This window comes from Mercurialis annua, linkage group LG4, assembly GCF_937616625.2.
Source record: "Mercurialis annua linkage group LG4, ddMerAnnu1.2, whole genome shotgun sequence".
Taxonomy (NCBI): domain Eukaryota; kingdom Viridiplantae; phylum Streptophyta; class Magnoliopsida; order Malpighiales; family Euphorbiaceae; genus Mercurialis; species Mercurialis annua.
In genome coordinates, this window is record NC_065573.1 from 5,210,952 (window position 1) to 5,283,040 (window position 72,089).

The 72,089-nt window shown below is 39.1% G+C and overlaps 1 non-coding gene and 3 pseudogenes across 1 annotated transcript; 2 read left to right on the forward strand and 2 right to left on the reverse strand.

Annotated features, from left to right (window-relative positions):
* Nucleotides 1-4,390: 4,390 nt before the first annotated feature.
* LOC126678237 (ethylene-responsive transcription factor CRF2-like) lies at nucleotides 4,391-6,199 on the reverse strand (annotated as a pseudogene).
* Nucleotides 6,200-16,846: 10,647 nt separating this feature from the next.
* LOC126678238 (LRR receptor-like serine/threonine-protein kinase GHR1) lies at nucleotides 16,847-19,866 on the forward strand (annotated as a pseudogene).
* Nucleotides 19,867-29,546: 9,680 nt separating this feature from the next.
* On the reverse strand, nucleotides 29,547-30,502 carry LOC126679309 (ethylene-responsive transcription factor CRF2-like; annotated as a pseudogene).
* A 4,716-nt stretch (nucleotides 30,503-35,218) lies between these two features.
* Nucleotides 35,219-35,375, forward strand: LOC126679616 (5.8S ribosomal RNA). Its single transcript, XR_007640907.1, has one exon. It is a non-coding gene; the product is annotated as a 5.8S ribosomal RNA (ribosomal RNA).
* The last annotated feature ends 36,714 nt before the right edge of the window (nucleotides 35,376-72,089 follow it).

The window sequence follows — 72,089 nt, forward strand, 5'->3', positions numbered from 1 at the left end:
AGCCGCGGTTTCGCCGTTCAGGGTCCGCTTCGAGTGATTTTTGCGTCAATCTCTTCGGAATCGGAAGCTCTATCAATCCTAAGATTTATTTCAAGGTAAAACTTTAAGAATCAATGCTGAAATTGAATTATATTAGCTGTTCATATTTAATCAGTGCTGAAATTGGATTATATTGGCTGTTCATATTTAATCAGTGCCAAAGCTATGCGAACGCACATCCAAAGCTACGCGAATGCACAGCTGGCTCGAAGGGCTAAACGGGCATTTTTGCCTCATTCGACCCAAACTTCCGACATTTATGAAGGTTAGACCCTAAAGATGAATCCCGGACCCCGAGAGACATAAAATTGAAATTAAGCTCGACGTTTTAAGTGTTTAGCAATAATGGAACACGTTAAGAGAGATATATGATTCTTGAATACGAGAAGCGGTATTCGTTAAGTTATTTATACGAATAAAAGTTACTGAATACATGAATAATATTAAGAATGAAACCGAAACCTAGAATTTAATAGTAGGGGTAATGTCATAAAAATTCACGATATGCACTTTAAATTTTCTCATTTTCATGCACAAACTACCACTTTTTCTCAAATTCATGCACGGTGCTGAGGTGTCACGACTCCATTGGTGTAATTCGCTGAGGTGGAGGTCATTTTACACCAATGAATGAGTGTCACCTCAGCACCGTGTATGAATTTGGGAAAAAGTGGTAGTACGTGTATGAAAATGAGAAAATTTAAACTTCGTGATTAAAATGAGAAAACGTGTAAAGTTCGTGATTTTTTTTGACATTAACCCTTAATAGTATTACACATATAAAACACGAAATTCACGGCTAACTATTAAAAGTCAATTAATATGTATCAGACGTGTCAGCAAGCGGTGAGGCCAGTAGACGTAGGCTAGTGCGAGCATATCATCTTATCGACCACGTCATAGATTGGATAACGGTCACTGTGAGTTGTAGTTTACTTTCGTGTATTATATAAAGAAGTTATTTGATATTATATCATATATATATGTTATGTAAACGCATCGCATTATATATATGATTTGTCGATATGTATATGGTTTGATTAAATTTTATATGAGAAACTAGTGTGCGATCCGAAGAAACTAGCTACCTATTGGGTGCCAATTCGCTGTGTGATCACCAGTAACTGAGTCAGTTTAGTATGTTTAGACTAGTATGATGATATGAAAAGTGCATACGAATATGAATTCGAATACGAATATGAAAGTTGGATATGAGAATAGTCGGTACGAGGTTGAACTCGGTTGAATTATCTCGGGATCCGTACCTAGTGGATTGAACTTGGTCGAATTATCTCGGGACCCACAACTTGAGATTAAGAGGTTGGCATCGGTTGAACTCGGTGGAACTATCCCGGGACCGGGCCAAAGGTCGAATGATCAATTTAAATTCCGATATACGATAAGTAGGCTGTATTGAGTTTCAGGCGTTTAGTTTAAAACGGATCAAATGCTTGATTATATGTATTTTCATATTAATGCTTTATTTGACATGCGATGTTATTTTATAATACCGTTAGTAAATTGCAAACTCACTCAGCATAGTCTGACCCGTTGTGTTTAAAATTTTGAGGTACTTAGTACCAAGACCTAGCTAGAGTCCACTTTTTGAAGCCCTTTAAAAGTAGCAGGTTCCTTAAAATAATTTTATTTACTAAAGAGGATTCGGCTAAAAGTTAATTCCATTCAGATTTCAAATATGGGGGCAGTTTATTAAGAAAAAATTATGTTGTTCTATATTTCAAGGCATCGTAGCTAAATTAAAGTCAAGGGAGGTTTATTTGACGTCATCTAAGAAGCTTTCAATGCATCCTAACCGAATTCAAATAAAATTACATTAGCAAAATTTCAGAGTGACAAATCCTTTCGCATTAGATAAATTCTTCCTCTTATACCTGACATGAATATGAAAAGCCAGGGACAATATCTTAGATCAATAAGAGTCATGATAAGATTTTAGAGATGCTCGATTAAGGGAGGCCAATTAAAAAGAAAAAACAGAAAAAAAAAAGAAAAAAAAAAGAGAAAAGAGAGAAAAGAGAAAAAAAGAAAAGAGAAAAGAAAAGAAAAATTGAAATAAGGTCATGAAAGAGCTACTCCTATTACAAGAATTATGAACACTATGACTCAATAATGTGTATATGGTAAAAAAGTATATTTGAAGAATCTCTGATCCTAGCTGATATAGACATAATGGTTGGCAATTAAGTCAAGACAAATGAATTCCAAAGATATTATGTTTAAGAGTGGATCTATATGTTTATCAAATGATACTTTTCTTCATTCGTTTTTTATATTTGTGAAACCTTGCATGCTTCTAATACAAACTAAGCATCGCAAACTATGTGGACTTTTATCCTGTCTCACAGGTACGTAGGCAATTGAGAACAAAATTCTCAGGTTCAAGTCCAACTACAAAAATAACACCATTTCCAGCCACGAAAAATCATTTCAACCACCAAAAGATAGCTCAAGCTGTCCATACAAATAACTTGTTACGTTTATCCATTTAAAATCTCTCTATACGACTACATAAGCCATTTTTTTGTCAAGCTCACATCTTTATCCAAAGAAATCATCCATGATAAACCACTAGTCAAATCTTTTTTTATTGCAATTTGATTATTAATGGAAAACGATTTAAATGAACACTGAAATGAAATACAACCATCAATTGTAAGCATGAGAGGTCAAATAATGATGCATAACATGAGAGGTAGCAGATGCAAAAACAAAAACAAAGTTGAAAAACAAAAGTAAAAAGCTTGCCGAGTTGAAAATCCGCAAAGGACGGTTCGGGCAAAAATTAGAAGTTTTAAAAAAGAGCTCGTCTAATTGAAAACCCGCAAAGGGCGTCTCAGGCAAAAATTAGAGCAAAGCTCACTGAGTTGAAAATATGTAAAAGGCAACTCAAATTAGAGCACAATAAAAGAGAGTTCGTCGAGTTGAAAACCCGTAAAGGACGGCTCAAGCAACACTTACAGCAAATCTCGCTGAGTTGAAAACCTATATAGGCCGCTCAAGCAACAATCAGAGCATACTAATAAAACGTTCGCTCACATGAAAATTACTGCTATTAGTTTCATGGCTTAAACATGTTATCCTCTTCTTGAAACACAATACATAGGGGAATTTTAATAAATTTTGGAATCTTCTGAAACTTTTCCATACTATTGGGGCAACATATCTCCATCATATAGAGGCATCCTTCTATGGCTGAAAATCATATCAAATTATCATGGACACCTTATTACACCATGAAAAGGGGGCAAAAACAAAGTTTCCTGGATTGCACCAGGATACTGACAATTCATCTTATGCTGAAATGTTGTTGAAATAAATTTTTTTAAACAAGGCCTATTCTCACGAGCATAAGATAAGAATTTCTCCATAACACCTTTTTTTCATACACATTCTATACTCAAAGAACTGATAGTATGAAAACCTTTTTACATAATTTTTTTGCCAAACAAATTGTTGCTGCAATCACTTTTACCCTGAACTTATCAAATTTTGTATAAAAACCTCTCTCCCCACTCTCACCCAAGAGAGTGAGATACACTCTCCGGTATTGATAGTGGTTTTTCTCCCAAGGTGGTTTTTAATGGAAAAAGGGTTAAAATTGCCCTTTTTTAAATTTTGCAAAATTAATCCATAATAATTGAATTTTTTTTATTTTTTTAGACTTTACATATTAAATCTATATTAACTAAAAATATAAAGAACCTTTTTGTACTTTTTGCAAAAAAAATTCAATATTTTTAATCTGATGAGCAGCTGTCGAAATTCTTCACCGGCAGATCTTCATCGTCGTCTCGAATCCAAATCTGGGTTCGTCTCTCAAAGCAGACAAATCAGTGGCTGGTGTTTTGGGCGATTATTGATGGGTTTTGGCGAGAGTTGGTGGAGGAAGAGGGACAGTGGTGGTGGTCGTGTAAAAAAAAACCCGATGAAAATTTAGATTAAATATTTAGTTAAATTATATTAATTATTAGAGTTAACAAAATTAAATTACAGTTAATTATTTAAAATTTAAAATCTCACTTTCCAATTAAGGTGCCACGTAAGCATAGAGGTGTTTTTGAACCAATTTAGCCAAGTTTAGAATAATAGTGATCCGGTTTTTCTAATTTGGACATTTTTAATTCTTTATGCCAAGTTGAAGGGGTAAAGTGATCATTTGTTCTTTTTTAATTATAATTAATTACTCAAAATGCCCATTTCCATACAATCACAAAACAAACAAATAAAAAGTGAATCTAAAATACATCTGATATATTTCATTTTTAGATAAAAAACTTTACCGGCTTAAGACTAAATTGTTGGTCATGTAGAAACTAGTACTAATATATTCTTAAATTAAATCTCCGATATTTTGAAAATGGTCATCGTTGTAATTCCAAGCAGAGAAACCGAAATTGAAATCAACACTAGAATCAAGAAACATATCGCCAATACCATCTTTTAGAAAATTGTCTGGTTTAAAGCTTGTTTTCTCAAAAAAATCACTCATAGAACTCTGAAAGTCAAAAACATTATTAGGAAATATTGAAGAATATTCCAGAAACTCCGAAAAATTTTCCGACACACTCGACTGTTCTTTGACTTCACGGCTTTTATTTATTTCTTTACCGGAAATGGCTGCACTTTGTGATTCAACCTCTTTGCTGGATGACGTTGTCGGAAAACAGAGAACGGACACTGTAGACATAACATTTTGAGACTGATAGCCGGATTTAGTGGCTTTTGAATATTTTGGCTTGAGGAGTGAAGAAGTTTGTGAGCGCGTCAGCTCCATGAAATTGAATAGCCGCGTTGTCATAAATCATAGCAGCTTCCTCAGCAGTATTGTAAGTACCTAACCATAATCGTACACGTCTCAAAGGGTCTCTGATCTCCGCCGCCCGTTTTCCCCAAGGCATTTGTCTGACACCTCTAAACGATTTACCTACTATAGTACTGTTCTTTTTCAGCGGGATAACACTCGCCAGAAATGATCTCCCTGCAACACTTTTTCTCCGTCCATTCTTTTGTGACACCCTGTAATTGCTTTTCAAAACTCCGTCGTTTCGAGTAGAGCACGAAGACGAGGGTTCTATGATAATTTTGTTTACAAATTTTTTGACTCTCCGTCGCGACTGAAAGATTTCATTATCTGATTTTTCGTCGTTAGAGGAGTCGGTAGCATATGTGTCTGTAACTGATATTTGAACAAATCTTGGTGATCTCGTATCTAATAATGGCGTGATGAGCTTGTTTTGATTTTTGTGCTCGCTAAACTTGATTCGAGTCCTTTTCTTCAGGGGGTTTCTAGTTTTCTGGTTTGTTTAAGTTTGACACTAAAAGTGAAAGAAGAGCAGTGAAATACAGAACCCAAAAGATTCTGACCGGCATAAGGGAGAATAAATAAAGATTAAAAAGGCAAAGAGACGAGACATACAAGGCAGGGATATAAAGAAAGATAGAACGTTAAAGAGAAGATTGAAATGGAGTAGATTTTGAACACTTCTCTTCTTGATTTATGAAAGAACGAGAAATTTTAAGGAAAGCGTAACATGTCTTGAAAAGGTGATCAAACCAGCGAGAGAGTGATAAATGGTTAATGCTATATATAAAATATTTTCTGATAAAAAAATATTGAATATTGAATTATTTAGTTAATGGTGCAATGTTTAATCTTGTCAAAACGTCAAATCTTGAGGCATGTCCTTTCTGTTTTGTCTGCTGCCATACTTCTTCTTAGCACCTCCCCCCTCTCTTGCACTAGGGTCTTCACCAGTTTTTCTGCCCGTTTTCACTATTTAAAACCCCCACGGTCTATCATGTTTTTTCTTATTTGTAAAAATATAAACAAGTCCTTCAGCTTTAAAAAAAATTAAATTATTTAAAAAGAAAATTGATTCATAGTTGGGCACCGTAATTCAGCTTCCGGTTTATCGCGCATCGCCAGTTTTGCTTACCAAAAATTACCCACTTGGAGCTCTCGATTCCGTAGCGCGGCTCAACAAAGCAGCCACACCCTACCTATGGACTCTTTAGGGGGGGTGCATCATGCCTCACCTCCCAGCACCAACTGCCGAAGTCTTTTGGAGCGCACCTTTTGGTACCCCAAAAGAAAAAAAACTTGACCACGGTTCCCCGCTTGAAAATTTGCTCCTCCCATTTTTGAGTTGGCATTGGCTTGACCCGAGTTGTCTCTCCATGCAAAGTTCAGATGATTCCTCCACCCCAGATTATAGGTGTTGGAATAGGGGTCGTTGTCTTGCCTTTGTCAACTAACATAGTTGACTTGCTCATTTGAGTTTTGATGTAGAACGGACAATCCATTCCCGAATGATCATGCCCATCACAAGTCTCACAACCCATTTGATCTACCGCGAGTTGAGCGTTCCTTTGACTTGCTTATTGTTTTACATCTCAACTTGTGCTAGAAGTGCCGCGTTTTTGGCTTTCATCGCTTCGAACTCTTGGTTTGATCGAGGGTCATTACACCCTTTTGAGGTGGTTGCCTCAACCGCTCGGTTGCCAAGAACAACTATTCATAGCAAGCTCTTCTAGCAAATAATTGGCCTCATCATAAGTTTTCTTCATAAGTGACTCTCCCGATGCCGCATCAATAGTTGCCCGTGTACGCTCATTGTTACCGTTGTAGAAGATAAAGATGAGATGTTCTCTACCTAGATGATGATGCAGACAATTTCTCTGAAGCTCTTTGAAGTGTTCCCAAGCTTGATATAGAGATTCTCCATGTAGTTGTAGAAAATCTATAATGGTCATCCTCGTCGTTTTGCCCATATAGAAGTATTTATTTAGAAAAGCTTGTCCCAATTGTTTCCACGTTGTGATTGAGGTGCTTGGAAGTGATTGAATCCAACTCCTTGCCTTATCCCTCAAAGAGAAAGGGAAAAGACGAAGCTTGATTTGATCCTTCGTCACATTATGGATTTTGAATGTGTTGCAAACCTCCGTAAACTATGAGAGATGAGCGTTTGGATCCTCGCTATCCAACCCATAAAATTGGCAACGACTCTCGAGTAATTGAATCGTTCCCGGTTTGATTTCAAAGTTGTTAGCAAGGATCGGAGGTGCGAAACATTCGTAGTTGGTGTTGTCCATGTTGGGTAAGAAGAATTCTCCCAAGGTACGTCTTTGTGGATGAGCGACGACCCTTTCGTTTGGCCTATTTAGAGCTAGATCGTCACATGGTGCCGGAGGATTAACCCCATCAAGGTTCAAAGGTGGGTTACGTTCTTCCTCAATTTTTTGGATTTCCGAGCTGTTTTTCAGATACTTCTTTTGAAGGAAGTTAGGTTTAACTGAAACGGTTCTAGCAGTTGTTTGGCTCGTCGCATATTAGGCATACAATAAGCAAAACCCCTGCGTAAACTAAAAACAAGAAAACCAAACGTAAAATCCAATACAATAAATTCACAAAGTAATAAAAATAACTGAAAATAAAATTAACTCAATTAAAAAAAAGATACTATGAATTAATTTAATCGCAATTGTTCCCCGGCAACGGCGCCAAAAAACTTGTTGGCAAATAATCGCAAGTATACGATATTGCGCAAGTAATATAATCTTGGAAGACCAAGTATCGATCCCACAGAAGCAATGGACTAAATAACTAATTTAAAGTATTCTTTAATTGGCTAGCCAGAAAAATCAATGGAGTTTTGTAAATTAATTAAACACTAAAGTAAACCAACTCAAATAATTAGACTAATATAAACTGAAAATAAATAAGTAGATTAAGGTTTAAACAATAATGATAAAGTTCTCAATGATTGATAATTCCAAATAAACTAGTGAAATAATGGATTAAGACTTATTAGTGATTTTATCGTAAATCGAGCTATTCTAATGCACCGAATACCGCCCTCTCAAGCTTCAAATATCCGAATAAAATCACAACCTAATTAACTAATAAATTATTAACTTGCTCTCACAATATTAGAACTGAATTAAATAATCAAATTGTAATTATGAAGCAAACTCTATTACTACCTAAATTCCAACCCTCTCTCACGGTGTATTCCTCTAAGTTCTTAATTACCTATGTCTATTTAATTAACAATCTCTAAATTATTTAATTAAACACAAAATCATGAAGTAAGTGATCAATTCAATTCAAGCATTAGTTTTAGTAATTAAAACACGATTTACTCACTTAAGAAATCTTAATTCAATTCGGAACTAATCTAAGTGTTCATATCAATCCCCGAACAAAGGATTTAGTTGCTCATGCTTAAGCTGAAATTAAAAAAGGAAGATGATGAAGAATTGAACATAATTAAAACAATAAATACCGGAGTTGTCAATTTCAGAAGAATCGTCTTGATTAAACTTGAAATATTCACAATCGTTCTTCGCAGAAACTAATTATAAACTACATATAAACTGCTGGACAAAGATGCTAAAAAGCTATTTAATCGATGAAGTAAAAATAAACTAAATTATTAATGTCTTAATCTAGGCTATTATAAGGACTTTATATAGTGGAGGAAGCTCTGGAGTCTTCTAAGTCTTATTATAAGTCAAATTTGTAATAAGAGTTTCGGTTGGAGTCGGAGTAGGATATTAAATCCAAATAAAAAACTGATAAGGATTTTTAACTCACGGTCTCTTTCGAGACAACCATGGCCAAAATTGCCTTGTTTCGTTCGAACCAAGGAGTCTCGTTCGAATCATTACTTTCCGAGAGAAAATCTCGTTTCTTCAAGCCTTATCTCGGTCGAACCCTTGCAAATCCTACATTGGTCTCATTCGAGACACACCTGTCTCGTTCGAGACCTAGGCTATTTTTCTCTTGGAATTCGATTTCTTCGTCTGCAAGCTAACGCTTTAACTTCAACACGTAATCCTTAGTCGATATTGCTCCAAATATCCAATAAATTGAGTTTAAATGGTCAAGAGCCTAAGAATATTTTTGTCCGAAGAATAAAAGTTAAAAAGCACGTTTTTTATAGAAGCAACAGTTAAAACACACGATTTACAGTTTCTTAAAGCTGGAGCAGAACGTGTGCAGTTGAAAGAAGCGACAATTTTCACAAATGACAAAGGCTATAAATAAGAGAAGAGCATCAAGTTTGCAACCCCGATCAAATTCCACAAAAAACCAGCCCAAATGCAAAAAACACCAAATCTCAGCAATTCAATTTTCTTCAATCAGTAAAGAATTTTACGATTGAACTTCTATATTTTTTACTCAAACACCTGTACTTTTGTTTTATTCTATTAGTAAACATATTGACAATTGAATTTCTTTGTTTTAGCATTACTTGATTGGAGTACTTGTAATAAGGTTAACCAAGCCTCAATCGCTTGTTTTAAGAAATTAAGTTCACAATTGGAATCCGCTTCTTGGCACGCCCGCATTTTTGCACACACTTGTTGTTACGGTTATTTTCATAAACGCAAAACGCCAGTAACAATTTTTTGCACGCCCAATAGAACACAAAGAGTTATGGCTAGAACTCGAAGTGAGAAAGGAAAAGACGTTATTGTATCCCATGATGCAGTGGATGATCCTACCTTTCTAAATATAGGACATGGAGACTATGTGGCTCACATGGTCAGAAGCATTGAAATAGAAAAATTGCCTCTAGGAGAGGCGAGTGAAGATGTGCCTCCTGGCTTTGGAGAGCAACAAACACCAACTCGGCGAAATTCTGAGCCGAGATTGACCATGAAGCAACAGTTCGAGATGGAACGCTATTTGGAAGAATTGATAGTTGCTGTCAAATTATAATCTCATGGTGGTGATGTACCAGAGGCTGTTAACACGGCCAAACAAAATCCTAACGGACTCGGGGGGCAGTCATTTGGAGGAATCCAGGAGATTGGGAGCACTAGTCATGTGCCAATCTTAAACCCACCCTTTGAAGAGAGGTATGTACCTCCTCACAAAGGAGATGAACCAGTTCATTTTAATTCATTTAAAACTAATAATCGAACTGGCCGGAATTCTAGGCCGTTTAATGCAAGTGCCGTTCATCCTTACATGGATGATCCAGAGGTTAATCAAAATTATGTCAACCTCTGCGCATTGGGGGCAACTATTTTCCCCAGGGGAGGAACCAACCTCTGCCACTCCAACCTCTAGCACGACCACTTGACATGGAGGCCGTGACAGAAGCTGTTCATCCTTACATGGATGATCCAGAGGTTAATCAAAATTATGTCCAACCTCTGGGCACAGGGGTCAATTATTTTCCCCAAGGGAGGAACCAACCTCTGCCACTCCAACCTCTAGCACGGCCACTTGACATGGAGGCTGTGAGAGGAGTCGTTCATCCTTCCATGGACGATCCAGAGGTTAGTAAAAATTATGTCCGACATTTGGGCACAGGGGGTAACTATTTTCCCCAGGGGAGGAAGCAACCTCTGCCACTCCAACCTCTAGCACGACCACTTGACATGGAGGCTGTGAGAGGAGTCGTTCATCCTTCCATGGAGGATCAAGAGGTTAATGAAAATTATGATCAACCTCTAGGCTTAGGAGGCAATTATTTTCCCCAGGGGAGGAATCCACCTCTGCCACTCCAACCTCAGAGGAGGCCACTCGACGTGGAGGCTATAAGAGAAGCCATCCATGAGCTATATGGTCCAGGTCCGAGACAAATTGATCGACCACGATTTCACAAACCGTATCCAGATCTTATTGACAAGGGATCCACAGTGAATATTAAACCATTTATCACTGCCTCTAACATGGTGGAAGTTTTTTACTATGATTATTATGTTGGCCCCATTCACTTGACTGGAAAAGAATAAAAAGGGCCAACCAAAGGAAAATAAACCTCTAGAGATTCATCAAGATGTTAAAAAGAAAGCAGAGAAAATATTGGAATTAACGGCTATTGTTCCATACAATAAGCCGTGCTCCTCCATTACTATTGAAAAAATTCATAGTTAAGCTCACCTCTGGTTAGTTTATAGTAGTTGCATCTGCAATTTTGATGGAACGTATGCAGCATAATATGGAGGAGAGCAATTCAGCAGAGGTTCTTGATTCCGAAGTAACATTTCAAGAAGATTAGCTAGTATGGAAATTGATCTTACCCTATGGTACGAATGACAGAGAATATGGGAAATTGTCTGGGAAGGACCATTCTTGGTCCACAAGGTGATGAAGGGGAACGCATACAGGCTATCAAGTCTAGAGGGTGAACCTCATAAAAAATTCATCAATGGAAAATACTTGAAGAAGTACAATCCTACCATATATGAGAAATACAATTTGGAAATGACTTAATGGCTTTTAGCCATACATGTACTGCAGATTATGCAAGTGTGTTTTAAAAATGTCAGTACATGAGTTGTAACATGATGGCTTCAGCCAAGTGTATTATTAAAGTCTTAGGAGTTTGGCTGTTTTGGCTAAATCAGTACTTTTTTTTATTAAATTTCCATTTTGACACAAGTTGTAATGTGATGGATTTTAGCCATTTTTAATATTTAAAGTTCTAAAAGTTTGGCTATCTTAGCTAAACTGGCCTCTAACAATTCTTCTAGAAATAAGAATCTATGACTAGTTGACTCTAGGAAGTTAATTTCAGAAGTCGATTCTAGAAGTTGATTCCAGAAGTTTGATTTCAGAGGTTGACTCCAAAGGTTGACTCCAGAGGTTGACTCTTGAGGTTAATTTCAGTAGTTGACTCAAGAGGTTGACTCCAGAGGTTAATTTTAGTTTGCATGAAAAATAGTCTAGCCACTTGGAAATGAAAATAAAATGTTTGGAAAATGGTCACCTACTGGAAAGGACCATTCAAGACACCTCAAATGGACTCTGTTAAAACGCATCTATCAGGAACTATTTATAGAAGCCTATATGGGAGAGGGGAAGGGATAAGTGATAGCCAATGAATGGTTGACCTTTAAAAACTTTAGTTCATATTTTCCGCTATCCTACTGTGAATTCCCTATTGAAAGTAGTCCATAGGTTCTCTATTTTTCTTAGACTTCTGAACTATTGTTTTGCTACCTAATCTAAAAATTCAAAAGAAAATTCAACAACAAAAACGGCCACATAAATACAAAGGCATGACTGTAAGTGACACATGTGTATTGTTCGTGAAACAAGCCCTGGTATTGACATCACATCACTACACAAGTATATGGCAAAAGCCATTTTCATACCAGGAACATAAACACATAGTGAATGCAATGCATGGCTGTACCTGCACGTGAATCTTGGTGTGGAACACAAAAAAAAATGGCGGGAAAGCCATCTTCACACCAAGACATTTAAAATTGAAGTTCAAAAAGTACCTGTATGGTGTCCTTGTAATGCAATGCGTGTACAAGTGGATATGTGAAAGTGTATGTGTCACAACAAGCAAATAATGGCCAAAAGGCCGTGTGAGAAAACATGTCCTGATATATAAAGAAAAGCCAAAGGCAATCCCTAAGGTTTACAAAAAATAAAAATAAAAAATAAAAATCTTTGACCCACGTTCTTATCAAGAGTTAGAAAGGCCATTAGACAGTGATTAATGGCCAGAAGCTAACTCCAGAGATTTGGCCAGAAGCGAACTCCAGAGGTTTGGCCAGAGGTTGACTCTAGAGGTTTGGCCAGAGGTCGACTCTAAAGGTTTGGCCAACTCTAAAAGTTTGGCCAAAGGTTGAATCTAAAGGTTTGGTCAGAGGTTGATTTCAGAGGTGGGCCAAAATGTCCAGAAACATATTAATGAAAGTAAAATTAAAAAAAAAAAGAGAAAAAGAACTTACCTGCTGCTAGAGTACGCCGTCCGATCTGCTGGTCGTAAGACTACTACTGCCGGTCGGACTCCTGGCGGCTGTTGAGCTGGTGCCGGCTGGCGTTGGGAAGAGCAGTTGCAGAGCTGCTAGAACCAGGTGGAGAGAAGCTTCCGGAAGAAGGGAACTGCTGTGAATTGCCGGCTGCGGGAAGAGTTGCTGCCAGAGCAAAGTTTGCATCTGCTGCTGTTGGGGGAAAGCGTCTTGACGACGGCAGTGAGCTGCTCACCATTGCCGCCAAAGACAATTGCTACCAAAGGGAAACGGCGGACGGCGATGGTGCGCTACGGCTGGAGGGCGAGGAACGGTCAACTACTGGACCTGACTGGGCGAGTTGGAGACGACGGCTGGAGCAGCTGGGTCGTTGGTCGCTGGATCTTTCGCCGTGGGCTGCTAGGCACCGGTGATGGAGAGGTGGCCGGTCCTTCATCCTTTTCTTCAATTAATTCTTTACCAATTGATAATGAAGGAAGAGGTGGATTTATTTTAATTTTTGGAATATTAGGGTTTTGTGCCATGGTTTTTGGGGAAGAAGATGAATTTGATTTTTTTTGATTTTCTAAAACCCTTTCACCTTTTGGACTTTTATCTATTTTTGAAAATTTTGAAACCATGATTTCTAAACGATTTTCACACCTCTAAAATAAAATCTTAGGCCTAACCATGGTGAAAGCTAAAAAATTTAATTTTGACTAAAAGAATACATATAAATGGCTTTATTCCTAAAAAGCCAATTATATAGGGGCATTGTTTGCACTAAAATTAAAAATATGGCTAAAAGGCCATAAAACCCATATTCCTTTTCAAAAGATAGAAAAAGTTAATGGAAAATATTGGCCTGAGGTTGGAAGTTTAATTTCAAAGGTTGATTCCAGAAGTTGATTCCAGAGGTTGAATCTAGTTGACTCCAGAAGTTAATTTTCAAAAGTTGATTTCAGATGTTGACTTTTTTTGACTCTAGAAGTTTAATTTCAGAGGTTGATTCTAGAAGTTAATTTCCAGAAGTTAATTCCAGAGGTTGATTCCATTTGACTCCAGAAGTTTAATTTCAGAGGTTGACTGTAGAAGTTAATTTCCAGAGGTTAACTCCTCTTAATTTCTAGAAGTTGACTACAGAAGTTGATTTCAGAGGTTGACTCCTAATTCTCAGAAGCTTCAGAAGGCCCAAGTCCGTTGTTAGAAGATTAAGCCCATATTTATGATGGCCATTAAATCGAGTTTAAATAGCCAAGAGCCTAAGGATATTTTGTTTGAAGAATAATAGTTAAAAAGTACGTTATTTTGAGAAGCAACAGTTAAGAGACACGATTTACAATTTCTTAAAGGTGGAGAAGCGGCAGTTTTCACAAATGACAAAGGCTATAAATAAGAGAAGAGCATCAAGTTTGCAACCACCGATCAAATTCCACAAAAAACCAGCCCAAAGGCAAAAAATACCAAATCTCAGCAATACAATTTTCTTCAATCAGTAAAGAACTTTACGATTGAACTTCTGCATTTTTTACTCAAACACCTGTAGTTTCGTTTTATTAAATTAGTAAACATATTTACAGTTAAATTTCTTTGTTTTAGCATTACTTGATTGGAGTATTTGTAATAAGGTTAACCAAGCCCCAATCGCTTGTTTTGGGAAGTTAAGTTCACAATTGGAATCCGCTTCCTGGCATGCCCGCAATTTTGCACACACTTGTTGTTACAGTTATTTTCACAAATGCAAAACGCCAGTAACAGTATGTATGCAATTTTTAGCTCTGACTGCTCTCTGGTTTATTGTAGTACTGCATGGACAATCTGGGCCGTAAGTTGTAGCAGGCGGAGTTGGCTCCTACTGATAATGGAGCTGATATTCCCTTTGGATTTCCTAGCGGTAGCTAATGTGACTTCCGTGTGAGAGGTCGTGGAATTGGAGCCCGTGGCGGTTGTGGAGACCCTGCTTCTTCTTCTAACGGTGTACATGCCGGGCGCGACGACGATGCCGATGATAAGTTCTCCGAAAGCAATGATGGAGATTTTGAGACCCTGGTGTAGGACTGGGATTCTGACGAGTATGATTCTGTCCCTTGTAGCGACTTTTTGTATGTAAGTACATTGTTTCCTACGCGCGGATACTTTGCTTGCCAAATTGCATCGTTGCTTCGTGTTCAGGACATCTTTTTAAGTTTTTGGTGTCCAAAAAGTGATATGATTTTTCGTCTTCTTCTAGAATCAACCCGTCCTTTACTGTTGGGTTTAGGATCCCGTATTCCCGTGACGATTAAATTGCGGGAAGTCTCGGTCCTGAGATGTTGCCATAATCGGGGGCCTGTAGATCCGTGACGATTGAATTGTAGGACTTAGTCCCGAGATGTTGCCATAATCGGGAGCTCGTAGTCCCTTGACGATTGAATTATAAGAAGCCTTAATCCTGAGATGTTGCCATAATCGGCAGCACGTAGTCCCTGAGTATTTGAACAGTGGGGACCCGTAGTCCCGTGATGTTTGGATGGTGAGAAACCGTAGTCCAATATTGTTTGATTGAGGAAATCTTATGCCCTTACTATTGCCTTGCTGGTGGGAAGCTGTAGTCCTGTGATCCTTTGGTTTGTGGAAAGCTGCAGTCTCGGGATCCTCTGGTTTGTGGGAAGTCGTAGTCCTTGAGTTCTTGAATTGTGGGAATCTGTTGTCCCCGAGTACTTGAATAATGAGAATCTATAGTCCCGTGATTTTTAACTAATGGGAAGCTTGTGATGTTACTGCAATTGGGAGCTCATAGTCCTGTAAGTGTTGAATCGTGGGACGCCTTAGTCTTATGATCCATTGGGTCTAAAATTATTTTCGGCCTTGGACTAAAAATAATTTCGCCCCACCTGAATCGAATTTGAGGCTCCGCCTAAATCTATAAGTTCAGCAAACATTTTCATGTTTTAAAGCCAATGAAAAAGCTAAATTTAGGGTATCAAAAAAAGAAGAAGCTAAATTTAGTGATAACTTATTGGTCAAGCTCAGGCCTAAGTGAATGCAACTGGAAAGGTTGTTCGACTGTGTTAACATTGATTTCTTTTGTCATTTTGTCTAATGGAGCATGCGCCTGTTTGTACTTTCACATGTCTCACAATAACTTGTCTAGTCTTCCCATCCACTTTACTCGTCTCTGACATAAAAAGAAAATTTTGAAATATTAATTTTATACTATTATCATTAATATATATACATATATAAATATACAAAGGATCAATTCACCCCCTCAATTTATCATGAATAATTAAATTGATCCAAGGTCATGAAACTGGACGGAATAGCTAATTTAACATAATTAACCCTAATTAACTTTATACATCAAATATTGCTTTGTCCTGCATATTAGATACAGCCTGTAATATTTTATATCCCAAATTTTGAATTTGCAACTTTGGTTACCATAAACAGAATTTTATACATGTATGCTTTGTATTAATTTAAAATTTTGGTTAACGGACTTGGTTGGGACAGCAAAATACCAAACCTACAACCATGCACACACTAAAATAGGAGGTTTGGTTTTTGTTAATTAGCGATGGTTTGATAATTTTCTTTTTAAAGTATATTTGATAAATTATTTGACGTCCATAACAAAGTGAAGGAAGCGAAGCAAATCCAGAATCTCTCTTTTTAGCGGGTAAATCACTAATTTTTCTACACGTTTACCCAGCAAAAAGTAAATCACATTGGCCGCTATCTTTCTTTTTTACTTTTTGACACAAAAAGTTAAAACCCATTACTTTAAGATCTTGGTGATGGAATGATTGTGTTTTTTTCTCTTGACTTCCATGGGGGAGCAGTTTGTTGTGCTGTTCCATTTTATAGCTATTTAATGACTTGGCTCATTTTTCGTGCTTGAAACAAGTTCCTCTTTTCAAGCTGCATCTTTCTCAAGTTTCGAAGCTGAATCAATCGGTCTCTTATAGAATCTGTAATTTCCGCAAATCTAGTTCAAGTATCAGGTAGCCTTTTCTGCGTCCCATTCTGTTCAATGGTAGTAGATATCATATTGCTGATTACATAGTTGAAAGGTTTATTTTTCTATATGGTCACAATGAAGCTTTTTAGGGTTTTAGTGTTATACTTGTTCTTATTTTCCGCTATGGGCCAACTCCCTTCACCAGACATTTTAGCATTTCTTGAATTTGAGAAGGGTATCAAGCATGACCCTACGGGTTATGTCCTTCAATCTTGGAATGAGGAGTCCATTGATTTTGATGGCTGTCCGTTTTCTTGGAATGGTATTGTCTGTAACGGTGGAAATGTTGCTACAGTTGTTATGATAACTTGGGTCTTTCGGAAGATGCTGATCTGAGTATCTTTGCAAACCTTACACAGTTTGTCAAGCTGTCCATGGAAAATAACTTTTTGACATGCAAGCTTCCGGACAAACCTTACACAGTTTGTCAAGCTAGTCCTGAGAAGTTGCTGCTGGGTATTTCTGAAAGCATTAAGCACTTGAATCTCAGCCACAACCAGCTCACTAGATCATTGGTGGCGGATGTGCGCTTATTTGCAAGCTTGAAGATTTTGGATTTGAGCTACAATCAGCTTTCCGGGGACTTGCCTGGATTTTATTTTGCTTATCAACTTCAAGTCCTGAGGCTCCGCAATAACTTGTTTTCAGGGTCTGTTCCTAATGATTTATTGAAAGGAGATTCATCACTTTTAACTGAATTGGATTTGAGTGCCAAGAATCTCTCAGGTATCTCTTTAATTTCTCTTTAGCTTCTTGCTAAATGCTTACTTGCATTTCAATGTCCTTCTGCTCTGATTCTCTCCTTTTTGGCAGTTTGCTTTGTCCCTGAAACTCCAATTTCCATCTTGCAGGACCAATAAGTATGATATTGTCAACAACATTACGCGTCCTTGATCTCTCATCCAATGGGCTTACTGGCGAACTTCCTTTAGTGACAGGAAACTGTGCTGTGCTTGATTGATCAAACAACCAATTTGAAGGAAATCTAACCAAGATAATCAAGTGGGGGAATATTGAGTACCTAGATCTTAGCCAGAATCGTTTGACGGGTGCATTTCCTGAAGTGTTCCCGCAATTTTTGCGCTTAAATTATCTCAACCTCTCCCATAATTCTTTTACTAGTTCTCTTCCAAAAGCTGTCGCTCAATATCCAAAGCTTCAAGTCCTAGATCTCAGTTCCAACCAGTTGGATGGACCTCTTTTGTCTAATTTCCTCACCTTGTCAACTTTACAAGAACTTCACCTTGAAAATAATTTACTCAATGGTGCTATTGAACTCTCTCCTTCTAATGGTGATTCCAATCTTCAACTTATTGATCTTTCTATAACACATTTGATGGGTATTTTCCTGATCGGTTTGGTCCATTAGCTAGACTTCAAGTGCTCATTCTTGCAGGAAATAATTTATCTGGCTCTTTGCCATCTTCCAAGGTAGGCATGACTTCGTTAAGCTCCTTAATTTTGTCCCAAAACCATTTCTCAGGTCCCGTACCAAACAATTTGACTAATAGCCTTTCAGGCTTTAATGTGTCATTCAATAATCTTAGAGGGATTGTCCCGGAAAACCTTAGGAGATTCCCTCGCTCTTCTTCTATCCTGGAAATGCAAGATTATGTCTTCCAAACGGTCCTTCTGGGTCGAGCAATTCACCAGGTGAAAGTTCTTGCAGGAAACCAATCAATACTATTATCAAAATGGTGATAATAGTCTCATGTGTTATTGCAGCTATCCTTCTTATCATGCTTGCTATCTCTGTACTCTACTTCCCTGTATCAAGGAGATCTCGGCCAAAGACCATTAATTGTAAAGCCATCCACATGCACTATGCAACCAACCCTTATGGTATAAGTGGAACAGGCAGTGGAAGTGCCTTTGTTCTCGATGAAAAAATGGCCGCTGTAACTGGCTTTTCACCATCAAAACAGAGTCACATGTCCTGCTCCCCAGAATCTGGGGAACTGTTCACTGCTGATACGATTGCAAGACTGGACGTAAGGTCACCACATAGATTGGCCGGTGAGCTTTATTTTCTTGATGATACAATCACTATGACACAGGATGAGCTCTCAACGGCACCGTCGGAAGCCTTGGGGAGGAGCAGTCATGGGACGTCATAAAGGGCCTTACTGGACAATGGAATGTTCTTAACCGTGAAGTGGCTGAGAGAAGGGAGAGCAAAACAAAAGAAAGAGTTGGCTAAGGAGGCTAAAAGGTTTGCAAATATCAGACATCCAAATGTCGTCAGTTTGCGAGGATACTACTAGGGACCCATACAGCACGAGAAACTCATCTTGTCTGATTACATCTCACCAGGAAGTCTTGCAAGCTATCTTTATGGTAAAATCCTGATTTCATATGCATTTCACGGAGTTGCATTTGTGAAACATAATGTGTACTAATCATATTCATTTCTTGATATGAATTGCACCCTCGAAACATGAGTATTAAATGGATTTGTTTTCATTGTTTGATTAACATTTCATTCCTGATGAAATGAATCAAAATTTTCAGATCGACCAGGAAGGAAAGGTCCTCCATTAACCTGGGCATAGAGAATAAAAGTAATTGTTGATGTTGCACGTGGACTGAACTATCTCCATTTTGATCACGCTGTTCCACATGGGAACCTTAAAGCAACTAATATATTGCTTAATGGGGGTGATCTCATTGCACGCGTTACTGATTACTGCCTCCATCAATTAATGACTCAACCAGGAACCATTGAACAAATACTGGATGCTGGTGTCACAGGATATGGCGCACCAGAATTGGCTGCTTCTAAAAAACCACTTCCCATCTTTAAGTCGGATGTTTACACCTTTGGAGTGATATTACTAGAGCTTTTGACTGGCCGGTGTGCTGGTGATGTCATATCCGGGGTAAGAGGAGGGGTTAACTTGACAGATTGGGTGTCGTTAAGGGTGACAGAGGGTCGTGGCGCACACTGCTTTGATCCTGCACTTGTGCCGGAAATGGGGGCTCCGGCAGTCGAAAAGGGGACGGAAGAGGTACTTGGACTAGCTCTAAGATGTATAAGATCTGTCTCTAAGAGGCCTTGTATCAAAACCATATATGAAGATCTTTCATCTATTTAGCTTGTAGCAGAATCCAACTTGGTTGAACTTGAAAGTTTTTGGTTTTGTATTTTGGGGTTCATTATCTTATTAGCCTTGCTGTTTGAATCTTTCATTCTGCATTTTAGGGTTGTTTGCTCATTGTATCAACATATTATTGACGTAAATGGATACAAAATTTTTTAGATGCCACTATTTCCTGTTGAATTGTGCTAAAGTCGAGGATTTTCACTGCAAAATGCAGTTTGGATGTCCAATTCCTAAATTGAGGCTAATCTAATTTTAGGAATTTACACCGCCTATACTCTTTTTTTGAAAGATTTACGATATTTTGTCCTTTTTTCATATTATCGCTGTATGTTTTTGTATAACGGTTCTTATTAAAATTAACTCTTTATACAATTAATATGAAATAATTAATTTATCTATATCTATATTTATATATCTATATCTATATCTATATCTATCTATATTATAATTCTAAACTCCCAATATATAGTATTGACAGTGGCAATCCTTCATTTTGATATGTGGACTCTTCAAACTTATTAAGTCTAAATCGTTAACTCTTTTAAATATAATTTTAAATCGTTCAGCAATCTTATTCTTATAACATCAAACCCTTTGGTTTGTCTTCAAACTTTACAGGACACCACAATCAATCTACATCAATAAATCTCTGCTTACATATTCAGCCTCCTCTTCAGTCTTGCATATAACTCAGCTCATGACATTCAGGTTCATCATACCAAAATCATGAAAACCCAATCTTCCTCTAATCCTCTTCAATCTTCTATAGAATTCAGCTATGCGCAAAATTTCAAACTCAGGTTAGACTTGATTTCCGATTTTATAAATCTTCTATAGAATTCAGCTATGCGCAAAATTTCAGACTCAAGTTAGTCTTGATTTTCAATTTTACAATTTTTTATGTCCCGCTGTACATACATTAGATACTTACGATACTCTGACTTGTGCACACATCAGGTGCTCGATTAAATGGGTTTAGGCGGATTTTAATAATTTTAATGGATGAAATTTTAAACAATAATCTAGTGGAAATTTGAGACTACCAATGAACAGATTTGGGTGATTTTAAATCGTGATTTGTGTATGATTAGCTTTTTAATTTTTTTTGATCTTAAGAATGGGTGGCATACATTAATTTCTTATATAGTCATTGCTTAAACTGTGAAGAAGACAATAAAAAGGTACTTATTCATTTGTTTATCTGTCATGTTTGTTTTTTTTAAAAGCCATATAATTTCTTTCAATTTTCATGTCAAATTTTTTTATTTTTAGTGATGAGCACAGTTCGATTCCGTCCGGTTTTGGCTGCAAATTACGGCATCTGAACCAAACCACCCCCTATATACAAAATAATTTTATGTAGCATTATTATTTACTTTTTTTTAATATATTAGTAGAGTGATTACGTATCTATAAACAGGTAATGTAAAGCTTACCATTGTTTTAATTTATATATATTTATATTTTGTTAGATTCTAATGTTTAATGCAGTCATGATATAATATCAATTTGTATCAGCTTAAAACGTTAACTCTAATCGCAGTTTGGAGTTCCAACATTATTCGTCAAGACTTTTATCCACTGCGTCCAGTCGTTTGCGCAGAAGTTTATTAATCATATGTTACTGATGTTGATACATTAGTGGAATTTCATTCTATTGTCTAAATTCACTTTATAATTTGTTTATTTATTAACTTTAGTATTCTTGAGCTACAACACTTAGTTTGCATGCGACATCCAATTTTCGTACTTAATCTATAGATTGGCACTAATGATTGTTCGCGGCAGAGAACAAGACAGCGAGCGAGCAAGCATCTTTTGTCAATCGGATTGTTGCCACCCCAAACTAAGAAAAAGAATGATTAAGAGATTGATCGCTTAAAGGTCCCTAATTACTTCATTCTTTCTGTTTTAACTTTTTTTGATTGTTTATGCTTATAATTTGGTTGTGTTCAAATACTTAAAGAAGGTCCCACTCTTATCATCAAAAAAATACATTTTGTATATTTGCTCTTTCATGTTTAAGCGCAGATTTATAGAATGAACCTGACTAGCCTTCAAGGACATCATTTAACAACTGCAGTAAGCAATTATCTATTATACCATAGTGACTGCTTTGTGTTGTATATTAACAGGGTTACACTTACATCAACTGTTTTTCTTATCATTTTAGTTTAACTATGTTGAACAGTTTATCGATGTTTTCCTGCCATATTAGAGAAAATTTGTTTTGCATTCCATTGAGTCTTCTTGTACTGTAATTCATATAATATTTAATATAAAATACTACATTAACATCTGTAATATGGTAGATCCCCTTAGGAGGGCTTATATGCATCTATTGAAAGTAATGGTTTGGTTTGAGCTTGCATTCGAATTGGGGTTGTCGAGAGTGCATATGAAGTTGTCAAGTGGTCGTAAGTACAAATCTTTTGGGATATAAGTAATGCTCGGAATATCTTTTGAATCATCTATTGAAATTCAATCATGTTAATTGGTTTTAGAGAGTGTACAGGGAAATGGTTTCTTATGGTTACGAATAAAATGTTTATATTTTGGATCATTTACTCTTTGTGAGGAATATACATACTATCAGAAGCAGTACTGATTAGCTATCAAAGTTTAAAGCAAGAAATTTGGCCTAATGTTGTTTCTTTAAACATCAAGTTCTTTCAAGATGGATGCCATGTATACTGGGGAGAAAAGTTGGCTGGGTATAACTTACAAATGGTTTCTCAATGGATTTTATAAATTCGGTAATGTTATTTTGGCTGAAGAACTTAAAAATGAAATTTTAGAGTAAGAAACTGAATCTAATGTCACCTATGATATTTTGGCAGATGGTCATTCCTGGGTGGAGAGTTTAGAGGAGGTCTTTAGGTTATGTTATGAAATGAATAAAGAGATGCTACAAAATACTTTTATGTATACTTCAATCATCCATTGGTGTTATAGAGGGTCTATTCACAAATGATTGTATTAATAAAGCTTATGAATTTCACAAGAAACTTCTGTTGAATCAAGTGTGTGTGAACATACTTTAGTGTGAAAAATTCAAAATAAGGTAAGTGCATTAAATTCCCACATTCGTAAGGAGTGTGACTTATCATGAGTTTATATGGAGTGGTTTACTCATTTGAGTTTGGGCCTCAAGGGGTACCCAGTTTTGTGAGTGGGTTAGGAGTTATATTCTTACCGATCTACCACACGCGCGCACCGTCTGTCTGGCCGGCCTGGTCTGGATTGGTTCGGTTCGAAGCACTAATTTTTTATGACGTTTTTATTTGATTGTCTTTTTTTGCAACAAAACACTATCTCTGGATCAGCTCCTTCTCATTTAATTTCATTTGACTAATTTTATTTCATTTAAAACAGATTTCAATATTTATGACCTTTAATGATTTGTCCCCTTCAATTTCCCTATAAATAGAGGTTGTCCTCTAATTCGTTCAATACACCAGAAAATACAGAGCTCAGTCTTGAGTAAAAAGAAAACACATTTGTGTTTATAAATTTTGATCTTAAGCAATCAGAATAAGTGTTATTGAGCTGTCATCACAGTTCAGTGGTGGCAATACTGTTCGGCTGTTTTATCCTAGGGACGATGTGGTTGATCATCAGCTTTGCACCTTCGAGTTGAGCCGCAAAACGTCTAAAAGAGAGCGACCTAGTCCGCGACTCACCCTTTTCACAATTCTAAGTTTCAAACAGCAATTGTTCCAACAATTTTTAGATAAGTCCCTCAACAATTGCTACTGTGAATTCTGAAGAGGTCACTGCCTTCGGTTCTTTCGGTGTTGATACCAATAAACCATTCCGGTTTAAAAGTCTGAATTTGAAACGGTGGAGACTTAAAACTGAGTTCTTAATAATGAAGAAAGTTGATGCTGTGCTTACCACTGATATGTTAGTGGTTGATGAGGATGCTACAGATGAATAAAAGGAGACACAAAAATTTCATGTGCAAAAATTTCATACTCAATGCTCTATGTGATGATATATACACTTTTTACAATAATGGAAAATCTGCAAGGGAAACTTGGGAAGCGTTGCAAAAGAAGTATGATACCAAGTAAGCGGGGACGAAAAAATATGCAGTCAGCCGCTACCTCAAGTATCAAATGACGGATGATAAGTCTGTAGAGGCGTAATCTCATGAAGTGTAGAAAATTGCTCACGAGATCATCTCAGAAGGTATGGTACTAGACGAACAATTTCAAGTTGTTGTATTAATTGATAAGTTGCTCCTTCGTGGAAGGATTTTAAGAATTCTCCAAGGCATAAAACTAAGAAATTTTCTTTGGAAAGTCTAATTACTCGATTTCGAATTGAAGAAGAGGCAAAAAAACAGGACCAGAAAGATGAAGTGCTTGTTGTATCAAACAACACTAGAAAGTTCAGTTATGCGATTCTGAAGCCGAAAGGCAAAAAAGTTTAGAATCAAAATCCCAATGTGAACTCGAACAAGTCTTTGAATAGTAACAAAGCAAAACATATTGGAAATCAGAATGTGAGACAACAACCACCTATCAGAAATGACCTGCCACCATTTTTGTGTTTTAATTGTGGAAAACCAGGTCATATGGCACATAAGTGTTGGAACAGACTAGCTACAACCCCCTCAGGCTAACCTGACTGAAGAGCCGTTTGTGGCTATGATCACAGAGATGATGTCTGAGATCAATCTTGTTGGTGGATCTAATGGGTGGTGGGCAGACACTTGTGCATCTCGCCATGTCTGCCACGATCGTGCTATGTTTAAAACATACACTGCTGTTGAAGACAAGAAAGTGTTGTCGGGTGAAACTCACACCACTACTGTTGCTGGAATTGGAAGTGTCGAACTGAAGTTCACTTCGGGAAAGACGCTAATATTGAAGGATGCCATGCACAATCCTATGATGAGAAAGAATCTGGTTTCTGGCTATCTTCTCAACAAGGCTGGGTTTTTTTCCAGACTTTTGGGGGCGATGTGTATACCATCACTAAAAATGGTACTTTTGTAGGAAAGGGTTATGCTTGTGAGAATATGTTCAAAATGAATGTTGACATTAATAAAGTTTCTGCTTCAGTTTACTTGTTATGTTATTTTAATGTTTGGTATGCTAGACTCTTTCATGTTAATAAACAGATTATTAATAATATGAGTAACCTAGGATTAATTCCTAAAATGACTTTAAATGATTTTGAAAAATGTGAATTTTGCAGTCAGGCTAAAATAACGAAAACATCACATAAATTAGTAATTAGAGAATATGAACCATTAGATTTAATTCATTCTGATATATGCAAACTTGATGGAACCTTGACCAGAAATGGCAAACGTTATTTTATCACTTTTATTGATGATTGTTCTGATTTTACTTTTGTGTACTTGATGAAAAATAAGAGTGATGCACTTGACATGTTCAAGTTATTTGTTACAGAAGTTGAAAATCAATTCAATAAGAAAATCAAAAATATTTCGCAGTGATAGAGGTACTGAATATGAATCAAGCTTGTTTATAGACTTCAATAACTCGCATGTTATAGCACATGAATGAACAGCACCTTATTCTCCTGAAATGAACGGTAAAGCCGAGAGAAAAAATAGAACATTTACAGAAGCTGCAGTGTCTATTTTATTGAATTCCGGTGCTGCTTCTTATTGGTGGGGCGAAATCCTACTGACTGTTTGTTATGTACTCAATAGAGTTCCTAAATCAAACAGTAAGATCTCACCATATGAGATCCTAAAGAAAAGACAACCAAATTTGTCTTATTTGAGAACATGGGGATGGTTAGCCTATGTTCGGATTCCTGATCCAAAACGAATAAAATTAGCAAGTAGAGCATATGAATGTGTTTTTATTGGGTATGCATTCAATAGCAAAGCATATAGATTTTATGACTTGACTGCCCGAGTGATTATTGAATCAGTGGATGCTGATATTTATGAACATAAATTTCCTTTTAAATTAGGAAATAGTGGGGGCGAATCATCTAGTAAGATTCCCGCTGTCAGGAATAATGAGATTACAGATGATATAGAACCAGAGATCAAAAGGAGTAAAAGAGCTAGAATCTCAAAAGACTTTGGTCCTGATTTCCACGTCTATTCCTTAGAGGAGGATCCTGCAAACCTCCAAGAAGCTCTAACTTCTTTAGATGCTGATCTTTGGGAAGAATCCATAAATGATGAGATGGAACCTTTGGAGTCTAATAAGATTTGGCATTTGACTTATTTGCCCCCCGGTTGCAAGACCATAGGTTGTAAATGGATCTTGAAAAATAAAATGAAACCCGATGGCACCGTTGATAAATATAAAGCTCGACTTGTTGGTAAGGGTTATAGACAACGTGAAAACGTTGATTGCTTTTATACCTATTCACCTGTTACTAGAATAACATCCATTAGGGTGCTGATTTCGATCGCTGCATTTTATGATTTGGTAGTACACCAAATGGATGTTAAGACTTCTTCTTTGGATGGTGAATTGGAGGAAGAAATTTACATGGACCAAGGGGAGAATATAACACCCTGTATTTTTCCGGTTGATTCTGATGAACTTTCTGATGTCGTTTTGGTTTCTCGAAATCCTATTTTGGCTCGTGTGACTTCCGGTATGTCGTTTGGAATTGTTTTGTGGGCCTTATAAAATTCAACTTTTGTTACATAATACCCGCAAAATAATGGAGACCTAGGGTTTGGCTCGTGTGATTTTCGGTATGTCGTTGTGTTCTTGGTTATAGACCTAGGGTTTGATGAATTATTACAGAGATGGATATCACAATTGTTGCTATGATGTTCATGTGATTATAAGTTTTAGAGATATGGAGCATATTTGGTCTGCCTTCTATGTTTTTTTTAAAATGATTTAACTTGCTTATAAGTGATTTTCTATAGTATCAATGTTATTGATTAATTAAGATTCTATTGAGTTTAAAAATATTTTCTATAAATATTTTCAAGGTATTTGAAAAGAGAGTAGATGTTGAATTCAATTGAGAAGAGTATTGAAAATGATTTCAAAAGAATATATTTTACATAAAGTGGTTTTAAAGTGTTTTACCCTTTTTGTAATATTTATTAGTAATATTCTGAATTCTCTCAGTTTTATACTGACCCCGTTGTCCATCCAATTTTACAGGAAACCAAATGATGACCCGATGAAAACTTTCGAAGTTTTATTTCCTCGGGAGTCATTTTATTCAAGATATGTAAATAAGATTTTCGTTCTAGAAGTCCGCAGTAGACTAGTGTTTTAATGTTCATGTATTAAGTATTTTAACTCTGATGTTTATTTTAAATGGGGTTATAGTATTATAAAATAGTTTATGGGGTAATTGATTCTAGGGGTCACTGTACTTTTCAAGAATTGCAAAATGGTGACCAAACATCAAAACGTAACAAATTGGTTACTAAACTTTCAAATATGTGATTTTGGAAGGTTTTTAAGTGTTTTACGGTCAAATTATACATACGTAGTAATTAAATTTTGATTATTTATAACAAATAATATCTTATATTTCATATATACACAATCAACAAAAAATCGACTTGAAATAATTTTCTTCGGTAACCAAAAATCCTTCTATCTTAACATAACCAAATAGTATAGTAACTAAAATGTTACGTTTTGAAGTTCGGTCACCATTTTGCAACTTTTTAAAAGTACAGTGACCTCCAAAATCAATTACCCATAGTTTATGAATGAAAGTTTGATTTGAAAGCAAAAAATTTACAATGTTTTCAGCCTTGCTACGGGTTACGGAGCTAACACTCCAATTCCCTAGCGCCGGTCTCGACTCGAGATTTTGGGTCGTGACAGTTTTGGTATCAGAGGTATGGTTTATTATACTTAGGCCATTGCGACTGTTGCGTGCTCTATGAAGTGATTGGTGTGATTGTTGTGATGTGATTGGTATTTATTGAGTACCTAGGGATACTACTACGGATATTAGGATCCGAGTCATGTCAATTCTCAAAACGTTTCGTTTGATTTTCAAAAGTTTTTAAATCTCCTTCTCTCAGGTTGAGTCATATTTGCTGAAATTGTGATTTGCTGGTATTGTTGTTTATGATTAAGATGATATGTGATAAGTGATGGCATGGTCGAGACATTTAGGTGATGTGATTATCATGCTTTGGCATTATATGGTTGAATGATGTGATATATGGAATGATGTATGTTGTGATTGATTGTTTGATTGTTAGCTTTGTCGGATTATAGGATTAACCGCGATAAATTATATTTACCTTCCGAAGATGTTGGCATAGAGTTAGGACATGGGTATGAGAAATAATATGAGCTAGAGAATGATCCTAGCAACGCTAAGAGTAAGATTTTGAAAAATATTTATAAAGTGAAGTATGACTTGAATGAGGAAAATAATTCTAAAAAAATAATAGATTAACAGAATATAGGTACGCAGTGAGATAAGAGAAAGTATTGGAGGAATCGGTAGAACCTGAATCACAAATGTTTAGTAAGGATTAGTTTTTGGACAAGGTTGAACGGTGGATAAGTGCTAATAGTACTCTTGTGATATAGAGATCCTATATGAGGTATGAATAGAATGACCTATGATGATTAAGAAAGAGAAACCACGAGGTAGATGTTCTGAGAGAATGGTTAGAGACGCTAAAGAAAAGTGAAATATTAGTGTTTGAGTACATAGATGAATGTATGAAGTTGAACATATATGTTCATGTCGAATATGATAGAGATCAATGTTAGATGCATCAATGGGTTAGGATTTGAATATGTGGAGTTATATTTGTACGTGAATATAGATTTTGAGGATACAGTAGTCAAGCACGGTTACAATATAGTGCATTCACGTACATGGATTTTGAGGATACAGTAGTCAAGCACGGTTACAATTTAGTGCATTTAGAGTAATTTACAATGGCCCGATCGACCCCGTAATGATGAATATAACCTTTAGTGGTATGAGAATTATAAGGGAAATAAATCGTGGTTAAAGGGTTAAAATGGTCCTTTTTTAAATTTTGCAAATTATTCCATAATAATTGAAAAAACAATTTTTTTAAGACTTTACATATTAGATTTATATTAACTAAAAATATAAAAAATCTTTTTGTATTTTTTGCAAAACAAATTCAATATTTTTAATCTGATGAGCAGCTGACGGATCCAGATCTTGGTTCGTCTCTCCAAGCAGAAAAATCAGTGGCTGGTGTTTTGGGCGATTATTAATGGATTTCGGCGGTAGTTGGTGGAGGAATAGGGACAATAGTGGTGGTCGTGTAAAAAAAACCCGATGAATTTTTAGATTAGATATTTAGTTAAATTATATTAATTATTAGAGTTAACAAAATTGAATTAGAGTTAATTATTTAAAATTTAAAATCTCATTTTCCAATTAAGGTGCCACGTTAGCATATAGGTGTTTTTGAACCGGTTTTGCCAAGTTTAGAATAATAGTGATCTGGTTATTCTAATTTGGACGTTTTTGATGTTTATGCCAAGTTGAAGGGGTAAAGTGATCCTTTGTTCTTTTTTAATTATAATTAATTACTCAAAATGCTCATTTCCATACAATCACAAAACAAACAAATAAAAAGTGAATCTAAAATACATCTGATATATTTCATTTTCAGATACAAAACTTTCCCGGCTTAAAACTAAATTGCTGGTCATATAGAAACTAGTACTAATATATTCCTAAATAGCAATAAGTGGCTCCGACCCGAATAAATCTCTGATATCTTGGATATGGTCATCGTTGTAATTCCAAGCAGAGAAACCAGAATTGAAATCAACGCTAAAATCAAGAAACATATTGCCAATACCATCTTTTAAAAAACTGTCTGGTATCAAGCTTGTTTCCTCAAAAAAATCACTCATAGAACTCTGGAAGTCAAAAACATTATTAGGAAATATTGAAGAACATTCTAGAAACTCCGAAAAATTCTCCGACACACTCGATTGTTCTTTAATTTCACGGATTTCATTTATTTTTTTACAGGAAATGGCTGCACTTTGTGATTCAACCTCTTTGCTGGATGACGTTGTCGGAAAACAGAGAATGGACACCGTAGAAATAACATTTTGAGACTCATAGCCGGAGTTAGTGGCTTTTGAATATTTGGCTGGGGGAGTGAAGAAGTTTGTGAGCGCGTCAGCTCCATGAAACTGAATATCCGCGTTGTCATAAGCCACAACAGCTTCCTCAGCAGAATTGTAAACCATAACCGTACACGTCTCAAAGGGTCTCTGATCTCCGCCGCCCATTTTCCCCAGGGACTTTTTCTGACACCTCTAAACTTTTTACCTATTGTAGTACTGTTCTTCTTCAGTGGGATAACACTCGCCAGAAATGATCTCCTTGCAACACGTTTTCTCCGTCCATTCTTTTGTGACACTCTTTAATTGCTTTTCAAAACTCCGTTGTTTCGAATAGAGCACGAAGACGAGGGTTCTATGATAATTTTGTTTACAATTTTTTTGACTCTCCGTCGCGACTTAAAAATTTCATTATCTGATTCTTTGTCGTTAGAGGAGTCGCTAGCATATGAGTCTGTAACTGATATTCGAACAAATCTTGGTGATCTCGTATCTAATAATGGCGTGATGAGCTTGGTTTGATTTTTGTGCTCGCTAAACTTGATTCGAGTCATTTTCTTCAGGGGGGGGGGGTTTCTAGTTTTCTAGGTTGTTTAAGTTTGACACTGAAAGTGTAAGAAGAGCAGTTAAATACAGAACCCAAAAGATTCTGACCGGCACAAGGGAGAATAAATAAAAATTAAAAAAGGCAAGGAGATGAGACATACAAGGCGGGGATATAAAGAAAGATAGAACGTTAAAGAGAAGATTAAAAATGTAGTAGATTTTGAACACTTCTCTTCTTGATTTATGAAAGAACGAGAAATTTCAAGGAAAACGTAACATGTCTTGAAAAGGTGATCAAACCAGCGAGAGAGTGATAAATGGTTAATGCTATATATTAAATATTTTCTGATAAAAAGATATATTAAATATTTAATTATTTAGTTAATGGTGCAATGTTTAATCTTGTCAAAACGTCAAATCTTGAGGTATGTCCTTTCTGTTTTTTTTGCTGCCACACTTCTTTTTAGTACCTCCCCCCTCTCTTGCACTAGGGTCTTCACCAGTTTTTATGCCCTTATTCACTATTTAAAACCCCCACGGTCTATCATGTTTTTTCTTATTTGTAAAAATATAAACAAGTCCTTCAGCTTTAAAAAAATTAAATTATTTTAAAATAAAATTGATTCATAGTTGGCCATTGTAATTCAGCTTCCGGTTTATCCCGCATCGCCAGTCATGCTTACAAAAAATGGCCCACTTGGAGCTCTCGATTCTGTAGCGCGGCTTAACAAAGCAGCCACACCCTACCTATGGACTCTTTAGGGGGGGGGGGTGCATCATGCCTCACCTCCCTGCACAAACTGCCGAAGTCTTTTGGTGCGCACATTTTGGTGCCCCAAAAGAAAAAAAACTTGACCATGGTTCCCCGCTTGAAAATTTGCTCCTCCCATATTTAGGTTGGCATTGGCTTGACCCGAGTTGTCTCTCCATTCAAAGTTCGGATGATTCCTCCACCGCGGATTATAGGTTTTAGAATAGGGGTCGTTGTCTTGCCTTTATCCACTAACATAGTTGACTTTCTCATTTGAGTTTTGATGTAGAACGGGAGAATCCATTCCCGAATGATCATTGCCCATCACAAGTCTCACAACCCATTTGATCTACCGCAAGTTGAGCGTTCCTTTTGCTTGCTTGTTGTTTATACATCTAGACTTGTGCTAGAAGTGCCGCGTTTTTGGCTTTCATCACTTCAAACTCTTGGTTTGCTCGAGGGTCATTACACCCTTTTGAGGTGGTTGCCTCAACCGCTTGGTTGACCAAGAACAGCTATTCATAGCAAGCTGTTCTAGCAAATTATTGGCCTCATCATAAGTTTTCTTCATAAGTGACCCTCCCGATGCCGCATCAATAGTTGCCCGTGTACGCTCATTGGTACCGTTGTAGAAGATAGAGATGAGATGTTCTCTACCTAGATGATGATGCAGAAAATTTCTCTGAAGATCTTTGAAGCGTTCCCAGGATTGATAGAGAGATTCGCCATGTAGTTGTAGAAAATCTATAATCTCCTTGGTCATCCTCGCTGTTTTGCCCATATAGAAGTATTTATTTAGAAAAGGTTGTCCCAATTGTTTTCACGTTGTGATTGAGGTGCTTAGAAGTGATTGAATCCAATTCCTCGCCTTATCCGTCAAAGAGAAAGGGAAAAGACGAAGCTTGATTTAATCCTCTATCACATTATGGATTTTGAATGTGTTGCAAACCTCCGTAAAATTTGAGAGATGAGCGTTTGGATCCTCGCTATCCAACCCATAAAATTGGCAACGACTCTCGAGTAATTGAATCGTTCCCAGTTTGATTTCAATGTTGTTAGCAAGTATCGGAGGTGGGAAACATCCGTAGTTGGTGTTGTCCACGTTGGGTAAGAAAAATTCTCCCAAGGTACGTCTTTGCGGATGAGTGACGACCCTTTTGTTTGGCCTATTTAGAGCTAGATCGTCACGTGGTGCCGGAGGATTAACCCCATCAAGGTTCAAAGGAGGGTTACGTTCTTCCTCCATTGTTTTGGATTTCCGAGCTGTTTTTCAAATACTTCTTTCGAAGGAAGTTAGGTTTGACTGAAACGGTTCTAGCGGTTGTTTGGCTCGTCGCATATTAGGCATACACTAACCAAAACCCCTGCGTAAACCAAAAACAAGAAAACCAAACGTAAAATCTAATAACAATAAATTCACAAAGTAATAAAAGTAATTGAAAATAAAACTAACTCAATTAAGAATAAGATACTCTTAATTTATCTAATCGCAATTGCTCCCCGACAACGCTGCCAAAAACTTGTTGGCAAATAATCGAAGTATACGATATCGCGCAAGTAATATAATCTTGGAAGACCAAGTATCGATCCCACAGAAGCAATGGACTAAATAACTAATATAAAGTATTCTTTAATTGGCTAGCTAGAAAAATCAATGGAGTTCTGTAAATTAATTAAACACTAAAGTAAACCAATTCAAATAATTAGACTAATATAAACTGATAACAAATAAGTATATTAAGGTTTAAACAATAATGATAAAGTGTTCAAGGATTGAGAATTCCAAATAAACTAGTAAAAGAATGGATTAAGACTTATTAGTGATTTTATCGTGAATCGAGCTATTCTAATGCACCGAATCCCGCCCTCTCAAGTCTCAAATATCCGTATAAAATCACAACCTAATTAAATAACCAATTATTAACTTGCTCTTACAATATTAAAACTGAATTAAATAATCAAATTGCAATTATTAAACAAACTCTATGACTACCTAAATTCCAACCCGCTCTCACGGTGTTTTCCTCTAAGTTCTTAATTACCTATGTTTATTTAATTAACAATCTCTCAATTAATTAATTAAGCACAAAATCATGAATTAAGTGATCAATTCAATTCAATCATTAGTTGTAGTAATTAAACACGATTTACTCACTTAAGAAATCCTAATCCAATTTGGAACTAATCTAAGTGCTCATATCAATCCCCGAACAAAGGATTTAGTTGCACATGCTTAAACTTAAATTAAACAAAGAAAATGATGAGGAATTGAACATAATTAAAACAATAAATACCGGAGTTGTCAATTTCGGAAGAATCGTCTCTATTAAACTTGAAATATTCACAATCGTTTTTCGCAGAAACTAATTATAAACTACTTATAAACTGCTGGAAAGAGATTCAAAAAAGCTATTTAATCGATGAAGTAAAAATAAACTAAATTATCTAATGTCTTAATCTAGGCTATTACAAGGTCTTTATATTATGTAGGAAGCTCTGGAGTCTTCTAAGTCGTATTACAAGTCAAATTTATAATAAGAGTTTCGGTTGGAGTCGGAGTAGGAAATTAAATCCAAATCTAAAACATATAAGGATTTTTAACTCACGGTCTCTTTCGAGACAACCATGTCTCGTTCGAGACCATGGCCAAATTGCCTTGTTTCGTTCAAACCAAGGAGTCTCGTTCGAATCATTACTTTCCGAGAGAAAATCTCGTTTCTTCAGGCCTTATCTCGTTCGAACCCTTGCAAATCGTACATGGGTCTCGCTCGAGAAACACCTGTCTTGTTCGATACCTAGGCTATTTTTCTCTTGGAATTCGATTTCTTCGTCCGCAAGCTAACGCTTTACCTTCAACACGTAATTCTTAGTCGATATTGCTATAAATACTCAATAATCACCTAATTTTCACTGAAACACTAACAAACACTATCAAGCACATAAAACACCAAATAATGAATGTACTTCATAATAAAATTGACAAAAACCGAGTATAAACAACCCTAATTATAGGAGTAAAATACTCCTATCAGCTACCTGGTTGATCCTGCCAGTATTCATATGCTTGTCTCAAAGATTAAGCAATGCATGTATAAGTATGAACTAATTCAGATTGTGAAACTGCGAATGGCTCATTAAATCAGTTATTGTTTGTTTGATGGTATCTGCTACTAGTATAACCGTAGTAATTCTAGAGCTACTACGTGAAACAGACCCCGACATCTAAAAGGGATGCATTTATTTTTATAAAAGGTTGACGCGGGCTCTTTCTTCATTCTATGGGTGGTGGTGGATGGCCGTTCTTAGTTGGTGGAGCGATTTGTCTGGTTAATTCAGTTAACGAACGAGACCTCGGCCTGCTAACTAGCTATATGGAGGTACACCTCCGCGACCAGTTTCTTAGAGGGACTATGGCCTTCTAAACCAAGGAAGTTTGAGGCAATAACAAGTCTCTGATGCCCTTAGTTGTTCGGGGCCGCACACGCCCTACACTGATATATTCAACGAGTCTATAGCCTTGGCCGGCAGGCCCGAGTAATCTTTGATATTTCATCGTGATGGGATAGATCACTACAATTGTTGGTCTTCAACGAGGAATTGCTAGTAAGCGCGTGTTATAAGCTCGCGTTGACTACGTCCCTCCCCTTTCTACGTACCGCCCGTCGCTCCTACCGATTGAATGGATGGTGAAGTGTTTGGATCGCGGCGACGTGGCGACGTCTCAAAAAGTCCACTGAACCTTATCATTTATAGGAAGGAGATGTCGTAACAAAGTTTCCGTACGTGAACATGCAGAAGGATCATTGTCAAAACCTGCACCTTGCAGATTGACCCGTGAACGTGTTTGAAAGATAGTTTGGGAAATTTGTGGCTCTGCGCCCCTCATTTTCCTGACGCGGATGGGAGGGATTTCAGGAAAATGCTCGTTCGTCTCTATCGTTTGCTCAACATTGCCTTCTTTCAAGAATCAAATGACTCTCGGCAACAGATATCTCGGCTTTCACATCGATAAAGAACGCAGAAAAAATGCGATACTTGATGTGACTTGCATAATCCTATGAATCATAAAGTTTTTGAACGCAAGTTGTGCCCGAAGCCTTTCGGCCAAGGGCACGCCTGCCTGGGTGTCACGCATACGTCGCCCCATCCTATCAACACCTTGGAAGTCATGGGAGCAGAAGTTGGCCTCCTATATGCCTTGCGCATGTGGTTGGCCCAAAATTTATGTTCCCGGCAAATGATAGCCATGAAGATTAGTGGTTGTAAAGACCCTCTAAAATAGTGATGCACTATTCTTAGTCGTCGAGACATTCCTTGACCCTAGAGCATCCTCAAGGCGGTCTCCGACCGCGATCCCAAGTTAGGCGGGACTATCCGCTAAGTTTAAGCATATCAATAAATAGAGGAAAAGAAACTTATCAGGATACCCTTAGTAACGGCGAGCGAATCGGGAATAGCCCATCTTGAGAATTGAGAGCCTTCGGCGACCAAATTATAGTATGGAGAAGCGTCCTCAGAGGCAGACAGGGCCCAAGTCCCCAGGAAGGGGGCGCCACAGAGGGTGAGAGCCCCGTCGTGCCCGAACCCTGTCGCACCATGAGGCGCTATCTACGAGTCGGGTTGTTTGGGAATGCATTCCAAATCGAGCGGTAAATTCCGTCCAAGGCTAAATGCCGGCGAGAGACCGATAGCGAACAAATGTTGCGAGGAAAAGATGGAAAGGACTTTGAAAAGAGAGTCAAAGAGTGCTAGAAATTGTCGGGAGGAAAGCGGATGGGGGCCGGCGATTTTCCCTGGTTGGATGGGGAAAAACCTTCTCAGGGTGCAGACTGATGCGGATTGCAGCGGCAGCCCAAGCCCGGGCTCTTGATACGTCCGCGGAAATGTTGTCGCTGCGATTGTGGAATGTAGCGCGCCCCACTACGGCGTGCCTTGGCACCAGCGCACTCAGGGTATCGGCCAACGGGTTCCCCATTCGGCTCGTCTTGAAACACGTACCAAGGAGTCTGATATTTGTGGAAGTCAACGGGTGAGTATACTTGTAAGGCGAAAAGAAAATGACTGGCGGGATCCACTAGTAGGTTGCACCGCCGACCGACCTTGATCTAACAAGAAGGGTTCGAATGGAAGCATGCCTGTCGGGACCCGAACGATTGTGTTTCTGTATTATGGGAAACCTCTTTTTCTTGACTTCTGGCTAGTGGAACCTGATGCCTCAAATATTCTAGCGGGTGGAGACCTGATGCCCCGATTCTCTTGCTGGTGGAGCATGATGCCCTCGATTCTCTGGCTGCTGGAGACCTGATGCCCCTGATTTTCTTGTTGGTGGAGACATGATGCACCCAATTCTCTGGCTGGTGGAGACCCGATGCCCCCTATTTTTGACTGGTAGAGACCTGATGCCTACCTGTCTTTTGCTTTTGAAGTTGATATTTGATGCTTGTTCTGGTGTTAGAGTAGGGATGGCGCCTTGTCTTCATTTTGGGTTGAGATGGAGGTTCGAAGCCTAGTGTTTCTGGGGAGTGATTCCTTGCAAAGTGGCCCGCTGTCTGACCTATAGGTTTTCTCCTCTGTGCGATTCTGGGCGGTGTACGCTTAGCGCGTGGTGACTTTGGTGGTGGCTTTTGAAGATAGAGGGCTGGCGCCTACTAGTTCTGGAATGGGATGGAGGCTTGAAGCTATGTACCGTGTCTGTACATATGAGGGTAAAAACGCCATAATGCAATATGATCTATTCTATATGTATGCATGTGTTTGCACTAAAATTAAAAATATGGCTAAATGTCCATAAAGCCCATATTGTTTTTCAAAAGATAGAAAAAGTTAATGGAAAAAATTGGCCAGAGGTTGGAAGTTTAATTTTAGAGGTTAACTCCATAAGTTAATTTTTAGAAGTTGATTCCAGAGGTTGACTCCAGTTGACTCTAGAAGTTAATTTTCAGAAGTTGATTCCAGATGTTGACTCTATTTGACTCCAGAAGTTTAATTTCAGGGGTTGATTCCAGAAGTTAATTTCTAGAAGTTAATTTCAGAGGTTAATTCCATTTGACTCCAGAAGTTTAATTTCAGAGGTTGACTCTAGAAGTTAATTTCCAGAGGTTGACAATTTCTAGAAGTTGATTGCAGAAGTTGATTTCAGAGGCTAACTCCTAATTCTCAGAAGATTCAGAAGGCCCAAGTCTGTTGTCAAAGATTAAGCCCATATTTAAGATGGCCATTAAATTGAGTTTAAATGGCCAAGAGCCTAAGGATATTTTTGTGTTAAGAATAAAAGTTAAAAAGCACGTTCTTTTGAGAAGAAACAGTTAAGAGACACGATTTACAGTTTCTCAAAGGTGGAGAAGAACGTGTGCAGTTGAAAGAAGCGACAGTTTTCACAAATGACAAAGGCTATAAATAAGAGAAAAGCAACAAGTTGGCAACCACGATCAAATTCCATAGAAAACCAGCCCAAAGGCAAAAAAACCAAATCTCAGCAATTCAATTTTCTTCAGTCAGTAAAGAACTTTACGATTGAACTTCTGCATTTTTTACTCAAACACCTGTACTTTCGTTTTATTCAATTAGTAAACATATTTACAGTTGAATTTCTTTGTTTTAGCATTACTTGATTGGAGTACTTGTAATAAGGTTAACCAAGCCCCAATCGCTTGTTTTAAAAAGTTAAGTTCACAATTGAAATCCGCTTCCTGGAACGCCTGCATTTTTGCACACACTTGTTGTTACGGTTATTTTCACAAACGCAAAACGCCAATAACAATTTTTGGCACGCCCCGTGGGACACCAAAAGTTATGGCTAGAACTCGAAGTGAGAAAGAAAAAGACGTTATTGTATCCCAAGATGCAGTGGATGATCCCACCTCTCTAAATGTAGGACATGGAGACTATGTGGCTCACATGGTCTGAAGCATTGAAAAAGAAAATTTGCCTCTAGGAGAGGCGAGTGAAGATGTGCCTCCTGGCTTTGGAGAGCAACAGACACCAACTCGGCGAAATTCTGAGCCGAGATTGGTAGAGGCTTTAGACATGCTGTCAAAAGCCATGGTAGACATGAAGCAGACTGAGGCTAGCTTTAACCAAGCACAGGCCGAGTTGACCAGGAAGCAGCAGTTCGAGATGGAACGCTATTTGGCATAATTGATAGTTGCTGTCAAATTATCATCTCATGGTGGTGATGTACCAAAGGCTGTTAACACAGTCAAACAAAATCCTAACGGACTCGGGGGGAAGTCATTTGGAGGAATCCAGGAGATTGGGAGCACTAGTCATGTGCCAATCTTAAACCCACCCTCTAAAGAAAGGTATGTACCTCCTCACAAAAGAGATGAACTTGTTCATTTTAATTCATTTAAAACTAATAATCAAACTGGCTGGAATTCTAGGCCGTTTAATGCAGGTGCTGTTCATTCTTATATGGATGATCCAGAGGTTAATTAAAATTATGTCCAACCTCTGCGCACAGGGGGCAACTATTTTCTCCAGGGGAGGAACCAACCTCTGCCACTCCAACCTCTAGCACGGCCACTTGACATGGAGGCCGTGAGAGAAGCCGCTCTTTCCTACATGGATGATCCAGAGGTTAATCAAAATTATGTCCAACCTCTAGGCACAGGGGGCAACTATTTTCCCCAGGGGAGGAACCAACCTCTGCCGCTCCAACCTCTAGCACGGCCACTTGACATGGAGGTTGTGAGAGGATTCGTTCATCCTTCCATGGATGATCCAGAGCTTAATCAAAATTATGTCGAACCTCTAGGCACAGGGGGCAACTATTTTTCCTAGGGGAGGAACCAACCTCTGCCACTCCAACCTCTAGCACGACCACTTAACATGGAGGCTGTGAGAGGAGTCGTTCATCCTTCCATGGAGGATCGAGAGGTTAATGAAAATTATGATCAACCTCTAGGCTTAGGAGGCAATTATTTTCCCCAGGGGAGGAATCCACCTCTGCCACTCCAACCTCAGAGGAGGCCACTCGACGTGGAGGCTATAGGAGAAGCCATGCTCCTCCATTACTATTGAAGAAAGTCATAGTTAAGCTCACCTCTGGTGAGTCTATAGCAGCTGCATCTGCAATTTTGATGGAGCGTATGAAGCATATTATGGAGGAGAGCAATTGGGCAGAGGTTCTTGATGCTGAAGTAACATTTCAAGAAGATTAGCTAGTATGGAAATTGATCTTACCCTCTGGTACGAAAGATAGAGAATATAGGAAATGGTCTAGGAAGGATCATTCTTGTTCCACAAGGTAATGAAGGGAACGCATACAGGCTATCAAGTCTAGAGGGTGAACCTCATAAAAAATTCATCAATGAAAAATACTTGAAGAAGTACAATCCCACCATATGGGAGAAATACAATTTGGAAATGACTTAATGGCTTTTAGCCATACATTAACAGTAGATTATACAAATGTGTTTTAAGAATGTTAGTACATGAGTTCTAACATGATGGCTTCTAGCCAAGTGTATTGTTAAAGTCTTAGGAGTTTGGCTGTTTTGGCTAAACCAGTACTTTTTTTATTAAATTTCCATTTTGACACAAGTTGTGATGTGATGCTTTTAGCCATTTTTGATATTTAAAGTTCTAAAAGTTTGTCTATCTTAGCTAAACTGGCCTCTAACAATTCTTCTAGAAATAAGAGGCTGTGACTAGTTGACTCTAGGAAGTTAATTTCAGAAGCCGATTGTAGAAGTTGATTCCAAAAGTTTGATTTCAGAGGTTGACTCCAGAGGTTGACTCTAGAGGTTAATTTCAGAAGTTGACTCTAGAGGTTAATTTCAGAAGTTGACTCTAGAGGTTGACTCTAGAGGTTAATTTTAGTTGGCATGGAAAATAGTCTAGCCACTTGGAAATGAAAATGGAAAGTTTGAAAAATGGTCACCTACTAGAAAGAACCATTCAAGACACCTCAAATGGACTCTGTAAAAACTCATTTAACATGAAGTATTTATAGAAGCCTATATAGGAGAGGGGAAGGGATAAGTCATAGCCAATGAATGGTTGACCTTTAAAAACTTTAGTTCATCTTTTCCGCTATCCTACTGTGAATTCCTTATTTAAAGTAGGCCATAGGTTCTCTATTTTTCTTAGACTTCTGAATTATTGTTTGGCTACCTAAGCTAAAAATTCAAAAGAAAATTCAACAACAAAAACGGCCACATAAATGCAAAGGCATGGCTGTAAGTGACACATGTGCATTGTTCGTGAAACAAGCTCTGGTATGGACATCACATCACTACACAAGTATATGGCAAAATCCATCTTCATAACAGGAACATAAACACATAGTGAATGCAATGAATGGCATTACCTGCACGTGAATCTTGGTGTGGAACACAAAAAACAAATAAATGGCGGGAGAGCCATGTTTACACCAAGACATTTGAAATTGAAGTTCAGAAAGTACCTGTATGGCGTCCCTGTAATGCAATTCGTGTACAAGTGGATATGTGAAAGTGTACGTGTCACAACAAGCAAGTAATGGCCAAAAGGCCGTGTGAGAAAACATGTCCTGATATATAAATAAAAGCCAAAGGAAATCCCTATGGTTTAACAAAAATTAAAATAAAAAATATAAATTTTTAACCCATGTTCTTATCAAGAGTTAGAAAGGCCATTAAACAATGATTAATTGGCCAGAAGCTAACTCTAGAGATTTGGCCAGAAGCGAACTCTAGAGGTTTGGCCAGAGATTGACTCTAGAGGTTTGACCAGAAGTCGACTTTAAAGGTTTGGCCAACTCTAAAAGTTTGGCTAGAGGTTGACTCTAAAGGTTTGGCCATATGTTGATTTCAAAGGTTGGCCAAAATGTCCAGAAACATATTAATGAAAGTAAAATTAAAAAAAAAAGAGAAAAAGGACTTACCTTCTGTTGGAGTACGCCGTCTGATCTGCTGCTGTTGCTGGTCATAAGACTACTGCTGCCGGTCGGACTCCTGGCGGCTGTTGAGCTGCTGCCGGCTGGCGTTGGGAAGAGCAACTGCAGAGCTGCTAGAACCAGGCAGTGAGAAGCTTTCGGAAGAAGGGAGCTGCTGTGAACTGCTGGCTGCGGGAAGAGCTGCTGCCAGAGAGAAGTTTGCATCCTCTACTGTTGGGGGAAAGCGGCTTGACGACGACACTAAGATGCTCACCATTGCCGCCAAAGACTATTGCTGTCGAAGGGAAACGACAGACAGCGATGGAGGGCGAGGAACGGTCAGCTGCTGGACCGGACCGGGCGAGTTGGAGACGACGGCTGGAGCAGCTGGGTCGTTGGTCGCTGGATCTTTCGCCGTGGGCTGCTGGGCATCGGCGATAGGGAGGTGGCCGGTCCTTCATCCTTTTCTTCAATTAATTCTATACCAATTGATAATGAACGAAAAAGTGGATCACTTTTAATTTTTAGAGTATTAGGGTTTTGTGCCATGGTTTTTGGGGAAGAAGATGAATTTGAATTTTTTTGATTTTCTAAAACCCTTTCACCTTTTCGACTTTTGTCTATTTTTGAAATTTTTGAAACCATGATTTCTAAAGGATTTTCACACCTCTAAAAATCCTTATCAATTTTAGAAAATAAAACCTTAGGCCTAACCATGGTGAAAGCTAAAAATTTTAATTTTGGCTAAAGAATACATATAAATGGCTTTATTCCTAAAAAGCCAATATATAGGGGGCATTGTTTGCACTAAAATTATAAATATGGCTAAAAGGTCATAAAGCCCATATTCTTTTTCAAAAGATAGAAAAAGTTAATGGAAACAATTGGCCAGAGGTTGAAAGTTTAACTTCAGAGGTTGACTCCAGAAGTTAATTTTCAGAAGTTGATTCCAGAGGTTGACTCCAATTGACTCCAGAAGTTAATTTTCAGAAGTTGATTCCAGATGTTGACTCTATTTGACTCCAGAAGTTTAATTTCAGAGGTTGATTCTAGAAGTTAATTTCCATAAGTTAATTCCAGAGGCTGATTCCATTTGACTCTAGAAGTTTAATTTAAGAGGTTGACTCTAGAAGTTATTTTCCAGAGGTTGACTCCACTTAATTTCTAGAAGTCTATTGCAGAAGTTGATTTCAGAGGTTGACTCCTAATTCTCAGAAGATTCATAAGGCCAAAGTCTGTTGTCAGAAGATTAAGCGCATATTTAAGATGGCCACTAAAATTGAGTTTAAATGGCCAAGAGCCTAAGGATATTTTTTTTCTGAAGAATAAAAGTTAAAAAGCACGTTTTTTTGAGAAGCAACAGTAAAGAGACACGATTTACAGTTTCTTAAAGGTGGAGAAGAACGTGTGCAGTTGAATGAAGCGACAGTTTTCACAAATGACAGGCTATAAATAAGAGAAGAGTAGCAAGTTTGCAACCCCCGATCAAATTCCACAAAAAACTAGCCCAAAGGCAAAAAACACTAAATCTCAGCAATTCAATTTTCTTCAATCAGTAAAGAACTTTACGATTGAACTTTTGCATTTTTTACTCAAACACCTGTACTTTTGTTTTATTCAATTAGTAAACATATTTATAGTTGAATTTCTTTGTTTTAGCATTACTTGATTGGAGTATTTGTAATAAGGTTAAACAAGCCCCAATCTCTTTTTTTAAGAAGTTAAGGTCACAATTGGAATCCGCTTCCTGGCACGCCCGCATTTTTGCACACACTTGTTGTTACGGTTATTTTCACAAACGTAAAACGCCAGTAACAGCATGTATGCAATTTTTTAGCTCTGACTGCTCTCTGGTTTATTGTAGTACTGCATGGACGATCTGGGCCGTAAGTTGTAGCGGGCAGAGTTGGCTCCTACTGATAGTGGAGCTAATATTCCCTTTGGATTTCCTAGCGGTAGCTAATGTGACTTCCGTGTCGGAGGTCGTGGAATTGGAGCCCATGGCGGTTGTGGAGACCCTGCTTCTTCTTCTAACGTTGTACAGGCCGGGTGCGACGACGATGCCGATGATGAGTTCTCTGGAAGCATTGATGGATATTTTGAGATCCTGGTGTAGGACTGGGATTCTGACGAGTAGGATTCTGTCCCTTGTAGCGTCTTTTTGTATGTCAGTACATTGTTTCCTACGCGCGGATACTTTGCTTGCCAAACTGCATCGTTGCTTCGCGTTCCGGACGTCTGTTTAAGTTTCTGGTATCCAAAAAGTGATCTGATTCTTCATCTTCTTCTAGAATCAACCCGTCCTTTATTGTTGGGTTTAGGAGCTCGTATTCCCGTGACGATTAAATTGCGGGAAGTCTCGCAACTGAGATGTTGCCATAATCGGGAGCCTGTAGTCCCATGACGATTAAATTGTAGGAAGCCTTAGTCCCAAGATGTTGCCATAATCGGGAGCCTGTAGTCCCTTGACGATTGAATTATAAGAAGCCTTAGTCCCGAGATGTTGCCATAATCGGCAGCTCGTAGTCCCTGAGTATTTGAACAGTGGGGACCCGTAGTCCCGAGATGTTTGGATGGTGGGAAACCGTAGTCCTATGCTGTTTGATTGAGGAAATCTTATGCCCTTATGATTGCCTTGCTGGTGGGAAGCTGTATTCCCGTTATCCTTTGGTTTGTGGGAAGCTGTAGTCCCGGGATTCTCTGGTTTGTGGAAAGCCGTAGTCCTTGAGTTCTTGAATTGTGGGAATCCGCTGTCTCTGAGTACTTGAATAATGAGAATATATTCCGAAGAGTTCTTGAATTACACAAAGTTTTGGTATTTTTTATTATGAGGGTTTGGATATATATAAACATATTTCCAAAATTTCAGATCAAAATTCCATGCGGATTTTTAAAAATGGCGGGGGGGGGGGGGTGTGCGGGTGCGGGCACTTGGGCACTGGGCAGCTCGCCGTGAGACACGAGCGCGTGTGTGGCCTCAAACGTCCCTCCGAAGACCCTCGGAAATGCCCTCTGACGTCCCTCGAAAGGCCCTCGCATGTCCATCGGAAGTCCCTCGAAAGGCCCTTCGGCAGCCCTTGGGCATCGGCAGCCCATCGGGAGACCTTCGGCAGTCCATCGGCAGCCCTTGGGCATCGGCAGCCCTTTGCCAACGCTTCTACAGTCCTTCGGCGGCGCATCGGCAGCCCTTCGGCATCGGCAGGGCTTCGGCATGCCTTGAATACATTCCCCAGCAGTATGAACCTTGGCTGGTTTTGCTACCCCGCAGAATTAACCTCTGTTGGGTGTAAAGATTTATATGTCTTGCACTAAGTGAAATTCTATAATACTTTCCTCGAACAATATTTATATAGTAATTAATATATATTAAATAAGGAATTTAGAAAGAAGTTTGGTGATTTTTGGAAATATATTTTACCGGTTATGAATTTCCGAAGGTAAAATGATAAATAAATAAAATTAAATACTTCCAGGTCTCGAAAATTTTGATATTTTTTATTATGCAGGTTTGGATATATATAAACTTATTTCAAAATTTCAGATCAAAATTCCATGCTGATTTTTAAAATAGGGGGTGGGGGGGGGGGGTCTTTGGGCACATGTGATGTCTACTCCTAGCAGTGCAAAAAAGTCCTAAGAGCTCTTTAGGGGGGTGCACCATGCCTCATCTCCCAGCACCAATTGCCGAAGGCTTTTGGTGCACGCCTTTCGGCGCATCTATGGCACTGACGAGGAAAGGAAAAAAACTCGTCGACCCGTTCCAGTGTTGGAAAAAATAATTTCGGATTCGGGGGGCCCGGCTCCGGAGGTGTAGGTTGTTGGCAATTTTTTGACGGAAACTGAGGCGAGTTTTTTCCGAAATGAATCTCGATGAATGTATAGCTTATGATGTACCATTGTATGCTTACCGAAGACGCATTTTCAATGCCGAGGCATGCGACGAGCCGCATTTCACGACTTTTCGACGACGCATTTTAAATGTTGAGGAAGTCGGTGCGCGGCGTTGTGGATGCATTATGACGATGCATTTCTAATGTTGAGGATGGCGAGGTGCTCTACGCATTGCGGCGGGCATCGAACTTGCCTTCTGCGTCAGCTCGATTTTTCCGAGGGTACTGTTCCACCAATGAAGTTTGCTGAGGTGGACAGGATGTTGAGGCGGGCTCTCGGTTGCATGTAGAATTTTAATGAGTCACGTCTAGCCGGGGAGGGCATATTTATTCATTTGAAATGCTCGAGCCGACAACTTACGTGAGATCATGTCGAATTCCAGCAGCACCCATCCTCCCGATTGCATCCAATCAGTACAAAAATTGCCGTTGTTCCATATATGCTTTCCGGTAATGCTTGACGACGACGCATTTTCAATTCTGAGGCAAGCGACGAGCCCTATTTCACGACTTTTGGACGACGCATTTTTAATGCTGAGGAAGTCGGCGCGCGGTGAGTCTGGTGGATCCGTTACGACGATGCATTTTTAATGTTGAGGATGGATCCGACGCTGAGGCTTGTAAGGTGCTCTACACATTGCAGCGGGCATCGAAATTGTCGATTGCGTCAACTCGGTTTTTCCGAGGGTAGCTCTTCCGCCAATGAAGTTTGCTGAGGTGGATCCGATGTTGAGGGGGCTCTCCGTGCATGGCCGTATTTTCAAATGCCACCAGTTTAGACGGCTCGGGCATTACATATCCCATAGATTTGTTATGCCCGAGTCGACGAGGCGCACGTGCGATCATGCGAATTGTGGCCGTCACCCATCCTTCTGATTGCATCATGATTGTGGTCCCACGGAATTCCTTGCAAGTTCCCTAAGTGTTTTTTCTTTTTTTCTCTTCGCATCTAGCTTTATGGTTAACGTTTGATGCCGGTGTTGCGGTAGCGTCCTTTGGGTACCATAAGTCCAATTGCGAGTTGCCGTTCGTCGGCTGAAAACGTTGTCCGATGTACGTGGCGGTGCAAGAGTGGTAACTTTAATGTTAGAGTTGGAAGGCTCCGTGTTTGTGCATCGAACTGTCGCCTGCAATTATTTCACTTCTTTCAAACTGTTTCTTCTCGGCAATTGGCTTCAAATGATCGGGTTTTTTGTGTTGCATACCCTATGCAAGTGGAATTTGAAGTTTTTTCTGTCCCTTCTTCGCTTTGTGCCCTGTCCATGGGATGCGGTGATAAATGTAGCGGGTCACTTGTTGCTACCTTGCCACTTTGGCTTTTTAGTCCCATTGTAGGCCGATTGTGCTTTCGGATGCGGAATGCTCCTTGGGTGGATGTCATCGGCATCCACCATTGTCCCTTTTCATGAAAGACTGTCATGCCCGTATTTCTTCCCTTGCGAGTCGCATTGTCGACTCCTCGTGATTCATACGGGCATTAACGTCCGGAAGAAGTGCTAACTGGTTGATCCTTCCAGTAGTCATATCTATTTTCATAGTTTGTTTGTTGAATCTCTCGATATAGCTTTTTAGCGTTTCACCTTCTTCCCGGATGCAAAATCTCTAGATATTGGTTGTTGTTTTGGCTGGGATGTTAGTTAGGTACCTATTGAGGAATTCGGTTGACAAGGCTGCAAAATTCTTGATTTATCTTGATTTGAGCTTGTTGTACCATTTATGGGCGGTTCCTGTTAGTGTGGCTGGGAAGACTCGACATAAAATTACGTCGGGAGACGCTCAATAGACCCATTGTCGCTGTGAATCTGGACGTGTAGTCCCCAAGGTCTCCTTCTCCGTTGAACGTTGGCAAGATGGGCAGCTTCATGTTGTATGGAATGTTTTCCTCCATGATTTCGGCTGATAGGGACGAGCCTTTCAGTCTTAGGTCATCTATGTCCAACTCGTCAGCTTTTAGCTTCTTCAGGGCTTTAGCTATTTTTTCTCTAAATCCTCTTCTGCTACGTACGTGGTCTTGCTTTTCTAGGGCTATTCAGACAATTTGGCCTCATCTTCCTGGTTCTTTTAGAGTTGCGCCTTTCCGGTGTCTTTTTCTTGCCTTTTGTTTTTTGCGGGGCATCTTCCTTCTCTCTCTCTCTTTGCTTCTCCCTTTTGGAGTTGAATCCGCTTCATGCTTCGTCTTTGTTTTCTTCGGTTTTAGCACCATTCCCTTGATTTTCTTCCTTTGATTCTTCGTTCCTATGGTCTTGGTTTTCTGGAGTTTATTGTTCACCGTTGTTGCTTCCTTCATCTGCTCCTCTGGTTGGTCCTTGGCAGCTTGGGTTTCTTGTATTTTCTGCCCTTTGTCTCCGTCGAGCAGGGGTGGGCTGAAATTGTCTCTCAGTATTTTCATGGTTTCGTCATGGTTGTCGTTTGATCGCCTTGCTTCGTTGGCCATCTTGTCCAGATATGCTTGGAAGGCTTCCAGCATCTTTCTCAGGATTTCATGGTATACTTCTGTGTCACGACCCAAAATATTGAGCCGCAACCGGCGCTAGGGAACGGGAGTGGTAGCTCCGGAACCCATAGCAAGCCTTAAATCACTAATAATTTTTCACAAATAATATCACACAACGGAAGCCATTACATATATATCATATAACCAAATATTTACATTAACTGTTAAACCTCGCGGGCTCTAGTTACCGTACCCTGTACTAACTAGCCACGCGGTACTATATACATCAGTTAATGTCTCAAAACATCTCACCGGCATCTGGGGCCGTGGATCATATACAAAACACGTAGCCTATCAAAAAGCGTATAAAACAACGACAGCAGTTAATATATACAATCAAAATGAACTGCTGTCTAGGCTACTATTCTATCGACACAAGACCACTACTGCAGCATTCACAGAAGTCAGAAACTATACATACACAGCTGACTTCTGGACTTAAAAATTGGCCTCTAGCTAGGTCCACAAACTAAGCACATGAAAGACATCAAAGGTGAGGGGTCAGTATTTGGGAAAATACTGAGTGAGTTGACATTTACTAACAGTATTAATATAGAAACATAGCATCGCATCACAAGAAAACAATAATATAAAACATATAAACATGTATTTGATCCGTACGAAACTAATATCCTAGCATGCGACACATTTCTCGAATAATCATATATCATTCAACCCAATCGTAAATCTCAAGCTGTGAGTCCAACTCACTGGTGGGCCCAGCCCACTAGATACGGGGACTTCCAGACTACACCGTAGCCGAGTTCACTCTCGTATCAAATTCATATCATATCATACGTATCCAATTATTTTTGTAAGTTATGTTTATATATTCTTTTATTAGGCGCGTGTTTAATAACAGCGCTTTCTATAGGTTCTCGCTTTCCAAGGTATTATTGTATAGGCGTATCCTAGTCTATCATGCAATGCAGCAGTTATGTATACACAACAATGCAAATACATAAAGATAATACTTAAAGCATATAAATAGCTAATACCTGGAGGTGCTTGATGCGGAACGCTAGGTTCCCTAATAACTACGCCTGTGTGTCGGCCCCTAACTGTTCTACCGGAGTTTCTTCCGCCTCTTTGCACAAAATAGGGGTTGGTTCTAATTCTGGAAGACGTGCTAACGTAGTCTGGGTGGTACTCACGTCTAAAGTAAAAGGGTCGTACTGGATCGCCCGCCCACTCATGCTCTGTTTCAATCCTACGGGCCATCGTAGTAAGTGTGCTAAAATGTTCGTCCACGTGCTCATACAGCTCATCAAACTGAGGTCCTAAACCCCTGACATACCTACGATTAATGGTTCTATTGTCTTTGTTCAGATCAGGGACTCCTTCAGCCATCCGCAGAAAATCAGTAGAGTACGCTCCTACCGTTAACATCCCTCTAGAAAAAGAACGCATCTGCCTCCTAACCTGGTTTAGGGCTATTTGCGCCTGACCGTTGGCTATGTCTGCATCTTCCCTCAAATTGCGGTATCTCCGCACACCAGACCAGAAATAGTCACCTCTGTACTCTTCGACGTCTGATTCATCTAACTGTTCTTCTTCTTCATACTCTTCCTCCTGAGGATCTTCCTCTTCTGCCTCCTCTTCTAATTCTTCTTCTAGATCCTCCTCAGGATCCTTCTCAGGATCTTTTTCAGGATCCTCTTCCGGATCTTCCTCCAGTTCCTCTTCCTCTTCTTCGTTGTATTCTATCTCTGGCGAATGCGCTCTAACTCTGTTTCCAGAAGAACTACCTATCTCCGACACAGACATAAAACCATTTTGATATATCTCTGGCGATGCTCTAGTATTTGCGTGGAATCCATTCTGATGGACCCTCGATGGTTCGCCTACTTCATTATGAAACTCGTTTTGAAATATAGGAGGCGCTTCCTCCCGTTCTTCCTCAGCATGCGACTGAGCTCCGTTTTTCCCAGACATGCTGAAAAGAAACAATATCAAACATAAGCGACCATCTGAGCCCATTTCTACACGCAATTCCAATATCAACTTATAAAATGCTGTAAACATTTAGCATTTAATCCAGTCGCACGTAATTCGCAAGCAGATAACCATTTAATAACCTCAACACAAGTAATATTCACTTAGTTATCTCAGCCGTTCGTATATACAGATGCTAATCATATGTTATCATAATAACCCTGATTTGCACGTGCCACGTCACTTACTACTAATGCACATATAACACAATTACAGACAACTAAGGTCCGACTCATTGCTGCAGTAGTTCCTAGGTATACTTACTGACATAATACTTCCAGTCAAACAGACAATCAGACAAATCTAGCAGTGGTAACTGGACCAAACTGCTCTGATACCAACATTGTCACGACCCAAAATATTGAGCCGCAACCAGCGCTAGGGAACGGGAGTGGTAGCTCCGGAACCCGTAGCAAACCTTAAATCACTAATATTTTTTCGCAAATAATAAACAAATAATATCAATCAACGAAAGCCATTACATATATATCATATAACCAAATATTTACATTAACTGTGAAACCTCGCGGGCTCTAGTTACCGTACCCTGTACGAACTAGCCACGCGGTACTATATACATCAGTTAATGTCTCAAAACATCTCATAGGCATCTGGGGCCGTGGATCATATACAAAACACGTAGCCTATCAAAAAGCGTATAAAACAATGACAGCAGTTAATATATAAAATCAAAATGAACTGCTGTCTAGGTTACTATTCTATCGGCACAGGACCACTACTGCAACATTCACAGAAGTCAGAAACTATACATACACAGCTGACTTCTGGACTTCAAAATTGGCCTCTAGCTAGGTCCACAAACTAAGCACCTGAAAGACATCAAAGGTGAGGGGTCAGTATTTGGGAAAATACTGAGTGAGTTGACATTTACTAACAATATTAATATAGAAACATAGCATCGCATCTCAAGAAAACAATAATATAAAACATATAAACATGTATTTGATCTGTACGAAACTAATATCCTAGCATGGGACACATTTCTCGAATAATCATATATCATTCAACCCAATCGTAAATCTCAAGCTGTGAGTCCAACTCACTGATGGGCCCAGCCCACTAGATACGGGGACTTCCAGACTACACCGTAGCCGAGTTCACTCTCGTATCAAATTCATATCATATCATACGTATCCAATTATTTCTCAAATGCAAACACACTAGACTGACTCAGTACTGGTGATCAAACAGCCTATTGACACCCAATAGGTAGCTAGTTTCTTCGGATCGCATACTAGTTCTCGTATATAGAAACTAATAAAACATATAACATTTCAATCAATTATATATAATGCGATGCGTATAAACAGTATATATATATATCTGTATAAAATAACTTTAATATATAATACGTGAAAGTAAAGTGCAACTCACAGTGACCGCTATCCACTCTACAACAAGATCGATGTGGTAATATGCTCGTACTAATACACCTCTAGTGCCCTCACTGCTCGGTCGTACGTCTGATACATATTAAGTAACATTTAATAATCAGATGTATGTTACATGTTTATACGAATAATACTTTCATAATTTAGGTATTAGTTCATTCTTAGTATTATTGTTATACTCGGAAATTCTTAGTCGTATCCACGACTTATCGAATACTATACCTTGTATTCGAGAATTATATAATTTCCTTAACATTTTTCATAATCATAACTCGCGTAAAACATCGAGCTAAATCTCTCTTTTCAAGTTATCGGGATCTTTAATTGAATATTAGGGTTTAATATTCAAAATATCGAAATCTCGTTTCTTTTTGGCTAAAAGTCCATTTTGGTCCCTTGGCTAAAAGTCCGTTTTAGCCCCTTGGCTAAAAGTCCGTTTTAGCCCCTTCAAAAAACCGTCGTGCGAGCGGGGCGCAGCTTGGCTATGCGCGCGCCTAGCCGGGGCTACGCGGGCGCATAGCCTGGCTATGCGCGCGCATAGCTTCTTTTATGCGGGCTCATAGCTACCGCTATGCACGGCCCCGGAAACGGCGTTTCCGGGCCGTTCCGCCGCACCCCGACCTACTACACATATCAAAAACCTCGTTTCTTATCAAATTCATTATCTAGCTTTCGCCAAACGCTCAAACCGAGCCAAAAACGTCAAATTGATAACCTTTAACAAAAACAGCCCGTATAATCCGAATTTGACACAAATTCTCGAACTCTCACCTTGGAACGAAGCTTGATATCGATAGAGGATTCGATTCTGAAGGAATTGCCGCGAAAATCACTCGATTCGGACGTTGAAATGCGAAACGGCAGCGAAACGATCGATCGGCGATAACTCTCTCGTTCTCTCTGGAATACTCTCTGCCTCTTCATTGTTCATATCTCATTTCTTATATATTTTGGTTAAAAGCTCACTTTGATCCTTGTTCTTTTTGTTTCGTATCATTTATCCTTTAAACTTTTCTTTTATACGATTTAGTCCATAGGTAAATCGTTAAACTCTTTTATTACGGCTTATACGTATTATTTATATCCGATAAATAATACAAAGCTCGATATTAGCACTTTCCCGTCAAAATCCAATATTTCTATTTTCGACACAAAGTGGCTAAATTACCACTTTGGTTCCTGTACCCTATTTTGGACTTTTCTTGACATTTTTCCTTTTTAATTCCAATTCTAACTTTAGAATTGGAATATAACCTTAGTTTCCGCTTAATTGTTTTCCTTAAAATCGACCTACTAAAATTCCCTTATCTTAATTTTTATCAAAATCTTTCCGATTTCGCCACTCCGGCGAATATAAACTGGGCACGTGGTCCAATTGGATAATTAAACATTTTGGGGTATTACATTCTTCCCCCCTTATAAAAATTCGTCCTCGAATTTTCATAAATCTTCTTGGGATCTTAACTTATCCTTACAATTTCCTTGACGTCTATTAATATGTTTTGATCGCAGCTATTTCTTTTTATTTAAATTCCTAGCTTTCCACGTATGGCTGTGACTTCCTTAATTGATTATGTATTTTGCTCACCGTAGCATTTTTCCGATGTATAGTTGAGAATCTTCCCATTGTCATCCTTGTTTCATTTGTCATCTTTCCAGAAAGATGTAGCTGTAGATGCATCCTTAACATTATAATCCTTGCGTCGTTACTACTTGGTTGTAACTAATCATAACCTAATGTTTTCTCATCTCATCATTTCATTCTTAGTAGCCATAGATTGTTACTTGTTTCCTTTATACATGAAGGATCACGACGTGCCAATTTTATCCTTAGTGACGTACTTACTTTATTCATATTCTTATGAATGTTATCTCTCGTAATCATAACCTACAGTTATGATCTTTACTATCGTCTGTAATTATCACTTTCCTCTCTTACTGGTTCTTGTCATTTCTTACTCCTTTTTACCATTGTCTGACACCTCATTTCTCATTAATCAATCTTTCTCGAACTTCACTTTGTCTAACACACTTGCTATTTCTTCACATAGTTGAGCCTGATACACTCTTTACTATCTTCGATTTGTCTTTCCTTTGCTCCTTTAATCTCTCGTGCGCTTCCCGTCGTTCCATCGATCATGATTCTTCATCCCTTACCATTGTCTTAAACGTTTCATTTCATGTTACTTTTAGTCGTATAGCTTGTACAGTTGCCTTTGTTTGCTAGTACTACTCATATTAATTCTTTTCCTTTTCACTTCTCTCTAGTTGCTCCTTTGAGGTTTGCCTCGAATCTTTTATTGACTTTTTAGTCAACGATGTTCTTCCTTTACGTCACAGTTTCCTATTCATGATGACCTCATATGTTTCTTTATCATTTATCTGTTTCGAGAATCTTTCTTGTTAATTAGTTTTCACTTAACCTCTTTCTTATCTTTAACCTTTAATTAACTTCATCTTTAACTTTCATCCTTAACAGATTCAGTAGATCCTTAATAATTTATTTATTTCCTTAATCGTCACTCTCTCCTACTATATAATCAACTTCCTCTTTCGTCTCATACCTCTTCTTCTTACTTTCGAATAGCTTCATAGCTTTATTCTCATTCTTCAAGGTATCATCTTAATACTAATTGCGATTATTTCTTAGTTTGTCCTTTTAAATAACTTGATTTCTTTATACTAACACCACCTCTCGTTTTATGACATCGTGGCTTCTTAGATACAGTTCACTCCTATCTATCCAATAGCAATGAAGTATCATCTTATCCTTTACTTAGTGTATTCTTTACGTCTTTCCTCTATTTATAATAGCTCCATTATTGCTATTCTATTCTGATAATCCCTCTGTCGTATTTCTAAAGCTTTCTAGTTCCCTAACCACCTTACCAAATTCAAGGGTGTATGAGTTTCTTCATTATACTTTCTTTCATATTATCCATCATTCCTATATTTACTGGCACGTATGCCTATACATGTGTCTTTCTCCTTATATTAGAATTTTACAGCTTAACTTTTCTCCATTCTGTTACCACAATTTTATAACTGTTAATGCTGATACTATTGACTTCACTTAATTCAGTCAATTAGTATCATTATCTCTCTTAATCTATTTAATTTTTAAACTTTCATATTTCACAAGATCATCTTCTTTGTTGTTTGTATTTCTTCTTCTTTCTACTTCTGTATCTTCAAATACTGATATTGATAAGATTATATATCCTATAAATATCACTTGACGTTCATCATTCATATTACCATCTTCTCGTCCTTCATACTTTTAATCTCTCTTCTCCAATTATAACTTTCGATTGCTACTTTACTTTTCTCCACACAAGGTTAATCATTACGTTTATCATTCTTATATACCCGTTACGTTTCTTTCTTCTAACATGACTCTCTATCATTTCATCCTTTATTCTATTATAAGGATAAATATTGTATCCTTAAATATTGCCAGTGTATCGCAGCTTAGCTGCGTATGCTCTGATAATTCCTTATTCACATTCTTCTTTAGCTCCACTAGCTTTGTTGCAATAATTATTAACATGGCTTTATTCTGTTATTAAAGTTTCTTTTACAATTTTTATTCTTATTTGTTAAGAATCTTTTACTATTTGTCGCAGGGCTTTACATCCGAGTTTACTTACTGAACAAAACGATTTGAAAACTTCTTTTGTCTGCGCAGTTCTTTCTAAATCACTTTTCATAAATCGTTTGAAATCGTTAGTACAATTGTAGCTCAGAGTGATGACACCTCTCATCACCAAAGAGTTGCTTAAAAATTGCATTTTCTTTATCATTGTAAAGGTATGATGCATGATCTACATTTTGAAAAATCATTTTCTTATGCATTCCTATCGTGATTATGCAATATTATATGCGATGTCTGAGCACAATTGTACCCTGAAAAATCATAAAAACTTTCCAAAATTTTCATAAAATCGTAAGTTTACTCTAGATTATACGCTCTGCGACTATTAACGGCTTTCTTTATAATTATTGGGTATATTTCAAATTTTTGTACTGCTGTCAAATTTTTGTATTGCTGTCATTTACAGACTATTCTTCCATCACATCTTTTCTCTCTCCATATCTCCGACAACTCAATTCAATTCAAAATTTTCTACTGCTGTAATCACCACATCCACTTCTGCAACATTCTATACTACATCATATACGGATGCAGGTACCGATGTTCCACATCGATTTCCTCTTCTCGTAATATATCGTTTTCTTTACAACTTCTAGAACGTAATATAGGAATTACGTTCACTACAAATGTATTATCTAGTGTGTATTATATTATTGTTTTTGTAAGTTATGTTTATATATTCTTTTATTAGGCGCGTGTTTAATAACAACGCTTTCTATAGGTTCTCGCTTTCCAAGGTATTATTGTATATGCGTATCCTAGTCTATCATGCAATGCAGCAGTTATGTATACACAACAATGCAAATACATAAAGATAATACTTAAAGCATATAAATCGCTAATACCTGGAGGTGCTTAATGCGGAACGCTAGGTTCCCTAATAACTACGCCTGTGTGTCGGCCCCTAACTGTTCTACCGGAGTTTCTTCCGCCTCTTTGCACAAAATAGGGGTTGGTTCTAATTCTGGAAGACGTGCTAACGTAGTCTGGGTGGTACTCACGTCTAAAGTAAAAGGGTCGTACTGGATCGCCCGCCCACTCATGCTCTGTTTCAATCCTACGGGCCATCGTAGTAAGTGTGCTAAAATGTTCGTCCACGTGCTCATACAGCTCATCAAACTGAGGTCCTAAACCCCTGACATACCTACGATTAATGGTTCCATTGTCTTCGTTCAGATCAGGGACTCCTTCAGCCATCCGCAGAAAATCAGTAGAGTACGCTCCTACCGTTAACATCCTTCTAGAAAAAGAACGCATCTGCCTCCTAACCTGGTTTAGGGCTATCTGCGCCTGACCGTTGGCTATGTCTGCATCTTCCCTCAAATTGCGGTATCTCCGCACACCAGACCAGAAATAGTCACCTCTGTACTCTTCGACGTCTGATTCATCTAACTGTTCTTCTTCTTCATACTCTTCCTCCTGAGGATCTTCCTCTTCTGCCTCCTCTTCTAATTCTTCTTCTAGATCCTCCTCAGGATCCTTCTCAGGATCTTTTTCAGGATCCTCTTCCGGATCTTCCTCCGGTTCCTCTTCCTCTTCTTCGTTGTATTCTATCTCTGGCGAATGCGCTCTAACTCTGTTTCCAGAAGAACTACCTATCTCCGACACAGACATAAAACCATTTTGATATATCTCTGGCGATGCTCTAGTATTTGCGTGGAATCCATTCTGATGGACCCTCGATGGTTCGCCTACTTCATTATGAAACTCGTTTTGAAATATAGGAGGCGCTTCCTCCCGTTCTTCCTCAGCATGCGACTGAGCTCCGTTTTTCCCAGACATGCTGAAAAGAAACAATATCAAACATAAGCGACCATCTGAGCCCATTTCTACACGCAATTCCAATATCAACTTATAAAATGCTGTAAACATTTAGCATTTAATCCAGTCGCACGTAATTCGCAAGCAGATAACCATTTAATAACCTCAACACAAGTAATATTCACTTAGTTATCTCAGCCGTTCGTATATACAGATGCTAATCATATGTTATCATAATAACCCTGATTTGCGCGTGCCACGTCACTTACTACTAATGCACATATAACACAATTACAGACAACTAAGGTCCGACTCATTGCTGCAGTAGTTCCTAGGTATACTTACTGACAAAATACTTCCAGTCAAACAGACAATCAGACAAATCTAGCAGTGGTAACTGGACCAAACTGCTCTGATACCAACATTGTCACGACCCAAAATATTGAGCCGCAACCAGCGCTAGGGAACGGGAGTGGTAGCTCCGGAACCCGTAGCAAACCTTAAATCACTAATAATTTTTCGCAAATAATAAACAAATAATATCAATCAACGGAAGCCATTACATATATATCATATAACCAAATATTTACATTAACTGTTAAACCTCGCGGGCTCTAGTTACCGTACCCTGTACGAACTAGCCACGCGGTACTATATACATCAGTTAATGTCTCAAAACATCTCATAGGCATCTGGGGCCGTGGATCATATACAAAACACGTAGCCTATCAAAAAGCGTATAAAACAATGACAGCAGTTAATATATAAAATCAAAATGAACTGCTGTCTAGGTTACTATTCTATCGGCACAGGACCACTACTGCAACATTCACAGAAGTCAGAAACTATACATACACAGCTGACTTCTGGACTTCAAAATTGGCCTCTAGCTAGGTCCACAAACTAAGCACCTGAAAGACATCAAAGGTGAGGGGTCAGTATTTGGGAAAATACTGAGTGAGTTGACATTTACTAACAGTATTAATATAGAAACATAGCATCGCATCTCAAGAAAACAATAATATAAAACATATAAACATGTATTTGATCCGTACGAAACTAATATCCTAGCATGCGACACATTTCTCGAATAATCATATATCATTCAACCCAATCGTAAATCTCAAGCTGTGAGTCCAACTCACTGGTGGGCCCAGCCCACTAGATACGGGGACTTCCAGACTACACCGTAGCCGGGTTCACTCTCGTATCAAATTCATATCATATCATACATATCCAATCATTTTTCAAATGCAAACACACTAAACTGACTCAGTACTGGTGATCACACAGCCTATTGACACCCAATAGGCAGCTAGTTTCTTCGGATCGCATACTAGTTCTCGTATATAGAAACTAATAAAACATATAACATTTCAATCAATTATATATAATGCGATGCGTATAAACAGTATATATATCTGTATAAAATAACTTTAATATATAATACGTGAAAGTAAAGTGCAACTCACAATGACCGCAATCCACTCTACAACAAGATCGATGTTGTAATATGCTCGTACTAGTACACCTCTAGTGCCCTCACTGCTCGGTCGTACGTCTGATACATATTAAGTAACGTTTAATAATCAGACGTATGTTACGTGTTTATACGAATAATACTTTCATAATTTAGGTATTAGTTCATTCTTAGTATTATTCTTATACTCGAAAATTCTTAGTCGTATCCACGACTTATCGAATACTATACCTTGTATACGAGAATTAAATAATTTCCTTAACATTTTTCATAATCATAACTCGCGTAAAACATCGAGCTAAATCTCACATTTCAAGTTATCGGGATCTTGGTCCCTTGGCTAAAAGTCCATTTTGGTCCCTTGACTAAAAGTCCGTTTTAGCCCCTTCGAAAAACCGTCGTGCGAGCAGTGCGCGGCTTGGCTATGCGCGCGCATAGCCGGGGCTGTGCGGGCGCATAGCTTGGCTATGCGCTCGCACAGCCTCAGCTATGCGGGCGCATGGCCCGGCAATGCGCTCGCATAGCTTCTGCTATGCGGGCGCATAGCTACCGCTATGCACGGTCCCGGAAACGTCGTTTCCGGGCCGTTCCGCCGCACCCCGACCTACTACACATATCAAAATCCTCGTTTCTTATCAAATTCATTATCTAGCTTTCGCCAAAACGCTCAAACCGAGCCAAAAACGTCAAATTGATAACCTTTAACAAAAACAGCCCGTATAATCCGAATATGACACAAATTCTCGAACTCTCACCTTGGAACGAAGCTTGATATCGATAGAGGATTCGATTCTGAAGGAATTGCCGCGAAAATCACTCGATTCGGACGTTGAACGGCGAAACGGCGGCGAAACGATCGATCGGCGATAACTCTCTCGTTCTCTCTGGAATACTCTCTGCCTCTTCATTGTTCATATCTCATTTCTTATATATTTTGGTTAAAAGCTCACTTTGATCCTTGTTCTTTTTGTTTCGTATCATTTATCCTTTAAACTTTTCTTTTATACGATTTAGTCCATAGGTAAATCGTTAAACTCTTTTATTACGGCTTATACGTATTATTTATATCCGATAAATAATACAAAGCTCGATATTAGCACTTTCCCGTCAAAATCCAATATTTCTATTTTCGACACAAAGTGGCTAAATTACCACTTTGGTTCCTGTACCCTATTTTGGACTTTTCTTGACATTTTTCTTTTTTAATTCCAATTCTAACTTTAGAATTGAAATATAACCTTAGTTTTCGCTTAATTGTTTTCCTTAAAATCGACCTACTAAAATTCCCTTATCTTATTTTTTATCAAAATCTTTCCGATTTCGCCACTCCGGCGAATTTAAACTGGACACGTGGTCCAATTGGATAATTAAACATTTTGGGGTATTACATTCTGCAATTACCATGCTGGGCGTTTGTTCGTTGTTTGTTCCAAGGTCAGAGAAAGCGATGGGATTGCTTCACCTAATAGGGTTGGATTGAGACTGGGGAGTGGAAAAGGAGGTTCCCCCAGTGTTACTCCCAACAGCGGCATCGTGTCCATCGTTTCCAGTGAGAGTAGATGCTTTTGTCGTGCTCGAGCTATGGTGTCCGGTGACATCTATCACCTCAGGTGTTTGTTGATGGTGCTCTGGGTCCATCGGTTGTTTGTTCTTGAGGTTTGAAATGAATGGAGTAGAATTAATGAACATGACCCCTCATGTTTATTTAAATTGAACATAAGGAAATCCCAATCCAGTTTTAATTTTATAATTTACATATTAAATTTTTATTATTTTTTGTATGATTTATTTAAAAATATTTATTATTTTAATTAAATATTAATTTGATTCCACGCAAATGGGCGGGTTTACGAGTAGTTGAGTTATAACCCGCCGGCACTCCTACAAATTAGGGTTTTAAGGCATCTCCAACTTAAAACTCATTTTTGAGTTCCAATTACACACTTTCGGGTTTTCTACAGTGTTTTTACTCCAACCCATTACTCCATTTTTCACACCAAAAGTATGTTCTCTATATATTCTCTTCTATATGCAATACTACATCAACAACAAAAATGTTAGCATCTAATCAAGAAATAAAAATGACTGACTCGATACATTCCTATCAGTGTAGGCAGAAAGTTTAAAGTTTAAAGATGACGTTTTCAAAGACAAGACACAAATCCTAATTCCGCAGTAGTACCTATGACTCAATAACAACCTCACAAAACAAAATCTATTAATTTCTGATACCAAGTTTGTCACGATCCAATTTCAGAGATCGTGAACGGTGCTAGGGTATGGTCTTACCAAAACCCGTAGCAAGTCTCGCGGATAACAATCAAAATAATATTACAAATTTAATTTAATTACTTTCATTAAATAAAGAATAACCATATTTAAACAATAAATATGCCCAAGCATAAAATAAAGCCAGTCGGATCAACCCGACAAACAAAACAGATTAATATAGAATTCTAGTTTACTACTGCGGTCTAAGAAAAAATCAGTTTGACAATTTACAAAAATAAAATGAACCTCCGAGGAATAAAGAATCGGAGATTAGTGTTGAAAAAAATGCTGCAAGTGTACAGTGTCAACTCGTAATACAGACTGTGAAGTTCAGATATCGTACCCACAAGGAAAACAACTAAATACACCCAATTAAGATACTCAATTTGGATAGCCAAATGGATAATTTGGTTGAAGTGTATTTAGTTGCTTTCCTTGTGGGTACGATATCCGGACTTCACAGTCTGTATTACGAGTTGACACTGTGCACTTGCAGCATTTTTCTCAACAATTTTTCGGCGCCCTTGCTGGGGAAAGCATACCTTTAACATCTAAGTTAGGATAGCTCGGCTTGATTTTAGTTTTTTATTTTCTTGTTTTATGCGTGGGTTTTGTTGATACAAGTACTCTTCTCGTAGTGTATGCATAATAAACGTCGCAAAGGTCTACCATTAGAAACATTTCAACCAGATCTCACAACTTTTAAGCAAAGCATCAGATAATATATAGATAGCATGCGTTACATATCTTGTATACTAGTAATATACATATAGATAGAAAGATATAGATATAGATATATAGATAAATATAGATATAGATAGATTATGTTTTTGATGGATAGATTAGTAAATAAAGGCATCTCCAACCTACTATATAATTATAATTCTATTTTTTAGAGATAGAGTAAGTTTTTCTCCACTCACAAACTCTATCTCTATCTCTAAACAAATTTTTCTCTAACCACAAACTCTATCTCTAACTCTAAAAATATATTTTAAAACTACACTATTGTATGATTTTAACAACTTAACTCAAATTGAAACTTTATTTACATACTCATCCTAAAAATATAATCATATAATTTTTATCAATAGTAAAAGAATAAAATTTAAATAAATAATTTTATCCTATAATAATATATTTTACTTAATAAAATTAAATAAATGCTAATATTATTAATTTGCAAATTAAAAAAATTATCTAAATAAAGACACATTCTAAACATTACACAAAAGTAATTAATAGATTTTGTTAAAAAATTATGGATTTTTTACAATAGGTAATTTTTTTTTTAAGGAGAAAGGTAGGGTCCATCTACCATGTGCATCCGCCTCTGCTAAAAGGTGGAGTACTTACTAAAATCTCGCGCGTCTCATCAGTCATTCCCACAGATCTTTTATTAATAGTTTTTACTAAAATCTTACCTGCTTCATTTAATAAGGCTACCTTTCGTTCCACCTTCTTCATTTAGTTTTATAAACACCAGTTCCATTCATATAGGTTTTCCAACTTCCTTTCTAGTTTTTGGAATTCTCTGTCTTCATGAGCAAAAAACTTTCTAAAGGAGCTTCAAGTAGTCAAGAGTTTACTACAAAAGATGTGGAGAACCTATTCAGGAAAGACTGTATAAAGTTGACTCTTCGAGGGAAGATCCATCCCAGAGACATGACAGAATCATGTTTCAAAAATTTATCGGCTGGATGGACTAGAATAGGGATGGAAGGAGTGATGGAGTATTGGGATCGTCTTGTGAAGATCTGGGAAGCCCATCTCCAAATGGAGTCTGTGAGGAATGAGCTTCATCTAGACTCAAAGGACTTCTCGGATCGTCCACATGTTGTAATATTTTGTTTTAGTTTATAATGACTTTTTTTTGTTTTATTAGTAACTAAGGCATGGATCCCCAGTTTCCAATGATGTAATAGAGGATTGCATTCGCATATTTTCATACGCGCCATCTCCAATGCCAGGTATTTGCTTTCTTAATGATGGATAAAGGACCAGAACAAAGGACAAGACTCACCACAACGGCCCTGGGCATAGACCCAGAAACTGATCTAGTTGGGTCCCTGACCCAGTACGCAGCTATAACTGCTGAGATATCAGGATAATGCGGAAATCCCTTAAGATCAGGGATAGAGGTAAATCTCAACAAAGAGATAACCGAAACCAACAGAGAAACAATCCTTCTATGATACAAAGACTATGGAACGTATATATAGAGGAAGCCTAAGCTAGGTAACATTTCATATTCACTTCTCACTATTACTCTCACTGAGACCCCATCAGAGACTGACTTAGGCATCGGAGGGTGTTCGAGCCAACACCAGCTCGGATCCTTCTAACTTGTTGATCTTGACAGGTGGGAGCTCAGCGACAACAGTGCCAAGGACGATCATCAAAACCATCATTTGGCGCCGTCTGTGGGAACGATATTTGTTTCTAATATAAGTTTTAATCTTGGTTTTGAAGACGGAATGAATAGAAGAGAAGAACCACCACCGCCGGCAGTGGTCGTGACAACAGCAGGCTTACCAGCAAGCGGTAGTGCGATTCTCCCACCCCTGGTACCCGATGGAGGAATCAGGATAACCGTTTTGATCTCCAATGGTACCATACCAGCAACCACTGGAGTCGCGTACGACATCACACCACCGCCTATAACGAGAAGCGTTTACGGCATACACCCACCGAGGAACACAACCTCGCAGTGGGGATATTATACTCCACAGTATCAGCCGCCTATGACCTACCAGCAACCAGCAGGAGGGTGGTATCCAGGTCACTATCCATGGAGACAGCCTAACCAACCAGGGTATCCGCGACCCGTCCAACCTATTTCTTTCCCGTCTCTAGAAACGGAAGGGACAGTGACGTCTACAACGCAGATACCCCCATACGTGCCCCAGGGGGTGCCTATGCCGCCTCTCTATCATGAGGCAGTAATGAAGAGCATCAATGACTTCCAGGACCACCTTATAGGACTGGCGAGAGATCAGGAAAAGTATGCAGAAAAACAAAGTAAGGGAATTGACGCAGAGTCCAGACGCAAACAGAATCCCCCAGTCACGAAAGAGAAAGGAAGAGGAGACGTACCAAGAAGGGGACAATCTGAACCAGTACCTCAGAAGGAGAAGGACGCTCTAGACAAAGGACCAGGGACGGTCCCGCTCTTTTGAGACAAGACAGCCCCAGGAAAGGTCGCAGACTGAGCAGCACGGAACAGTGGCCGAATCCATGTAATCGACGATGATAAATCTAAGAGAACGAAGATGCCTGGAAAACACAGCAAGGACGCTGAAAGCCACTCATCCAACAGGAGGAGGGGAGCAGACGAAAGGAGTAATATCGATGAAAAACTCAAGAACGTAATGAAGAATTACCAGAAAGAAGGCAAAGGAACAGAGGACGAGCGAGAGGACGAAGACTCCCCACTCAACTCAGAGATACAATCGGTACGGTTTCCTTCAAGGTTTAAATTACCAACTTTTGAGCCTTTTGATGGAACAGGAGATCCGAAGAGCCACATATCGAAGTTCAAAACAATCATGATGCTACAAGATGTGACAGATCCCATGCTCTGTAGAGTGTTCCCTGCGATATTAAAGGCATCAGCTCAAAAATGGTACTCATGCCTCAAGGCAGGGTCGATAAGTTCTTTCTCCGACTTAGCGTCATCATTCAAAGCGAGGTTCAAAACTAATATTCCCATGCAGAAGAGCTCCAGCGACCTGAGGAAGTGCAAGCAGGGAGAGCAGGAGACCCTCAAGAATTTCGTAGAAAGATTCAACAAAGAAGCATTTCAGATCGAAAACTTGAATCATGACACATCCATTGAAGTGATGAAAATGGGAACGAAGTTTGAAGAACTCCGAGACAAGATCCTGATGAAAAATCCAACCACCTTTCAAGACTTAATGCTGATCGCTCATAAATATGTGGAACTAGACGAAACTCGAAGGACCCTGACAAAACAACATGAGCACACCAAGCAGGATAATTCCAGGTATCGAGGGAAAAAGGAAGAAGATAGGCCAAGGACTCAGCGATATGGCGCAGGGCATAGACCCTATGATTTCACTCCACTGAATAAAGCACCAGTCTACATACTCAGCTGGATGAAACAAAACCGAGTGATGTTCAACACACCCCGGAAGATGGATACTGACATCTAGAGGGACAAAAGCAAATACTGTCGTTTCCATGAAGGTTACGTCCATGACACGGATAGGTGCTGGGATCTCAAGAGAGAAATAGAGTAGCTAATTCAATATGGACTATTAAAGAAGTTTTTCAATGACAGACCTGGAGATAAAAGGAAAGGGGAGCCAATAGAGAAAGAAGAGCAGAACAAGAAGCAAAAAGAGGTTGCAGGCGTAGTACACGTGATAGAAGGAGGAGAGTCTTACAGCAACAATAAGAAAAAGAAAAGGAATAGAAGATGGTCAGCCACTGTGTTTGCAATTGAAAGAGAAGTAATTCCAGAAGTATCATTCGAACCAGACGATGGGCATCACGTGAAGGGACCGCACAACGACGCGCTAGTAATAGAGGCCGTGATCAAAATTCACCTTGTAAAACGAATACTGGTAGATGAAGGCAGTTCTGTGAACCTGTTAACCCTGGAAGCATTCAAAGAGATGAAAGGCTCAGCAACAGACATGCGGAAGTCTTCAGTCCCACTGGTAGGTCTCGGAGGAACACCAATATGCCCGGAGGGGACGGTCAGCTTATATGTAGAGTTGGGAGACAAAAATGAAGGGCCAGTCAAGAAGATGCATGCTCAGTATAACGTAGTAGACCTCCCCCTGGCATACAACACCATACTGGGCAGACCATTCTTATACCAGTCAGGAGCAGTGACCAGTATCAGACTGCTGACCCTGAAAATGCCAACATCAGCAGGAATAGTAGTAGTCAGAGGAAACCAGGAGGTGGCTAAAGAATGTTACATGGTAACGACAAAAGAAGACGAAAGCTTGACCATCGAGGCATTCCCAGGAGACGTAGTGGAAGAGGAGGATTCGCAGGGAGCAGAACCAGTAGGCGTTATGAAGGAACTGCGTCTAACTGAAACTAAGACAGTCAAGATAGGCACGGACGTACCAGAAAAGATAGTCCAGGAAATAACAGAGATACTGAAGAGGAACGTAGAGTCTTTTGCCACAGAGCCAACAGAGATTGTGGGGATCGATCCCAAAGTATTGTCGCACAAGCTGAACGTAATTCCAGGGAGCATACCCGAAGTCCAGAATAAGAGGAGATTCACTGAAGAGAGGCAGAAAATAATTGCAGACGAGGTAAACGTATTGGAGGCAGCGAGCTTTATCCGCGAAGTTTTTTACCCAGAATGGATGGAAAATGTGGTCCTAGTAAAGAAGTCAAACGGGAAGTACAGGATGTGTGTTGATTTCACGGATTTGAATAAATCCTGCCCAAAGGATAGCTACCCGCTCCCCAACATAGACCAGTTAGTAGACTCAACGGCATGCTACCTCCTATATAGCTTCATAGATGCAGCGCAAGGGTATCACCAAATAGCGATGTAAGAAAAAGATCAAGAGAAAACTTCGTTCGTCACAGACCGAGGCACATACTGTTATAAAGTCATGCCCTTCGGACTAAAGAATGCAGGAGCTACCTATCAACATTTAGTCAACTTCATGTTCCAAGACCAGTTAGGGAGGAATGTAGAGGCTTATGTTGATGACATAATCGTGAAAAGCTTGACAGCAGAGTAACACGCTCGAGACTTAGAAGAAACCTTTAACATTATGAATAAATTCGGAATGAAACTCAAGCCAGCGAAATGTGCTTTTGGAGTAAAAGCAGGAAAATTCCTAGGCTATTTGATTAGCCAGCAAGGAATAGAGGCAAACCCGGAAAAGATCCATGCGGTGATAGACATGAAGGCCCCCCCAGAGTGTGAGGGGCGTGCAGAAGTTGAATGGAAGAGTCACGGCGTTGGGACGCTTCATTTCGTCCTCAGCCTAAAATTGCCTACCATTCTTCAAACAACTCAGGAACATGAAGAAATTCAAATGGGACGAGGATTGCCAAACCGCATTTGAGGAACTGAAATCGTTCTTGACTAACCCGCCCCTACTGAATAGACCCATAGCCGGAGAGACTTTGTACCTGTACTTATCGGTAGGGAGAGAGACTATCGCCTCAGTACTTGTACGAGAAGAAGAAGAAGAGCAAAGGCCAATCTATTACATAAGCAGAACGCTAAAGGGGGCAGAGCTCAACTACCCAACCATCGACAAACTTGCACTCGCCGTAGTCATAACTACCAAAAAGCTCAAGCCATATTTCCAATGACACACACTCATATTACGCACAAACCAGCCTTTGAGGAAGGCACTCCATCGACCCGAGACCTCGGGACTATTGGTCAGCTGGTCCGTACAGTTGGGAGAACACGATATCAGGTACGAACCAAGGACCACCTAAAAGGCCCAAGCACTCGCCGACTTTGTGGCAGAGATGACGGAGAAGCCATGCGACTCAGTCACCGAGGAGTTAGCATGGAACCTATTCGTGGATGGAGCCTCCAGTGATCAAGGAGATGGAGCAGGCATAGTCCTATTAGGACCTAACAAAATCACAATTGAGTACGCAGTGCACCTGAATTTTAAGGCTACCAACAATGTAGCAGGTACAAACACGTTTTATTCATTTTCCAAACAAATATTATTGTCGTGTGCTAACAATGTAGCAGAATATGAGGCCCTCTTAACAGGACTCGAAATTGCAATAGAAGTGAAAGCGGAGAAGTTAAAAATTCATAGCGACTCCCAACTGGTCACTAGCCATGTTCTGGGACAATTCTAGACCAAGGACAAAAACATGGAGAAGTACATGGCGAAAGCGAAGGAGCAGCTCAAGAAGATTGAGAAGAACGGAGGACAATGGGAGATAATACCCATCCCCAGAGAAGAGAACACTAGAGTAGACGCAATAGCTAAAGCCGCCGCACTGAAAAGCCAGCTATATGCGTCGCTCTAGATGAAGGAAGACCGAATGACACCAACGGTAGAGAAGCAGCAGACGTTACCATTCGCAGTACTTGATCCATGGATGCAACCCATAGTAGCATACTTGGCTGACGGAGTATTACCTGAAGGGCGCACCGAAGCTGCTAAGTTGGTTCGAATTTCCTCTGTTTACTCCCTGATAAATCGAGTACTGTACCAGACCTCAGTCACACACCCATGGTCCAAATGCATATCACTAGAAGAAGGAAGCTACGTCCTTAGAGAAATCCATGAAGGAGAGTGTGGAGCTCATGAAGGCGCAGTCACGTTATACAGGAAAGCAATGCTATAGGGTTTCTATTGGCCCACGATGAAGAAAGATGCCGACAAAATGGTTAAGAAATGTGACAAGTGTCAGAGGTTTGGGTCACCCATCAGAAACCCAGCCGCTCACCAGTCAACAATTGGAAGCCCTTGGACTTTCATGATTTGGGGAGTAGACATATTGGGACCTTTTGTCCCAGCTAGAGGACAAGTGAAGTTTATAGTAGTCGCAGTCGACCATTTCACCAAATGGATAGAGGTACAGCCCATGAGCACCATTACGAGTCGAAAAATCCAGAAGTGGTTATCAAATGAAGTCATGAGCAGGTATTTTGTGTTTTTTTTAATTTGGCTAAAAGCAAGACAAAACCACACATTAACATGTCACAGGTTCGGCACTCCACACGCCTTAGTCACAGACAACAGGAAGCAATTTGACTGCGCCAGCTTCAGGGATTTCTGCACTGAGCTAGGAATTATCCTGAAATTCTCCTCTGTCGCACACCCGCAAACCAACGGACTAACAGAAGTCACAAATCGCACCATCCTCTCTGGAATAAAGAAGAGGCTAGGAGACTTAAAAGGAAGATGGATTGATGAGCTCTATCATGTGATCTGGGCCTATCGAACCACCCCCATAAAGGCAACAGGGGAAACTGCATTCCGCCTCACGTATGGAACAGAAACAGTTCTCCCAGTAGAAACAGGGATGCCTACCCTACGAGTTCAGGTCATAGATGAAGACCGCAATGAGGAGTCCCTAAGGCTATGCCTGGACCTCCTCGAAGTAAGAAGACAGCAAGTAGCAGTCCGAGCTGAAGCTTATCGCAGGCAAATGACCAAGTATCACAATGCCCGAGTCAAAGAAAGAAAATTTGAAGAAGGAGACTTAGTCCTAAAGAAATCAGAAATTGGTAGAGGAGCCGCCGGGGTTGGAAAGCTAGAAGCCAACTGGGACGGTCCATACCGCGTAGCAGCAGTAGTAGGAAAGGGAGCATACAAGATAGCTCACCTAGATGGAACTCCATTACCCCGGATGTGGAATGTTGAATATCAGAAGCTATACCTTCAGTAAAAGATGTAACCACCATTCATGAATAAAGTTACCTCTTTTTTCCGTTTAATTTATTTTATTGCTTATATTAATCACAAGCATCGAACCAGTGATATGACGACGACACAGGACGAAGTTGAACACTTTTTCTAGTTACCAAGAGCAACACAAATATATGACGCAATCAGATGACTCAACAACCAACAAAAAGAAAGTCGCCAATACTTGAACATATGTAATTGAAATTGTTCAGCTACCCAAAAGAAGGGAGTCTACCATAAAAGACTCCCAAAGTACATACAAAATGCTACTTAACAAGTAGCAAGAAACGAAAAGTAAAACGGCCAAACACACGGCCTATTTATTTTCCTCTGGAAGGGTCGCTCTCTCCTTTGGACCAACCACATCTCCTGCGGAAAGTGAAGCATCAATTGGGTCCATGTCACCCAGCCCTTTGTCTGATGCGCCGGCCTCAGCCCTGGAGATGAGCTCAGTAGACGGTATAACTGTCCCATTCCCAGCAGGAACTTCAGAAGAAGGTGTCATCTCCTTCTCATCAGCATCTTTAGCATTCTCCTCGGACTCTATTGCATCGGTGGCCCCATCATTAACCACATCCGAGGGTAGAACGGGTGAGACAGTCAGCCCCGCTTTCTTCGCAGCCACTTTAGCCGCAACACGCTGACCCAGCGCACAAAGGTCAATAGACAAAAACTTGTTTATATCATACTACGGATAATCTGAACGCACAATCTTGATAACGGTGGAGCAGAAGTCAGTCAGGCACCCGCTTACGTACACATTAGCATCTTGCTTGCTACTTCTCTGTTCTTGAGACAACTTGTCATAAGACAACCTCAGCTCCATCAGGGCATTCTCACGATCAGAGACCTTTTTCTCCATAATCTTCAGACGATCCACAGCTGTCTGATTCAACTTTGATAGCATGACTCTCTCTGCAGTCACAGAAGCCCGAAGAGACGCCATCTCCTTTTCATGCTTCTGGCTCAACGAAACCATCTCATCCCGTTGACGACGGATTAAAACATTCCCTTGCAAAAGCTGTCAAAATACAATCCAAATAAAGTTCAAGAACAAACAACTAAGCACGTAAACAAAAGAGGGGAAAACAATGAAGGGACAGCCCAAACCTGAAGCAAACCGATATCAACCCGGTCGCAAGCATCTCCCTCCGAGGGAGTCATCCAGAACTCCATATCTTGAGGAAATTGAACAAATTGCGAGAATAAAGACGCAATACCCGGCGAAGTCACAGTCACATTATCCACGTTTTGCTCCAACCATCCCTGGGACTGGGACAAGCATCCAGGTTCGTCTTTAAACTATTGGCAGAACTCTGTTTGAACTTATCACGACTATCACGATTCTTCTTCGCAGAAGTGGTAGCAAGGACATTATCCGTGGACTTCTCCAACTTCACCACATGCTTGGGGGGAAGGGAAGTCGACGCAGGAACAGTCCCGATAATCACAGGGGCGTCTTCATCAAAGGACAATTTCAGCGAGTCAAGATAGTTATCATCCATGTCTGCACCCACCAAAAACAAACAAATAAAAAAAAAACAAATAGACGCCAAATAAAAGAAAACAAGTCAAATAGAAGCATACCATGAGAAGTAGTCAAATCTACATAAGACGCAGTGGGAGAATTATGGCAAGATTGAGATAAGGTACCCTCACTCTCTAGAGGACCCTCAGTCACAGCACGAAGGGGCAACTCAAGATGAGAAAACTCTCGCAGAAGGTATTTATCTACTAAGTCACAGCAATCATACATACAACTTTTGGCATCATCAACAAGAGAATCTATTACCTCCAACTCAGTGGCAGAAAGAGGGGAGAAAGCCAACGAGGCTGCATCATCAACCCACTCAGTAGGAAAATCAACAAAAGCATCATCATGACTGACGAAGAAAAAAGACCGTTGCCAACGTTTAGTGATATTAGGGAGCCCTTCCACTACTCTCTTACCCCTATGAGCAACTAAACGAACGTAAAATTCATTGTTGCGACGAGACACGAAGAACAGTTCACTAAGAAGACCTAGAGAAGGAACTAAGCCCCGCTCATGAGACAACTCAATGAAACAACAAAGAGTTCGAATGGCATTAGGGTGAATTTGAACAAGAGGAACTTCAGAATCTAAAATAAAATCTTTGATCAAAGGATCTAAAGGAAAACGCAAGCCACAACGCAACTGCTCCTTATATACAATAACCTTCCCATCACCAACAAAGGTATTAGCAACGACTCGAGAACCACACACGGAAAGGGAATAGCTAAGAGGAATGCCATACTCTTCACGGAACTCAGTCAAAGCTTCTCTATCAACGTTGGAAGTAAACGTATCCAATGAATTCCTATAATCTACAGCCGTACCAGACGAAGGAAGAGAGACAGAAGACCTAGTCCGAGGCATTGAAATAATTACACTACAAATAAAGCAAGAAGGAAGAATTTACTTGATAAAATGAGGAAGAAAACACCCAAAGCTAGGAGGAAATGAAGTTGAAGCAAGAGCAGGATCAGAGAGAAAATGGAGAAGAAGCAATTAAAAGAGGAAAAAGAAAAATTAAAGGAAGCATTTAAAGAAGAAACCAGAGAACCGTTAAGCGGTTACCTACGAGAAACGTGGCGACAGGGCGGAAGTCTAGGGAATTTCGAAAAATCAAAATTTTGAAATTTCAAAAAGTAAACTAACCCTTTAAACGCCTAAGTAAAGACGACGGGTTTGGCCCAAGAACGCTCCTTCCAAAAGTAAGTGAGGCGAAAACCAAGCCCAACAAAATAGCTACCCCAACGAACAGTCACACAAACAAGCATAAATACTTGACGAAACTGTTTTTCGGGAGGGACTAATGATGGATAAAGAACCAGAACAAAGGACAAGACTCACCACAACGGCCCTGGGCATAAACCCAGAAACTGATCTAGTTGGGTCCCTGACCCAGTACGCAGCTATAACTGCTGAGATATCAGGATAATGCGGAAATCCCTTAAGATCAGGGATAGAGGTAAATCTCAATAAAGAGATAACCAAAACCAACAGAGAAACAATCCTACTATGATACAAATACTATGGAACGTATATATAGAGGAAGCCTAAGCCAGGTAACATTTCATATTCACTTCTCATTATTACTCTCACTGAGACCTCATCAAAGACTGACTTAGGCATCAGAGGGTGTTCGAGCCAACACCTGCTCGGATCCTTCTAACTTGTTGATCTTGACAAGTGGGAGCTCAGCGACAACAGTGACAAGGACGATCATCAAAACCATCATTTCATCTTCATATTCTGTAAATGATTTGCCGTTTTACTTTTTTCGGACTAAATTTTGGAACATTTTTGGTTAATATTCTCAAGTTGCCCATAAAACAAAACGAAGAATGGAGGCCCCTGTTTCCACTAGAAAGCAGAGCAAATCACACGGCACGTCGACAGTGTCCAGCTTTCTTGAGTAGCTTGACGGTGAACTCGCTTGATATTTATCACTAACTCTAGAGGCAAATTTAGCTCCGAAAAAGGCTCTACGTGCTGCCAGACAGATGACGTTGGATCCTGGTTATGATAGTGAGGAGGAGGAGGAGATGAAGGTGAAGGAGAAGATGAAGGAGAAGAAGAAGACCAAATCTAAAGGTCTTTGAT